Source organism: Scardinius erythrophthalmus (assembly GCF_964197995.2).
Source record: "Scardinius erythrophthalmus genome assembly, chromosome: 9".
NCBI lineage: Eukaryota > Metazoa > Chordata > Actinopteri > Cypriniformes > Leuciscidae > Scardinius > Scardinius erythrophthalmus.
The window spans coordinates 38,437,287-38,509,375 of record NC_138229.1 but is presented as its reverse complement, the minus strand read 5'-3'; the positions used below and the strand labels follow the sequence as shown (position 1 = coordinate 38,509,375).

General features: G+C 38.2%; 2 protein-coding genes across 2 annotated transcripts; one reads left to right on the top strand and one right to left on the bottom strand.

The window, feature by feature from the left end:
• Positions 1-41,543: 41,543 nt before the first annotated feature.
• LOC308696242 (uncharacterized protein) lies at positions 41,544-54,796 on the bottom strand. Its single transcript, XM_081374745.1, has 3 exons — positions 54,187-54,796; positions 50,011-50,179; positions 41,544-44,316 (listed from the first exon to the last, which is right to left on the bottom strand). Exons 1-3 carry the CDS (start codon positions 54,484-54,486, stop codon positions 43,673-43,675), a joined length of 1,113 nt encoding a protein of 370 aa, XP_081230871.1. The 5' UTR covers positions 54,487-54,796; the 3' UTR covers positions 41,544-43,672.
• Positions 54,797-55,264: 468 nt separating this feature from the next.
• LOC308696241 (uncharacterized protein) lies at positions 55,265-61,854 on the top strand. The gene is made up of 2 exons (XM_081374744.1): positions 55,265-55,654; positions 60,249-61,854. Exons 1-2 carry the CDS (start codon positions 55,570-55,572, stop codon positions 61,682-61,684), a joined length of 1,521 nt encoding a protein of 506 aa, XP_081230870.1. The 5' UTR covers positions 55,265-55,569; the 3' UTR covers positions 61,685-61,854.
• The last annotated feature ends 10,235 nt before the right edge of the window (positions 61,855-72,089 follow it).

The window sequence follows — 72,089 nt, the reverse complement described above, 5'->3', positions numbered from 1 at the left end:
GGCCCGTCCCTGATTTTCGTATCTCGTTACAACGCTTTCTCGGCTTTGCTAATTTTTATCGTCGTTTTATACGCAATTTTAGCCAAGTGGCCGCGCCGCTTACCGCCTTAACCTCAGTTAAGGTCGACGCTTCTGAGGTGGGGGTAGGAGCCGTTCCTTCTCAGCGGTCAGCCTCTGATGACAAGATACACCCATGCACATACTTTTCTCATCGACTCTCTCCCGCAGAACGTAATTACGAAGTCGGTAATCGCGAACTGCTCGCCATCCGCCTGGCTTTGGGTGAATGGCGACAGTGGCTAGAGGGCTCCATCGTCCCTTTTATCGTCTGGACTGACCATCGTAATTTGGAATATATCTGTTACGCTAAGTGATTGAATGCGCGTCAAGCTCGTTGGGCGCTATTTTTTATGTGTTTCGACTTCTCCATCTTTTACCGCCCTGGCTCTAAGAACGTCAAGCCTGACGCGTTGTCTCGTCTCTTTGATTCCTCGACCACTGTCACATCCCAGGAGGAGATTATTCCTCCCGGTCGTGTGGTGGGTACTACGGTTTGGGGAATCAAGAGACAGGTTAAGCACTCTCTTTCTCATGTCGCCACCCCCCATTGCCCTAGGGGCTATCTTTTTGTCCCGGTGCCTACACGCTTGGCCGTCCTTCAGTGGGGTCATTCATCCAAATTAACTGCCCATCCCGGCGTCCGGGGTACGATCGCATTTATCCGTCAGCGTTTCTGGTGGCCAACCTTAGATCGTGATGCGCGTCGTTTCATCGCCTCCTGCTCTGTCTGTGCCCAGACCAAGGCTGGTAATTCTCCACCAGCTGGTCTGTTGCATCCACTACCGGTTCCTACTGTCATGATCCTGCCTCTTTCTCTGTCTCCCTCTGCTGGTCACACACACACAATTCACCATCACGCTCTCACTTTCATTACTGACAGCTGTTTTCACTTTCCATTATGCTCATTCCTCTCCACCTGTTCCTTATCTCCTCTCATTATCTTGGCTTCTTCTAACCCTCTCTTGCCCTGTCTTGTTGTCAGATTGTTTGATGTCTCAGATGCACATTGACCAGAGTTTTTCACTGTCCTGTCCTGTCCTGTCCTGTCTGTGTGTTCTACGGAATAACTTCTACTGCTGGAATTACTCTGTGCTCGTCATTGTACATCCACAGAACCTTACCTGCTTAAGGCTGAAGCTAATTACCTGCTCGCTGCCTGTATCCAGCTCTATCTGTTTCTCTGTGATTTACGAGAACCGCTGCTTCACCAGCTGCTTCACCAGCCTTCTGTTCATCCCTGCCACAGAGGAGATTTGTGTTTACGTTATATTACCAGTCTACTGGTTTCTTCGGTTTGCTGTTTATTATTGAACTTTCAGTTTGGATTACCTGTGGTCAGACTTTTGATTCTATTAAAGAACTGTAATTGTCACTCTCGCTTTTGAGTCCTCTCTAATCCATCACAGTTTGTTCCAATGTAGGCTATATTCAAACTAATGAATCCTTAACTTTACAAAGAAAGATTACACTGGAAATATTGTTCAAATTTAAATAGTTAAAATAGCAAAATATATATATATACAAGGATAGAACAAAATCTTAAAAGGTCAATATAAGCCTTTTCTTTAAATAATTTTTATTGTGCTGTATTAGTGACACATTTGGGTAGAGAATATATTCCAAAACTTTCTGAAAATACAGTATGAGAATTAACTGCACAATTAATAGAAATGTTTTCCTTGGATATTATACAATTTGCAAGCACAATTTACTGTGTTTCCAACTGTGAACCAATTTTAAATATGTATATATATTTATATTATTTATTTATTTATTTTGTCCTTGCATTCTTTCTTGTGGCTCAGTGACACACCTGAATGAATGGCTCATTATGTATGCAGTTGCCATTGTCTTCTCAGGTGTGAACTACTCATTATTCATGATGGTGTTGGGTCACTCGCATATTGCCTTTCCAAACAAAAAGTGTCTTACAAAATTTCAATCTATGTTTTGTTTTATGTGAATGATTAGGCAGGATGATTTTCACATCATTTTGAAGAAAAAACTCTAGGCGACAAAATGCATTATTCAGAAGTCTTGTGGACACATATTTTAGTATGTATTTTGTGGCCTTATTTCAGAAACTTTCATTTTTAGTTTTTTCAATAACCATGCATAAACATTATTCTCTCAAAAATACAAACATGTACATACATGTTGCTCATATATTATGGTAGCAGTGTTAATTTCGACATTTTTTCACAGACGAAAACGAGACGATAACTAAATAAAAACTAGTTTTGAATGACAAAAACTATGACGAAGATCTATTGACATTTTCGTCAACGAATAAAAACTAGACGAAAATGTTAGATAGTGACGATTTGGGAAACGATCGAGTCTGATGTCCTGCATTTGTGGTAGATGCGCACATTTGTACTGTGACGTGCTCTGCGTGATCTACCCTGCGGCACACGAGTTGGCATGCGCTGCATGTCTCATAAAACGTTAAAACATGTAAACGTCTGGGAGAATGAGTAAAGCAGACATGTAGATCTGAAAAAGAGTAACAACGCAAAAAAGAGCTATATTCGGTACGGTTTTCTGTGCGCACACACCCGACCCGAAGCGTGCAGCCATTCACATAGACACCTATACAGCGCGCGAGTACAGAATTGAGCTCTCTTTCGTGTCTGAATGGACAAATACCCACAACATTGTCTAAATGTTCGTTTTGGAGAGTATTCATGTAAATTATGTCAGTTATGTCTTAAACAGTTGTGAGTGTATCGTATGTGCATCAGTGCATTGGATCCGCGTGTCATTGGACATGATCCAATGTCTTAAAGTGACAGTGGGTAATAAACCTAATGCGGTCTGTGTCCTTAATATTGATCAAGCAACAAAAGAAAAAGAGAAAAGCATTCACTGCTCGTTAATAGCTTTAATAAGGATTAATTATATTTAATTCATACAAATAAATATGTCTGCTTGAAAGAATAGAGAGTGATGTATGCAAGTAGTTATAAAGAATTCATATATCATTCATTGAAAAAAAGACTGTTCTACTTTAGGAAAAGTGGTTTTATTTAATTTTAAGATATTTTTTAAGTTACAGTAGTTAAATCTGTATCTGTATTGCACGTTCAAACTTTAAAATCATTCATATTAGCAGGTTAATATAGGTTTTCTCCGCGGGGGTATATGGGTTTGGAAATTTTAGAGAAATTCTAAATAAATGCATTTAAATTTAAACCCATTATATTTTAGTAGACTAAATCTACTGTAGATTTCGTCGACTAAAACTAGACTAAAACTAAAACAATTCAGATGACTAAAATATGACTAAAACTAAATGGAATTTTAGTCAAAAGACTATGACTAAAACTAAATCAAAATTTGCTGTCAAAATTAACACTGTATGGTAGCCCTGTTTGTGCTAAATAGAGTGTAATTACACCTTTGCCATTAATATGTTTATAAGCAACTGAAAAAAGCACAAATGTGCATAATGCAATGCGTCGTGACTCGTGTCATTTTTTAAACTATATTTACAATAGTGTAAAAAGACAGGAATTTTGACCATGTAATCTGTCGGTCGATTGTGGTGCACACCGATAATGAAGAGTGACTGTACCTTTTAGGCTGTGGACGGTAGTTTTCTTATTCCCAGCGAAATAACAATACAACGTCTTTATCGACTGGGATACAACAACTCTACTGGCCTCCTTCTCCTTCTGTTCATGGCGTTTCTGGTACCCTGATTTATGTTTTCTTTTCCCCGACATGTATTTTTCAGTCAGTTAGTCTCCTGCTCTTCCACCAAATCGTTAACTTCAGGCACTGCCGCCTCAACTCTGATTGGTTCTGTTCACGAGCTTGGGTGGGACTTACAATTTTATTGGGTCCATCTGATGTTTGTCACTTACTTAATAATTAATAAATACTTTAGATCGGACTAAACCATTTTTAGGGAGGTAAGAGAAGCAGATATTTGGAAAAAATATTTAATCAAATTGCATGTTTTTGTGGTTTTCATTTAAATCTCAGGCATACAACTAATATTAATATTAAAATTATTCATACAACAGTGGCCTATATTGTATAACTGCTAGATTTTGTGTGGCCCCCTGGGCAGCGGGGGCCTCTGTCACCATCTTTCACCCCACTAGCGACGGCCCTGGTTTAGGGAGAAGCTTAACACATTGCAATCTATGATCATCATGTCACTTGCAACAGTGCTGGACTCTAGGTTCAAAATAGGATTTTTTTAGTCCTACAGAGGCCATATAAAAGGCTTACATCAGAGTGTGCTGCCATAATTAGCTCTGCAGCTCAACCATAAACATCAGGGCAGCCATCAACATAACAGGGGGCTGAACTTGTAACCCCAGGTAATTTTTTTTGGATTTGGATTTATTACTACACTCACTAACAAGGTTGTTGTATACTTCTCTTGTAACAAACTGTGGTGTCATCTTGATGACAGTGTGATGGAGTCAAGGGGAAGGCACAACATACTGGGAGAGGCAGAAGATTATATTTGGCTGTAAAGTATTTATGTACCCCGGCTTCATCTGTGCCTTGCGAAAGGGTGTTTTCAAAGGCAGGAGAAGCGGTGTCAAAAAAAAAAAAGAAAATCACCTCAGCCCTAAAATTCAAATTAATGTTCTTAAATAAAAACGCCTAAAGTATACCCTCTTCATCCTTTTCCTTGTTACACAAGCAAATTCACAGTCCTCTGCCAAGCTACACAGGCACATTCACTGCCCTATGCCCAGTTAAACCCAGCCACTTTCCAGTTTTAGAATGATAATATTGCCCCTCCTGCCTATTACGACCAAAGAATTGATTTACACACATTTGATAGCCCCATTTATTTCAAGTAGGGCTGCAACGAATCCGCACGCGATTTGGCAAAGGATGCGATTATTTTATGCGCAGCCTGTCAGTGCAGTGCGGCTAAATGCTGCTCCATCTGAACGCCAGAGGGCGCTCTCACGCAGACCCTCCCCTGTGAAGGCCTCCTTCCCTTCCCTTTACCTCAGTACAGATAAAATGTTGTCAGGATAAAAAAAATTCTGTATTATACATTTTTAAGGCCAGACAAGTAGTTTATTGAGGATTGATTTGTAAAGAAGGACTACATGCCTGCACACATATATATTCGCGCATACCTTTGGACTGAACACGTAATGAGCATGCGACATCTGCGTTTTCACGGGTTTGCGTTTTTGAGGTTTGCACAGAGATAAAGGATAATCGTTTGCAACTTCGAACCTATTTCAGGGAGTGCGTTCTCGAGACACCAGGCACTGTTTTGTGCGGATGGGCGGCAGGAGCGCGTTAAGGGTTTTCCTGTTAGAACGGTGTTGTGTTAGCGGCCCTAAGTTAATAACTAATGATCTTCACAACGGAAGTGAATCAATCAATCAACACTAACTTTAGCTGGACAATAACTTTATCCTAGAGCTGTTGTAAAGCCTAAACAATCTGTTACGGTAAATTCCTATCATCACTGTAAAGCTGCTTTGAAACAGTCCATAGTGTTAAAAGCGCTATATAAATAAAGGTGACTTGACTTGACATGCCAAATATGCCCCGGCCGCCTCAGAAGTACGATAACGTGCTTCATTCCAGGAAATCCCTATCGCTGTAGCTGAATAAACAGAAGATTGAAATGTTTTGATTGATTAAACATGACTAATGTGACTGTGTAAGAAGCCACATCATCAAACTGAAGGATGCTCAACTGTCGTTATGAAGTGAGTTTGGAGTAAAAGCATGTCATTGAAAATTGTCTTTTGTTGGACAAGAGGTTAATAAATGCTTCTCATGTTTGGAAAGATGTTTGATGCTTGTTGATTTTTCAAATGCATGTTATAAGTGACAAACTCACAGTGCTTTCAGATGGAGCAACATTTACAGAGCCGTACATCAATGACAAGCTGCGCATACAAAACAATTGCAGCCTTTGCAATTTTAAAATCGCGATAAGCCAAATCGGTTTAAGTGCGGTGACATGGAAATTGAGATTAATTGTGCAGCCCTATTTTCAAGTCAATACGTTTATTACACAGTCATGTTATACAATCATTGTATACCACCAGAAAATACACATTGCCAGAGGAGAACTGGCCCCCGACTGAGCCTGGGTTCTCCCAAGGTTTTTTTTTTTCTCCATTAGGTCACCTGATGGAGTTTTAGGACACCATTAAGTCACTTTTTTTTTAAGTCAGTTTTTCGGTTCCTTGCCACGGTTGCCTTTGGCTTGCTCAGTTGGGGATATTTTGGGGATATTTAATTTTATTTTATCAATCAATAAATTACACTAGAAACAAACCTTGTTGTATTATTTTAATTTAATACTGTGAAGCTGCTTTGATACAATCTGTATTGTGAAAAGCGATATACAAATATACTTGACATTGTATTCATATAAATAGATTAGTCTATGTTGAAATGAATTTTATCTTCACCATTATTTCTAAGCCTTAACTGGCACAAAATACAGTGTATCACAGATCACATCAGGTCATCTGTAATGTATCTGCTTGTTTTACACTCATTGACCACCAGGTGGTGTTGTAAGCAAATAAAGGCTCAAGAAATTAACCATTTTGTGAACCACTTAGCTGAAAAGCTTCAATGCATATTTAGGCTTCATCTCGCCACCACTACTATCTTCAACTTGAACAATGAAAAGGGATGCACAAGGTAGCACACAGAAGTGCATGGTGGCACAAGTAGGCACACACACAGCAAACAGGCAAAACAAGAGGGAAAGATGACAATTTATAAAGGGAGCTGACAACATGAGGAACAGGTGAGCACACTTGGACAAAGAACAGGTGAGCACACTCAGACTAACGAGGACTCATCAATGACTACATTTACATGTACATTTCATTTATGCATTTGGCTTTTATCCAAAGCGACTTACATTGCAGTTCAAAGTACACATTTACATTTTTATCAGTTCTTGCTTTCCTGTGGAATCTAACCCATGACCTTGGCATTGGAAGCGCTAATGCTCTACAATTTGAGCTACAGGAAGGCTAAACTAAACAAGAGAACGTGGTAATTGGAAACAAGGAGGCAGGAACAGAGGAGCACATGGCCAACACAAACAAAGACAGAGCCGCGTACTCAAGCACAACACAAACAAAGACAGAACTGTCAGAGAAAACGTATGGTTATTGTTTATGCATCCTGTGGTTTGCATTATTTTGTTTCCATTAATAGAAAAGCTACTTTCATGAACAATGGTATTACAAAGTATGTATTTTAGGTCTTACGTTTTTTCAGGTTGAAAAGGACTGTAGCCAAACTTGTTTCATCATCAATATGCTGCTTTTTTTTTCTTCTTTTTTTTTGCCCACAGGTATTTTATGTGTTCACTATTTATTTGATTTTCTTCTAATCCACCTTATACAAACAAAGAAATTTGACTATGACGACGTCAGCTGTACTTAGAGTAATTTTAGTTGAGAACAACTGCCCATGAGTGTTTTTTCCAACTGGCTTGCCTGAAACCATGACCAAACTGGAGGATGGGGTAAGAAGTCAGTGTAAACTACAAGATCAGTTTCGATTGCAGTTTATGGACACCCTCTTTGATGACTAGTTTATGAACTTGACTTCAATAAATAAAGAACAAACACACAATCAAAATAATATACATGACTGACTCCCTCACACCTCTGAATGTTACTCTGTCTGGCATGTTGAACAGTTCAAATTCTGCTCAAGGATATTCTGAACCTTCCTCATCCAGTTCTTCCGATACCATCATCCTCTTCTCTCCAGAGTCCACCACCACACGATCCTCTTGGCCTGAAACCTTTAGCATTCCACATTTCTCATATGATGCAGAATTCAAACTTGAATTCCAATAGTGTCTAATATGCCAATAGTGTCTTTAGAGAAAAAGGGATACTGCTTATCCCTGATATTAAACTGAAGTCTGACATACTTGAAGGATTAATCATTCAAAACAAACTCTGTCACAGACAGGGAGTTTGAAGTGGCAGAGGCACTCATCAAGAGGCATCTGTGTTTAGCAAAGAAGGGCTCAGACACTGGGTTGGAAAATAAATCTCAAGTACAAATCATCTAACTATCACACAAATCTCAGAAAACTTAGATGTCCTGAAGTGATTGTAAATGCTTTAAAGCATAAGCCAGATGGAAAACAAAGTCCTGCTTACAATGTAAAGAAACCAAAGAAAGGTGAAGTGGACCCTTCCTATCCCATTGGAGAGAATGGCCAGACTCTGGAGATTGCAAGAGTAGAGCTCCTTTCAGATGTTAAGAAATCGAACAATAGAGAGACTATTAAAATGCAGAGAACAGTTGCACTTAAAAGACATGAAGTTCTTCGTTGTGCTCCTACGATCAGTGACTTTGTAATGAGATGGCCAGCTCTGTTTGATGTGTCTGTGGTTTGTGACTGATGTTTACTACTTGGTGAATATGTCTTGTAGTGAGGCATAACTTATTGGTGAAAACAATTTTGTGTTAACTTTCAAAACACAATAGTTGATTTTTAAACACAACTTCAGCTATAACAGTGCTGACTGTGGACACAAGCTCAACCAAAAGATTCTTCATGACTCCAAAGGCAGGCTCCAAAGGCAGTGGCTGATGCTGTTGATGTCATAACGTCAGGTAAACCCCTCCCATTCTCCATACAGACAGATGCATCAAATAAAGGGAACAGGAAGATGTTTCCCCTCGCTGTACAATACTTCAGGCCAGAAACTGGGATCTGCAACAAAATGCTTGATTTTGGAGAGAATGCAGATGAGTCAGCTGCTGGGATTACATAGAACAATCCCTTGATAAATGTGGCTTATCGTTAGATCAAGTTACAGCATATAGTGCAGAGTATACTAATGTAAATTATGGAATTCACACCTCTGTCTTCACCAACTTAAAGAAAAAGCAAAAAGATCTGCTGCAAGGGAACTGCCATGCCCATATTGTGCACAACACAGTGAAGCATGCTCTTGATTAGCTCACTGTAAATGTTGTGCTGAAGGTCTAGGCCACTTTTCCATATCTGTCAAATGAAGGGAATCCCTCAAAGAGTTTTGCCAGTTCAGAGAGATTCTGCAACATGTTTCAACAAGGTGGCCGTCCCTCAATCCAGCCATCTCCCGGCTTATGCAATCCTGGACTGCTCTCAGGTCTTATTTCATCAGCCTTGAAGAGTGTCCCAGATCGATCAGAGCTTTGATAAAGCTCACTGAATCCTCAACTGAGGAAGATGCTGATGATGTGGAAGTTTACCTCCTGTTCTCTTTGAGGGTGTTGTAAATAAGCTGGAAAGTGATTCAACCACCTGTATTGAATTATATTCCATCAGGTCTACCTTCAAGCAAAAACTCACACAGAGAAGAGATGACCAGTTTTATGACTACTTAACAAAGGTGAAACTGCAGCATCTTCTCCCACATCTCATGACTCATTGTTAATAAAAGTATTGAGCTTGAAGCTTATGTCTTTGTTCTTCTATCAAGTACTGGCTATTTGAACCGGTGGCATAGTCAGGATCAAGTGTGACCTTTTCGTAACGCCACTGTTACATAAGGAACTACATTGGTTGATCTTCAGTTTTGAAGATGGTTATCTAAATTTTCCTAGCACCTTCTCTCAAGTTTGCTGGAGAACTCTGCTGTCTTACACAAAAGGCAGGCATTATTGTCATTGAAAATTGTCATGGGAGAGTGGGAGAACACACTCCCACACCCGGCCACTTGGCCACAGCATGCAGCAACTACAATTATAGTGTTAGGAATGTTGGTGCACATTCTGCAGGCAATGCATCTCTCAGAGAGGAAATTATCTGAAATGAGTCGGATAAATCAGTGACTTTCTGACTGACTGCATCTAGAACACTAAGTTTTTCGAACACTTGTACAACACTGGCCTTAATCTGGTTAACAACAATGTTCAGCTTACGACATTGTTCATCAAACTTCTCAGTTATGCATTTTTTACCCCCAACTCCACTTCTTGAAGGCTTTCCAGCACTTCACTTTCTTCTGTTTCAACTCTAAACAATATCTGAACTTAAACAAAATATCATGTCTAAATTATTTATACCCTGGTTATTAAAGGGATAGTCCACCCCAAAATAAAAATTATCTCGTCATTTACTCACCCTCATGTCATCCCAGGTTTTTAGGAAAATAGTCCAACTCTGTGTAATACAAGTGAATGGCAATTAGATTGTTTTTGATTCAGAAACTACACAACATCCCGCAACATCCATCTCATGAATGTGCGTCCGACAGTTGGCCAGAAGTGATGGTTTATAGTTTTGTTTTAGTATTTTATCCTCAAAATACTCTTTGGCTCCATCTAAAAATAATGGTACAATCTAAGCGAGTGAGCGAACTATCCCTATAGCTAAACTCTTGCTGGCAAGGTTTACTAATAAAAATGTGTAGTAATAGCGTTACCTCGCTTCCAGCTGATCCCTAGAGATATCTCTGGCCATCATAGTCAGCTATTTAGCCCCATGATGCAAGCTGAACTGCAAGAGATCATCCATATATGTATTTTTGCTTCGACTTGGTTAAGAACACTAATGATCTTGCGATTATCCATTGTAGGGTCATAGTAATAAAAAAAATAACGTTTGATTTCAATCTTTTATTTTTGCATTTGCTCTGGATGGTCCGGAAATTTAGTTGTGAAGCGTTACACGGGCCGACAAGTCTTCACACATTATGGATTACTTTCCCCAATCCTTGGATACACCAGGGTTGGTAAGAAATAATGAAATGATCTTGATGTTCTAATTGTGTTTTGTAATTGTGATTGACATAATTTATCTTTGTACTAGATTGACCAAGACTTCACAATGCTCTTTGGAGAGGGAATATCAGGCAAGTTCATTGCAAAATGGCCAACATTCTACAAGCCTAGGATAATAGCTGACTGCAAAAACCTACGCACTTGTGCACATGTGAATGATCTCCGGTCTGCTCAAGAGGAATCTGGTTATGGTGAGTCTAGGTTTTTTTAGGGGTGTGTGGTTTAAGGTTCACATTGTGTGTGTGTTTACTATTTTGTCTGCATACTTGTGCACTAACACTATTTCCGCATGGAGTAACCACTGTCATGAGTCCTGTTTGGTGTTGGCTTGTTCTTCTGTGTCTGGTTCTGTGTTTCAGAGTGAGGCAGCGGATTTGTCTAACGTGCCCGTGGAGTACCTCGACCTGAGGGAGGTGTTCAGTAAGTCTCGTGCTGCTTCTCTCCCTCCGCATCGTTCCTATGACTGTGCGATAGATCTACTGCCAGGTAAATCTCCGCCTAAGGGCAAACTTTACTCTCTTTCTGTTCCCGAGAGGGAGGCCATGGAGAAATATATTTCTGATTCTCTAGCCTCTGGATTCATCCAGCCTTCCTCTTCTCCTGCGGGGGCGGGGTTCTTTTTCGTTGGGAAGAAGTATGGTTCTCTGCGACCTTGCATTGATTACCGAGAGCTGAACAACATCACGGTAAAGAATTCTTATCCTTTGCTGTTGATGTCTTCAGCTTTCGAGAGGTTGCAGGGAGCATCCATTTTCACGAAACTGGACTTACGTAATGCATATCATTTGGTTCACATCAGGAAGGGGGATGAATGGAAAACTGCTTTTAATACCCCTAGGGGGCACTTTGAATATTTGGTTATGCCTTTCGGGCTTTCCAACAGCCCAGCGGTTTTCCAGGCACTCGTGAATGACGTTTTGAGAGACATGGTAGATCAATTCATATATGTTTACCTGGATGACATATTGATTTTTTCTTCGTCTCTCCAGGAACACGTTCAACACGTCAGACGAGTGCTCCAGAGACTGTTAGAGACTGTTGTGCAGGTCTACAATTTTATCCCTGATGTCCTTACACAGCTCTCTGGTCCTGGAGTCTGTTTGATTGAGTGTGTGGACAGGCGTCTTTTATACAGGTAACGAGTTCAAACAGGTGCAGTTAATAAAGGTAATGAGTGGAGAACAGGAGGGCTTCTTAAAGAAAAACTAACAGGTCTGTGAGAGCCGGAAATCTTACTGGTTGGTAGGTGATTGTCCCGGAATGGTAAAAATAGTGAAGCGAGGATTCATGTGCAGGAAAGAAGGGTTTTATTAAGTAATCAAAAATAAAACAAAACTACAACAAAAACTCCCCGTGGGGGAAAAACAAGACAGGTACCTGGCAAAACTGGAAACACGAGGGAACATAGACAACGAGAAAGCCAGGGAGATTCAAGTGGGTCAGGATTCTGAGCTCATTGGTATATTGCATATGGAGAAGGTCCGCTATGGCATGATGGACAATCTTAATAAATTTTCAGATATTTGGCAGCCATTTTTGGCTCACCTTGACAAATACAACACTGATTTTGACCAGCAAGGGAGTTCATAGTGTGCCAACCACCTTTACCATCTCTGTTTAGTACTTGTGTTGAGATTCTAGTGTCAGCGGTGCAGCAGTGTACTTAATTATTGTTGTTTTTAAATATGCCCTGTATTTTATTTTTTATTTTTTTATTTTTTGTGTGTGTCTGTGTTCTGTTTTGCTTGTGGTTTCTATTTTGTATTTTTTTTTTCTGTCTGGTTTTTTTTTTTGTTACTTGTATACAAAATTCTAATAAAAATATTATAAAAAAAAAAAGTGGGTCAGGATTCCTGGCTGCGGGCCAGGGTGGAGCAGGCTGAGCAGACATCAAGGGCGGAGCGTGCTGTGCAGGCGCTTCGGGCGGCCATGGTGGAGACGACCATTCGGGCGGCCATGGTGGGGACCACCCTTCAGACGACCAGGGCAGAGACGATCATTCGAACGGCCATGGTGCAGACGACCCTTTGGGCGGCCATGGCACAGGATCAGACGCCGGTGCAGGAACAGAACCCGGCTCAGAAACAGGAACAGACACCGGCTCAGGAACAGGAATAGACACCGGCTCAGGAACAGGAACTGCTAACACAAGGAGACTAAATAGGGAAGCAAGCAAAAGAGGGTAATGAGGAAAGCAGGTGGGGCAAATAAATCAATAATCAGGTAACAAGATGGGAGGGGCTAGACAATTGACAGGAGGGCACATGGCACAAGGAAATACATGACAAGCCATGAGCTCACAACAAACGGGTTGGGGGTGTCAAAATTCTGTACAACTATAGGATGGGACAGAGATGTGGCAGCTATTCTCCTGCTTGTTCATCTCTTATCTCCAACCATCAAAGGAGGGAAGACTGGGGAAATCAGTGCTATTGAAGCTGCTGATCATGTGGTCAAGTTCATGAATGTATGTCCTAGAAGTCTTCTAACCTTCTTGCCTTTTTGATTTGAACGCCAACAGTTAGTCTAGTATAGAGGTACGTATAATGCTTGAGTCAGAATACTGAAGTACAACAGGGTTAAAGGGATGGTTCACCCAAAAATTAAAATTCTGTCATTAATTACTCACACCCATGTCATTGCAAACTTGTAAGACTTTTGTTCATCTTCAGATCACAAATGAATGCTTCAAAAAGCTCATAAATAGATCATAAATCTAATCCATATGAATTGATTTAATCCAAATTTTCTGCGACTCGATCGCTTTATTTGATGAACAGATTTAATTTAGGCTTTTATTCACAGTTATTCATCACATCAGATATGGTACACAGAAGCTGAAGCGTGTTTGCATGACAAGCGAGAACCAATGAGATTCATTCTCATGTGTCAAGCAGGTTCGGTTGAGCTTCTGTTTATGTTCGCTGATCAATGTTTATATGTGAATAAAAGCCTATATTCAATCTGTTCATCAGTGATTGTGTCTCTTCAGAAAATATTGATTAAATAGCTCAATTCATATGGATTATTTTTACAATCTCTATTGATTTTTTTTAAGCGTAAAAGTGGAAGTTGCCTGGACTGTCAATGGAGGGACAGAAAGCTCTCAGATTTCATTAAAAAAAGATTGTCATTTGTGTTCCGAAGATGAAACGAAAGTCTTAGAAGTTTTAGAATGAAACGAAGGTGAGTAATTAATGAAAGAATTTTCATTTTTGAGTGGACCCGTTTTGCCACAAATCAATAGAGCTGGGTGATATAGCAATAAAATTACTATATCTATAGTTCATATTTTTCAAGATATTCAGTATTTCAGCGAACGTTAGGCTTTTACTTAAAGACTAATCCAGCATAGATATTTGACCAATGTTTTACAATAAAAATGTTACAGTGACAGTAATTTATTAATTTGTGTCAGGAGTGCACATCAATCATGTTGAATCAAACTGGTATTTACCATTTCACATAAAAAGAGAACACATTCATTGCAACTGCTTCCATTTATTTGAGATCACAGGAATGCACAACACAACTCCATGAAGGCTTTTAAGTCAAAAGGCTTACACATTTAGTAAAATATGGATAAAATATTGTGTTTATGTCACATTTCGGAGCATCGATCTGAGGAGGTTTGAGGTTGATCTCTCTTGTCTCACTTATACTGTTATTCTTTCAGCCAGAGCTCATGAGAAGAAAACAGGAGTTATTAGTTATACAAGTTAAACAGAGTGTGTGACATACTGTATGTGGATGCATTAGTCTGGTATCAGCAAAGACACAGGAAAGAGTCAGATAAAACATGAAACCAAATAAATACAAAATTATAAGAGACCGTTCGGTATTTATGTAATGGACTACCATAGGAAAACAGGGGAGGGTCATGTCTTTTTATTCATTGTTGAGGGGAGGGTCATCCAACTTTTTTTAGTCTAGGGGGAGGGTCACCCAACTTTTGTATTCATGAAAACAGCAAAATTTCAAAGAGGCTTGTTTGGTGCATATTTTTCCATGCAGCTCTCTCAGTCTCGGCCCCCCATCGCTAGCAGATGGGTCTGACCCAAGAAAAATCCAGTTTGGCGCTGTTTGACAGTGTGCTCGCGCTGCGGGCGTACGCGCTCAGAAAAAGTGCATCATGTCAGAACAGAACACCAATGAAATGTTTACCTGGAAAAGCTTTAAAGCACGAGCAAATAATGAACTTTTGTGATTGCGTCCTGTGAGTGTGACTCTACCTCTGCATTAACATGTGATGTGAATGTACGTTGAGTTTTACAGTTTTACAGGCGCCAGAACTGCAGCTGATAGAATGTGCGCTGTAGCACGATACTACCATATTTTAGTTTCCATGCTTATTGTGTTTCCACAACAATGCTAGTGAGTAAATCTACTGAAATGGCCAGCATAACAGTGGAGTGTGATGTGTAAGATGAGAAAGCAGAGGTTAAGTCGTTTGTCATGGTTGTAAAAAAACAATGGCTATCTGAACATCTTTGCCAAGCGCAAACCAGTACAGAAGTAATCAACAAATTATTGGGGAGGGTCATGCCTTTTTTCACAATCATTTTGGAGGGTCATAGAAAAATGTATTGCTGCTGGCGAAGGGAGGGTCAAGTCTATTTTGACTATAATTCTCAAAACTCCTCCGGTAGCTAATTAAATAAAAAACGAACAGTCCCTAATAATATATGATTTGTCTACATTCTTCAAGCAGTCCCTTGTATTTTCCATTACAATTTTTTTTTCCATTTTCCATGTGTATTTATAATTTAAATGATTAGCATAAGTAGCCTTTAGCATCGCATATATATTGTATTTTGAATTTGTTACTGTATTATATTTTATTGTGAAGCACTTTGTGATTTTTATCTGTGAAAAGTGCTATATAAATAAATTTTACTTTACTTACTTACTATTTATTTCTGCCTCATACAGTGATCAGAATCCCCATTGGATTGCAAGGAAGTTGCTTCAAAAACAAAGTTGCAGTCAGTCTTCAGTGATGATGACCCAGACTTGATTCTCTGCACAAATGAACTCTATTCAGAACATTGCAATGCTCTGGCAAACTTTCCCACTTGTGTGTTTAGTGTTAAGAGGACTTGTCCTCTTAATTAATTGCATTTTTTTCATTCTTCAGACAATTTTGATGTTGACATTATGCCTGATTTATTTGAAGGGGTTGTACAGTATGAGTTGTACAGCTTATATTTCAGTACCTAGTTACAGACTTAATTTCTGTAAACAGCCTTACAGAATGGATATGAAAGCTTTTACTATGGATACATTGAGAGAAAGAACAGGCCAAGTGGAGTCAAAGTTGATGATGCAAGCAAGGACCTTGGCCTCAATGGCATTTCAATCGTGGTGCCTCTTGCACAATGCCCCTTTGATGTTCGGAGATCTAGTTCACCGAGATAATAGTTGGATTTTGATAGTAATTTTTTTCTTCCATTTGTGAACATTATATTCTCACCAACTGTAACAGATGGTATGACCTATTTTTTGAAGCATTTAATTTTTGATCATCATAAACTTTGTAAGTCTATGGTTCCAGAAAAATGTCAAAATGTTCCAAATAGGGCTGCAACGATTCGACAAAAATCGATAATAGAAATAGTCGACAATGAATTTCATTGTCGAAGTTGTCGCCAGACATGTTTTTTCCGACCGAGTGAGGCGTCTCTCTTCATTACAATCTCTGCCGAGAGTCGCGCATGCGCATTTGCTTCTCTGCTGAGCGATAACATACAGAAATGGCGGCGTCCAATGCAGCAGCTGCGCGTACCAAAACATCTAAAGTTTGGGAGCATTTTAGCCTGGATACAGCGATAAAAAGATTACCTGCATGGTTTGCAAAGCAGTCCTTGCGTATCACGGCAGCACTTCGGTGATGCACGAACATTTAAAGAGAAAGCACGTCGGACAGTTGAACGAAACGGAGTTTGACTCGCCTCGGTAAGATTTAAATAACATGGAAGCCAATACGTTTTGTTTTGGATGTACATTGTACATTTTATAAGCGTATTTTCGCTTAAAAAAAAAAAAAAAAGGATTTAACGTTATGCCCGACTGTGCCTGACAAAAGTATTTTAAATTGAATGCATGCAGTCTGAAGAAGAGAGCCACCATGGACCCCTTTCTGCAAAAGAAGCAGACGTGCACCCCACAACAGGCGAATGCCCTCACTGAGTCAGTATTGCAGATGCTGATCTATGATATGAGGCCGCTCTCCATGGTCGATGGTGCTAGGTTTCAACAAATGATAGCCCAGTTCAATCCAGACTACATCCTGCCATCCAGAACCCATTTCACCCACTTGATGGAGCAGAAATACAGTACAACGTTTCTGAAGGTAATTGTTTAGAATGCACACACAGTCAGACATATTTCATACAAAAAAAAAAAAAATCACATACTTAATTTAAAAGCTAATTAAAATAGCTGAAATACATAACTTCGTTTTGGTAAAATCATAGTAGCTGCAATTATTAAAAATGTAAAACTTGCATTACATAAACTTAAGGTAATTGTTTAGACTACACACACAGTCAGACATATTTCATACACAAAAAAATCACAAATTTAATTTAAAAGCAATTTTATATATATATATATATATATATATATATATATATATATATATATATATATATATATATATATATATATATATATATATAAAAATAGCTGAAATACATAACTTCGTTTTGGTAAAATCATAGTAGTTGCAATTATTAAAAATGTAAAACTTGTATGTTGAATAGTTTCTGTTGACATCATGTAGGTTTTTGCATGTTAAATATTTTCAAAAATCTAATTTTGTGTTTAAAGGTAAAGTAGATCCTAACGAGTGATGTTTGGACAAGCCGTGCCACAGAGGCATATCTTGGAGTTTCGTGTCATTTCATCACCAAAGACTGGCAAATGAAGACTTTGAACCTTGCCACTCTACCCCTGGAGGAGAGGCATACTGCTGCGAACATCATGATATGGATGGAAGAGGTGATAGAGAAATTTGACATCTTGCCTAGCAAAATTAAAGCAATAGTACATGATAACGGGTCTAACATGGTGGCGGCAGCTCGACTCCTGGAAGAAAAACACGGTTGGTCTTCAGTCCGCTGTGCTGGCCACACCCTCCAACTTATCGTCAACAGTGCCCTCAAAGAGCCCAGCATCAACAAAGCTACTGGTGCTGCAAGAAACCTAGTTGAGCACTTTAGGAGAAGTGAGCTGGCAAATTCAAAACTGAAGAAGAAGCAGCAGCAAATGAACACCGCAGATTCAGAAAGCTGAAGTTTATCTCACCTGAAGATGGCACAAGGGTGCAAAGTACAGTTGAAGTTCTTGCTATCAAAGAAGCAAAGGCCAAGACTGGGCTACATGATGACCCTGAGGAGCTACAGCAGAAGAAGAGGGGTCATATCCCAGGGGGAAAGTCAGCGCTGGATAACCTGCTTCAGTCTGACACTGACAGTCTGATTGAGGAAGAGGAGGAAACCTAGGAGGACAAAAAAATCCAAATGGTGAGGAGGGAAGTTCAGATGTTCTTCACAGAGCCACCAATAGCCAAAAAAGAAGACCCTCTCAGCTGGTGGAGCGAAAATGAGGGGCGTTTTCCCACACTGTCAAACCTAGCAAGATCTCTTCTGTGCATTCCTGCAACATCCACCCCTGCAGAGCGAATCTTCTCAGCAGCAGGAAATATCTGCTCACAGAAGAGAGCAAGGGTGTATTCACACCAGGAAAGTCCGATAGTTCACTTGCTTTGGTCCGGACCAAATAGAATGTTGATTTTTTTTGTTTGGTACGGTTCGCTTTCACACTGTTCTTTTTGCAAGTGAACCAAAATGTGTAAACAAAACCACACGTGTGCTAAGGTCGTTCATTCATTGGACAGGAATTCTCAAGCAGGGAAAAGCAGGAAGTGCACAAACAGGCTCAGCATGGAGATATTTCGTTATGTAATATTTGTTATTTTACTGATTTGGTGTTATTCTCTACAAACGCAATATGACGAAACTATATGGTATAGATAAAAGCCCGCCCGCACTGACTTGGGTCTTTACATGCGCTTCGTGAGGCACGGCACACACACGCAAGGTCTCTCGCTCCCTCTCTCTGCCGTGCGCGCGCTCTTGCTCGCTCGCTTTAGACACCATTATGCCAAAATGTCCGTTTTGTTAAGTATCCTCATAAGAGCAGTCAAATAAAAAGACGCAGTTTTCTGCAGTTGGGTCGGTTCATGTTCACACCATAAACGAACCGTACCAGAGTTCGTTTGGAACCGTACCGAGACCACCTCTTCAGCTGGGTCTCGGTTCGATTGTTTGGTCCGCACCCGAGTTCGATTGCTGTATTCACACCTGCCCAAAAGGTCCGCACCAAGGGGGGAAACGAACTAGAGTTCGATTCAATCGAACCAAACGAGGCAGGTGTGAATACACCCCAAGTCTCACACGAGACCATGTGGATATGCTGACTTTCCTTAATATGAATAAACTGAACGACAAAGCCTAAGCCTCATGTTGATTTTAAACTTGGTCTGTCCACCATGACAGGTTTGTGTCCAGGTAGTATCACACAGTCCATGTTTACAACTTAAATTCAGACGACTCTGAAAGCTTATTTTAAAACCGTTAGATTTCATAATGTTGAGACAAGTTGTTGTATGTTCTTTTGCAACAGATTGACCACTGAATGTATCTCACAAAATGCACTTAATATTTTTGTTTACTGTTTTATTGCTGCTAATGTGCCTGCCCCTGGTTTACAGGAAGAAAATATTTACTTGATTTTAATTTATTTTTTCTTATAAAACAAATGTGTCTGTCCTTTATAAAAATGATAGTTTCTTTATTTATGCATTTATGTCTATACTGACCGAGCACTGTGCCTAATTGGTTTTAGACAGGGCATTTTTATTTACTTTTAGTATGAATCGGCCTATCAGCAGCAAAGTTCAATAAAATATGCATTTTTCATTGAAGTACCCCCTTCTTTCTTGTGTTTACTATCATTTTCCACAGAATTAAAGCAATCTCATGCTAAATTTGAGAAAAATGTAATAATTATTCGATTAGTCGACTAATCGTTTCAATAGTCGGTGACTAGTCGACTATTAAAATAGTCGTTAGTTGCAGCCCTAGTTCCAAAGCATCATCTGATGATCTATTATCTTAGGTCTATTGGGAAAATACATATATCCACTTCCACTAATACATATAGTGTATTGGATTTAAAGGTAAACAACTTCTTTAAGATGTTTGTTAAGAATTTAAAAAAAATATAACCAAAACACAGAAACATCAGAATCCATTATATGCCTTTCATTTGGATTTTTATTTTATTTTAAAAGATTTGAGTTTGGTCCTGTTAATGAGGTCTCTACTTGTAAATGTGAAATTGAAATGCCTGTTTTTATTAAGATAGTTAGCATTTGCATGCATTCTGTATTGAGAAGGTTGATGTTTTTACTGTCATAGCTGACTTGATATATTACAGACCGTATTTCATATGGCAATGATGAGAGTCATTACATTGTGTCATATTGTAGTTTTGTTTTAGAGTGCAATTACCTGCAACAGTTTGACTTCAATCTTAAGTCTTAAATGTGACACTGTAGGTGTTGATTTAACATTGGGGATTTTGACATGGGGATTTTGCTGAAATTGTATGTGACAAAAGAAGTATGTCCAAATTCACAGTACTCATAAAAGAGTAGGCAAAAAGTACTCAGATGACCTTCTGTTCTAAAGAGAGAAACCCGTAATTTAGGGCGCAAATGGAAACAAACTAATTTAGAGGTTTTTAGAATCGTGTGGAAAGACAGTACGTCACGTTATAAAAAGGCCCTAAAAGCGGCCAGGGCTGAGCACCTCCGCAAACTAATAGAAAATAACCAAAATAATCCTAGGTTTTTATTTAACACCGTGGCTAGACTAACAAATAAACAAGCGTCACCTGAACAAAATATTCCGTTACAGTTTAGTAGTAATGATTTCATGAATTTTTTCACTGGGAAAATAGAAAACATCAGAACCACAATTGTAAACGTTCAATCTTCAATCGCGCCTTATAATTCAGCCTCGATTATCACCCCGCAAGAACAATTACAGTGCTTTACAACTATAGAACAAATAGAGTTAAATAAACTTTCTACTTCATCTAAAACAACAACATGTTTATTAGATCCCATACCAACTAAACTACTGAAAGAAGTGTTACCTGTAGTGGAAGAGCCCAACTAGGCTCTTTCTTACAAGAAAATTACATCTATGAAAAGTTTCAGTCTGGGTTCAGGCCGCATCATAGCACTGAAACTGCGCTCGTTAAAATCACAAATGATTTACTCTTAGCTTCTGACCAAGGCTGTATCTCAATATTAGTTTTACTTGATCTTAGGGCTGCGTTCGATACTATAGATGTTTGTTTGTTTATTAAGATCACACAATACTCTTAGATCGACTACAAAATTATACTGGTGTTCAAGGACAAGCATTAAGCTGGTTTAGATCGTATTTATCTGACCGCTACCATTTTGTTTATTTAAATGGAGAAAAATCTATCATAACTCCAGTAAACTATGGAGTGCTGCAGGGATCTGTGTTAGGCCCTCTATTATTCTCAATATATATGCTGCCACTTGGAAATATTATAAGGAAACATGGAATTAGTTTCCATTGTTATGCTGATGACACTCAAATCTATATTTCATCACGGCCAGATGAAAACGCTAAATTATCCAAATTGACAGAGTGTGTTAAAGATATAAAAGATTGGATGACGCGCAATTTCCTTTTATTGAATCCAGACAAGACAGAGGTAATACTTATCGGTTCAAAAAACCGCCCACAAAACCTCTCACAATACAACTTTAACATAGTAGGATGTCCTGTTACTTCATCCTCTACAGTAAAAGACCTGGTTGTTAAACTTGACTGCAACCTGTCTTTTGAAAATCATATTTCATATGTTACAAAAACAGCCTTTTTCCACCTTAGAAACATTGCTAAGCTACGTAATATGCTATCTGTTTCTGATGCAGAAAAGTTAGTTCATGCGTTCATGACCTCGAGACTAGATTACTGTAATGCTTTATTAGCTGGTTGTCCTGCATCCTCAATAAACAAGCTACAGTTAGTCCAAAATGCCGTTGCTAGAGTTCTTACTAGATCAAGAAAGTTTGACCATATAACACGAATTTTATCATCACTACATTGGTTACCTATAAAGTTCCGTATTAATTACAAGGTATTGCTACTGACTTATAAAGCCCTAAACGGCTTAGCTCCAGTTTATTTAATGGATCTTCTATCGCCCCATAATCCATCGCGCTCTTTAAGATCACTAAATTCGAGGCTTTTGGTCATACCTAGGATATCCAGATCCACCAAAGGAGGGAGAGCATTTTCACATTTAGCACCAAAACTCTGGAATAGCCTTCCTGATACTGTTCGTTGCTCAGACTCGCTCTCCCAGATTAAAACTAGATTAAAGACGCATCTCTTCAGCCAGGCATTCATATAACATTTTTAATCTTACAGTTAAATCCGGTCTCTATAGTTCATAAACGCCAGAGGAGAACTGGCCCCCGACTGAGCCTGGGTTCTCACAAGGTTTTTTTTTCTCCATTAGGTCATCTGATGGAGTTTTTCGGTTCCTTGCCACTGTTGCCTTTGGCTTGCTCAGTTGGGGATACTTAATTTAATTAATCAATCAACAATACTATTGATGAGCATTACCAAACGTGGACGTTTTACACTAGAAACAAACACTGATGTACTATTTAATTTAATACTGTGAAGCTGCTTTGATACAATCTGTATTGTGAAAAGCGTTATATAAATAAAGTTGACTTGACTTGACTTGACTACTACTTCCAGCAAGAATCTTGAGTCTGCATACACTCAAAAAAATTAAATCTGAGTGTTGTTTGATAAAAACAGTTTAAAGGATGTACACAATTATTTCGAATCAGTCTGGACTAAATCCATACAAACTTAAAAGAGCTCAATAAATTTCTGCCGAAACAACGAAAAATAATTGATTTGAGTCAATTACTACTTTTGTGCATGCTCTAATTACAGGAAATCCACGTGACCTTGGCCCATTGGAGCTATTAACATGGTGGAATACTGTAGAATTGGTAAGTCCAAAATGTATTATCATCTTTGTCTGTATTGTGCTGATAGAGAGTAAAAAGTATTTAAATCTGTCACAATTCAATATTAAGCACTAAGCAGATATTTGACAGCTTATTGGACTCCATTAGTCACATTTTCAGACTCAATGAAGTATAGTAAATTGATATAAATGTCTGCATATATGTACTTAATTTGACATTAATGTGATATATGCTTAGTTCGAACTCTTGTTGTAATCGTTATTTTACTAGATTGTTTCAATCATAATATTAGATAGTCATTTCAATTGGGCGATTGTTGCTGAGCATGCTGTATCTCTTTACAAGTAAAGACGAGAGCAGGGCAAATTTATGTAAATACTAATTAACAAAAAATGATGTAAATGTAAATACAAGTATATTCTTGATGTGAGTGCAGCAACCAGGCGGGATTTTTTTTTTTTTTTACCTTTATTTTACCAGGAAATAATCCCATTGAGATTCAAAATCTATTTTTCAAGGGAGTCCTGGCCAAGAAATCAGAATAGTAGTTCCATATTTAAAAAAAAATATACAGACATTTGACAGACATCTCAACATAATCAGCAGTAGCGCTCAGAATGAACAATGAACCTCATTGTTTCTCGCACATCAAGCGACCACATGCTTGTAGTAAGTTAATGAATGTTTTTTATATGTGAATAAAAGCCTAAATTCAATCTGTTCATCATATAAATTGTGTCTTTTCAGAAAATTTGTAATTTATTTTATGATCTCTTTGTGAACTTTTTTAAGTGTCAAAGTGTTAGTTGTGTAGACTGTCGAGAAAGCTCTCAGAAGATTTTAAGATCTTCATTTGAGTTCCGAAGATGAACTAAAGTCTTAAGGGTTTGTAACAACATGAGGGTAAGTAAATGATGATAGAATACAATTTTTGGGTGAACTTTAAATAGTTTTAAAAATTAATTAATTTATTATCTTCATAAAATAAAGGAAAGTGTTTTAATAATGGGAGATTGGACATAACTAATATTTTGATAGCCTATTTAGAAATGCATAATATGATTATCTGATTTCATAGAAATATAATTAGTTTTACATACTGATAATCTGTGATTTGATTGTGTTTGTAATTAACCCTTTCAAGCATAGTGGTCACTACAGTGGACAGCTATTAAAAAAGCATTTTCTTGAATTTGCACGGGTTTTTATGGCAAAGTTGCACATCAATCTCTTCATTGGACCCTGGTGCATCATCCTATAAATTGCAACCAAGTGCCTTTGTGTTTCGATTTTTTCCCTCTCCAAACCAAGATGGCCAAGGGTCAGTCAGACATGCCAAGTTGCTCCAGAATATCCACCCATTCCTTCTATTCTAGGAGACTCTTGTAGGTAAAAAAAATATTGCAGCATAAAGCAATATCTAATGAGTCATATCACAGTAAAATTTTCCAAGTTTTGATTTTAGATTGAGAGAAAACTCTGATTAATCACATGTCCACTGTAGTGGACATCATGCATGCAATGGCTATATTTCAGCTACAATTCATAACTATAATGTGAATATTGTTTTTGAAATTTAAAACTTAAAAACTTAATATGCATTGACTTTTTCTACTGTAAATAAATGTATTTGTATTATTAGAATGTAATTTTCATTGACATCGAAAAAGGTCATGTGATTACATAATGTATGACACTTGTAATGCATTACTTTACTTGTTAGATCAAAAAGTAATCTGATTTTATAATGCATGTTATTGTAATGCCTTTTTTTACTAATAACATCAAAAAGTAATCTGATTACGTAATGCATGTTACTTTTAATGCGTTTCTTTACTCATAACATCAAAAAGTAATCTGATTACATAATGCATGTTCCCTGTAATGCGTTTCCTTTCTCATAACATCAAAAACTAATCTGATTATGTAATGTGCGTTATTGTAATGCGTTTTTTTACTCATAACATCAAAAAGTAATCTGATTATGTAATATGCGTTATTGTAATGCGTTTTTTTACTCATAACATCAAAAAGTAATCTGATTACGTAATGCATGTTACTTGTAATGCATTTCTTTACTCGTTACATCAAAAATTAATCTGATTAGGTAATGCACGTTACTTGTAGTTAATTACTTGTTAGATCAAAAAGTATTCTGATTAGGTAATGCATGTTACTTGTAACACATTACTTTACTTGTAACATCAAAAAGTAATCTGAATGGGTTATGCATGTTACTTGTAATGCATTACCCCCAACACTGATCATTTCAGATGAGATTGAAAAAAACGTATCGCTTGGTTTTCTCAGAGGAGGGCTATGATAGAAATGTGCATGTCCATCTTGAACATAATCAGAATTATCAGCTAATAAGGAAAAATCTCCATACTCTGGTGCACTGGAGGGAGCATCTGAGTGGTTTCCAGTTGTACCTTGATAGACTGTAGAAAATTCTGATGGAATCACGTCCTCGTGTTCTGATATCATAGATACACGAAGTGCCACTTGTATGAAGTTGTATGAAGCCATTGCAATATTTTGCATTTATATTTTTTGTATATATTTTATAGTTTTCACATTATTTGATATAATTGTATTGATTAGTTTGTTAAATTCACATACTTTATCTGTTTGATTATTGTCTTATATTTAATACAGTATATCTTCAGTTTAAACCAACCGCATGCTGTCCACTCAAGTGGACATCTGAAGATCTCTTTGAAAAATTTGTGAAAAAATAAAATAAAAATCAATTCTTGTTTTTCATGCCCTAAGAGCAATAAAAACACATAGGAAAAAAATCCTGACTGAGGTTATCATAATTCATGCATGAAAGGGTTAATTGTTTTTTTTTTTTTTTTCTTCTAATTATTTTAATGTGGCCTTGTAAAGATTGTGGCACATTATAGTCTAGCAGGTACAAATTGTTAAGACATTATGAGTTATGTCATGGTCATTATGGTAAAAATCAACAATGTTTTACATGCGATAAACAATATTTTATTTAAAACATATTGTCAAGTTCATGCTTCAGGTAAGTGGCACTGAATAAATTATAATTTTTAGAAGTAATATAGTGACAAAAATGTAAAACATATTCAATATTTTTGTGTTGTTACGTACTGAGATGTATTTCTATTATCTGTGATTGGTATTTAGAAATGTTTTAGAAAAGTTAGCGTTATGTCCGAGGAAAAGGTAAGTGTACGTCAAGTTCACTCGTCACAGAATATTTTACATTTTATCGACAAAAACTTATGTACAACATATTCTGACAACATTAAAATATTCGTTGTTTTTGTGTTGGTATTTATAATAGTACATTTAAAACCATATAACGTAAGGCCTAAATTATTTCCAAGGGGAAGGGCAGCCATATAATGTACGTTAAGTTAAGGGAATGGTGTATTACCTTGTTTAATTAATAAAACATGTAAAATGTACTACTATAATGTATAATAGGTTTAATTTCGGGATGTTGTATGATATTGTTTTGTGTTTCTGTAACATGAAGAGTTGGTATGAAGAGAATGAGGTCTTTCTCATTTTGGCCCATGTAGCGTTAGGTCTACTTTTATGGATGCGAGTAACTGAAATCTAGGAAACGTGTAATAATGTTAAACACATTAATACGCTATTTTAGGGTAACGTGAGCATGATGAATGGGGTTAAGCTTGTGAAAACTTTTGCAGTTGTCCCGTAAAGTTAAGAGACCGACATAAATCTAACTTTACCACCTACGATAAAATGGCGCTCATTTTCAAACAGCGTTTTGACCTATTAAGGAGGACGACATTTCACAAGGCCATTATCAAAAGGTGTCTCAAAAAAGCTCCCTAGGTCGTGAATCAGCGGATACTATTATTTTGTGTACTCAAATTCGTGCAGTGGTAAGTGATTTATGTGATGACATAATCTTAGAATTAGAGTTCTTCAATTTTGAAACACTTTGTATTGTATAGATTAAGTATATGTTAATTATACATGCGTTACAATGTGGATCAAAATTGGTTACAACTCCTGTTTCATCACAAATTTAAGGAAATAGGCTTAACTAATATAGTTGAGTTAAATTATTTAATAAGTGTCATTTTATTACATTTTTTGTGATCAATTGTACTTTTCTTTCTCCATCAAGATGTGGCCAAAGTGATGCTCTGTTGTCATTGCAAGTTATCAGACAATAGCCAGTAAATTCAACTGAAACACTGGCACATGACCAGAACACTCCACTGCGTTTACATGCATTGTGTGTGTATGTTCAAAACTTAAGGTGTTTCTTTTGCTAACATTTCAAGCAAAAATAATATTTGATGATCGCAGTGAATTATTTTATTATTATTTGAAAAACGCACTCCTGCCCCACATGCTCACCGGTAAAACGGCATTCGCTCAAATTCCACTCCGACATTAAATTTCTTTGTACTATAGGCCTACGTGTTGTAGTAATTATAGAAAACGTATTTAGTTTAATATTTATGTTTAAAATCGGTCCTCAAGTAGGGTTTATGTTTTTGGTCCTTGGGGTCAGATAGACCCCAAACAATTACAGAGCGATTGCATAAGGAAATATAATTTTTTTACATGGCAAACTATATATATTTTTTTATTTACTTCTCAACTATACATTTATGCTATGTTTTTGTGTATATTTGGTAGTTTTTTTTTTTACCTATTTACAGCACAATTACTTAACTACGTCATTAATGAAAAAAAAATTATGAAAAAAAATACTTAAATGATGATCTTAATTAAATCAAAATTGTTTTTGGACATTGCTCTATGTGTTAGGGATAGAATACTGCCATCTGCAGGTTTGTGGAAAAACTTTAGGAATTATAGTTAAAGAAAGAAAGTGCAATGACCACATATATCCAGTAGAGGTCCATAGGGGCTCGTTTAATTTTCACTTAATTTTTCTTGATGCTTCAACTTCTCACAATTTAAACATTCTAAAATACATAAAAAAATCTGTATTTTGTAGTATCAAAGTTAGAATTTGTTGTTTGATATATTTTGAATTTGTCTGCTTTTGCAAATTATTATACATAAATTTGCAGAAATGTTACAAGTCACCACTAAAAGACATGACTGTAATCACATACTATTTTATTTTAATTATTTATCACAAATTATTTATTTATTTTAGAACAAGAGAGGAATTTTAAAAAGTAAATAAAAACAATATAATACAAAATAAAACAACAGCACCAATAAACTGTAATGAACAGGAGTGAAGGGTACACAGAACAATACAACTTTTTTAAAATAAATCACATGGCTAATAAACAAGTGCAAACTACAATGCAAAAAATGCAAACTACAAGAGAAAAAGCACAATGCAAAACACTGAGAATCTTGCAGTTCTTGCAGTTTGCCATCTGGACTTCACATCTTTGCTCCGTGGACACACCTGACACCACTTTCTTTTTGAGGATGGAGGTTGGGTGGAGGGTCCTGGAGCCTCTTCAATGTCTGAAGGAGGATCTTGCATTTTCCTCAGTAAGCTGACTGAGGCTGGTTTATGAGGCAGGTGTTTTCGACTCTTCATGTGAGGACTCACCAGAGCTTTTCCAAGCTGTTCAAGAAAGAGCCTTCTCTGGAAACACCCTCCTCTCTCTCATGCAGGATTTATCTCTTTCCACCCCACAAAAGCATTTATGGCAGACACGTCAATCATGGCTGAGATAACAGCCATTGGCCGAGCTGATTTTCTCTTGCAGCTATAGGTTGCAATCATCTGCAATATTACAAAGACACAAATTAGTACATTCGATGATAAAAGAAATGCATGATAAATTTAGCAAATAATGCATATAAATATAAAATTTGAAAATACCTTGTCAATGTTGTCAACTCATCCTTTGCAATGATTGTAATCCAAGATTACTTGAGGCTTCTTGTCCTCCATGTCACTTACTTTGGCCTCCTTGTGGCAGGTGCTCATCAGTAACACATTTTTGTCTTTTTTTGGGACAATAAGACACAAGACAATGTGTACCAGTGAAGACAAAGACAGAAGAAAAGCAATCTCTGCCTTTTGTTGAAAGAAGAGCAGGTGGAAGCTCAGGCATGTTTCTTCTTATTGTCCCAACCATTGTCCGCTGTTTTTTTTAGGAGCTCCTGGCCAAGGGCATGTAATAAAATTGTCACAGGTTATTGTGTGTTCCTGAAGACCATCGGTCAAGTCAAGGACCAGGCACATACCCTGATTTTTTTTCAGGCTGTCCATCTTGAGGCTTCCCTGTGTACACCTGCATTTTCCAAGCATAACTTGTTCTGGAATCACATGCAGCCCATATCTTGATTCCGTACTTTGCAGGTTTGCTGGGCATGTACTGCTTGAAAGCACATCTTCCTCTGACATCTTCCTCTTCCTCTGAGCACTCACCTACAGTTACGTCTGGGCCAGGGTTGTACATCAGAGAGAGACGCTCAACCCACAGATTCCAGATGTCACAGATTGCAACCAGCTTGTCAGTCTCACGTTGACCTGCTCTTGTGTCCTTGTTGTCAAATCAAGATTTGAAATTGAATTTCTTCAGGGACATGATGGCCCAAAAAATCAAACGACCAGTTTCAGCATCCCACAAACTTGTCAAGGCCTCATTGCATGAGCGATAAATGCCCGCAAGAAGGATCAAACCAATAAAAGCTTCAAACTCTGTCCAATCTACATCATTCCACTTACAAGTGCAGATTCTGTGTGACCCTAGACATTAGCAACATTATCCATTAATTTTACCATAAGAAATGCTTAACACCAACCAAATAAGTTTATGATTCCCATCAATGTGCCACACACTGTTGGGAGCTAGTACACTGTAACGTCGGCGTCGGGCCATCCTAAGACGTAACCTGCGCAGTTTTCTTTTACATACCTTAAACCAGGGGTGCCCACACTTTTTTGCTTGATGATCTACTATTAAAATGATCAACACAATGAGATCTACCAACTACCAACTAAAAAACACATTTTAATAAAAAAAAAAAACACTTCAAATGCTTGTTGCTACTACAGTAGTAGTACTGCATGTAATCTTGTAATTAAGGAGAAAAATAATAATAAATGTTCATTGTTGATATTCAATTTTAACACTAAACTCAAAATACCTACAACATTTTGCCTTATTCTGATGACTTGCACTGACTGGAATCAGACAGTTTTATATAATTCGGGCAGAAGCTGCTGATAGCTAGTCTCAAACAGGCCTCCACATTGTCATCAGTCATGGTGGACCGGTGTTTTGATCATTTTCAAAACAGTTTATTTTCAAATGGTTGGAATTTATGAATGAATGAATGGCATTTGTGTACGCTACCGATTCCGAATACTGTTAGCTTCACAATTTCTCGCTCTGTTCTCCGAAGCTCTTGAGCTGGAAAGCAGAAGCAGACTAGTTGTCATGACAACCGAATAAACAAAAATCGCGCCTGGTAAAAATTAATTCGTCAAGTGCAAGTTATACAGAAACTAAAAGAAGGAAGGACAATGCTATATTTATTTTTATTCAAATTTAACAAAAGCATATTTTAAAATTATGTGCGATCTACCAGCATTGTCTTTGCGATCGACTGGTAGATCGCGATCGACCTATTGGGCACCACTGGTGTAAACCATCATGTGCAAGTTTTTGTCTGACTGTCCTTAGCGACACACGATACGTCTTGCCGTCTCTTCTGCTGGTACATCCAACAACTGGTGTTGGTCAAGAATGCTTGGAAGTACAATAGCGTGACAGCTGCTACAGTCCGAGGGACTCAGTCGTTGAATGACACTGTGTGCCTCATCAAACATAACCCAAATCCTTCCATTTATTGTACAACCACAATTATCCGCTGCGTTTGCAACGTCTTCCCTCAACTGTGAAACTCTTCTATATACAAAATGATAAACGGGAGGAGAATTTCTTTTGCAGAAACCAGCTAAAGCTAAAGCTAACAAATCATCCACAATCCCTCTCCAAGCACGTTCAGATCTGACATTTTTGCACCGCTCGAACCCATCTTCAAACTCCCACTTGTAATGACGTACAGTTTCTCTAACTGTCCAATTACAGTGCGTGTTACATTTACAGTTGGGAGACGGTTTGGTGCTTCAAATTGAGGCGAAAGTTGATTGCTTGCTCCAACGTGTGTACTGTCCAATGGCATTTTTTAACTCGATTGACAAATGGGTAAAGAAAAGCATTTGGCAAAACAACAAAGAAAAGCATCTGGCAAATAGAGAGAGAAAAGGTTTGCCAAATGCTTTTTTTTTAAAGCGATTTAACATGTGCATTTAAAATGATTTATTAATGTACGTTTTATTAATATAAGTTTAAAAACATGAATTAAATAATTTTAAATTTGTCTATTTATTCATTCATGTCACCAATAGCGCCTCTGTGGCCCTTTCCGACCGAACACAGCGGGAACCATCACCCGAATATTAGTTCCGCCCGGACTCTTTTCTCACACGGACCCAGTACTTTTCCGTCTCAGCTGTGGCTCATCATCCCATTAGTGATCGCCTTTATAAGGCGCGGACTTTCTCTTGTTCATTGCGAAGTCTTATCGTTCCCTATGGTCGTAATTCTGAGCGTTTATTTCTGTGTTGGATTTTCTGTGTATGACTCTGGACTGTGTACCCCGTTGACAATTCCTGCTACCTGCCATTGTGACCATTGCCTGTCTATTGAACTGTGTTCCGGATTACCTACGTTGTTCCTGTTTTCTGGTGATTATTCCTGCCTGTTGACGATTCTAAATAAAGCCTTGCAGATGGATCCGAATGTCTCAGACTCCATGTTACAATTCATTTAAAATGTTTTTATTTTATTTATTGTTTTATGGTTTTATTAAAATACATTTAATAACACAAATCAAATAAACAACTTTAAAAATGTCAATTTAAAAGTGATTTATTTATATACATTTTTTATGTTTGAATTATTAAATTGATTCTTCATTTTATTTTTAAGTGGCACTGCCACAAAGTTAATCTGCCCTTTTCCCTCTGTTTCTTTCTCTGTCTCTCTGTGTGTGGGTGTGGTGTGTGTTATATCTACCCCTTCACACTGTTGTGCATTTATGTCTGCACATGCGAGTTCCATGTTGCATTTGTGCTCTAGTATTAGTCCTTCATTGATGTATGGAAATACACTGCTCAAAAAAATTAAAGGAACACTTTGAAAACACATCAGATCTCAATGGGGAAAAATATCATGCTGGATATCTATACTAATATGGACTGGGTAATGTGTTATGAATGAAAGGATGCAACATCGTTTGATGGAAATGAAAATGATCAACCTACAGAGGATTGAATTCAAAGACACCCCAGAAATCTAAGTGAAAAAATGATGCAGCAGGCTTGTCAATTATGCTAAAATTTCATTGCAGCAACTCAAAATGGTACTCAGTAGTTTGTATGGCCCCCACGTGCTTGTATGCATGCCTGACAACGTCAGGGCATGCTCCTAATGAGACGACGGATGGTGTCCTGGGGTATTTCCTCCCAGATCTGGACCAGCGCATCACTGAGCTCCTAGACAGTCTGAGGTGCAACCAGGTGATGTCAGATGGACCGAAACACAATGTCCCAGAGGTGTTCTATGTAGGTCAGGTGAGCGTGGTGGCCCTTCAATGGTATCATTCCTTCATCCTCCAGGAACTGCCTGCATGCTCTCGCCACATGAGGCCGGGCAATGTTGTGCACCAGGAGGAACCCAGGACCCACTGCACCAGCATAGGGTCTGACAATGGATCCAAGGATTTCATCCCAATACCTAATGGCAGTCAGGGTGCCATTGTCTAGCCTGCAGAGGTCTGTGCGTCCCTCCATGGATATGCCTCCCCAGACCATCACTGACCGGTCATGCTGAACGATGTTACAGGCAGCATAACATTCTCCACGGCTTCTCCAGACCCTTTCCTGTCTGTCACGTGCTCAGGGTGAACCTGCTCTCATTTGTGAAAACCACAGGGCACCAGTGGCGGACCTGCCAATTCTGGTGTTCAATGGGAAATGCCAATCGAGCTCCCTGGTGCTGGGCAGTGAGCACAGGGCCCATTAGAGCAGGGGTTCCCAAACTTTTTAGCCCGCGACCCCCATGATAAAGGCGTTGCTGCCCCGCGACCCCCCCCCCTTTATGGTTTCCATGGTGATGCGTCATTGCTTGTCACGTGACATATCGCAGCAACAACAGAGCTGAATGAATGATGATCTGCTTTTATGTCATTTTTCCTTTTTTATTCAAAATATTCACAAATGTGTTAGATATGGCATGAAATATCTGATATTCCGATTGTCAAATATATGCAAGTGGAAGTGTTTTGTTGTTTAAACACCTTTATAACGATCGCGTTAGTTGAGCTGTATGCGCGATGGGCGCCGCCATCTTAGTTTGTGCCGCAGACGCAGTTCAGAGAATCGGATCTGTTGGATTTACAACACGTGAATTCATCCACTTCTCTCGAAATACATAAAAGTAAGTGGCTGGTGAACTGGGAGAAGAATAGAGTAAACTTTAAAGTTACTTACACAATGTGTATCTGATATGAATAAAACATGTCTTATAATGTAAAGGATTATTATTGCCTCTTCTCAGTGTATTTTACAAACTCTAAATGTATTGTTTTTTTTAGTACTTATATGTCTGAAACCTAAAATAAACATTATGTGGTTGAAAACACTGAAAAGTTGTGATATATGATAGCTCTGAGCGCGCATGTCTCTGGCTCAGCGCCAGCCAACGCGCGAGAGCACATTTGAATTTCATGTCATGCACTGACCGTTCTAATCACATCGGTGTGATCGTACGCTCCAGGGTCCAGCCTAGACTGATCACGTGTGAGTGTACGTGCGAAAGGGTTAAATTAATTGCAACAAAAATATATAGGGCCTATATATTTTTTTCCACTTTTTTTATAGAAATCATCTCGCGACCCCTGCGCCGGGTCCGGCGACCCCCACTTTGGGAACCACTGCATTAGAGGACGTCGGGCCCTCAGGCCACCCTCATGAAGTCTGTTTCTGATTGTTTTGTCAGAGACATTCACACCAGTGGCCTGCTGGAGGTCATTTTGTAGGGCTCTGGCAGTGCTCATCATGTTCCTCCTCGCATAAAGGAGCAGATACCGGTCCTGCTGATGGGTTAAGGACCTTCTACGGCCCTGTCCAGCTCTCCTAGAGTAGCTGTTTATTTTCCTGGAATCTCCTCCATGCTCTTGAGACTGTGCTGGGAGACACAGCAAACCTTCTGGCAATGGCATGTATTGATGAGCCATCCTGAAGGAGCTGGACTGCCTGCGCAACCTCTGTAGGGTCCAGGTATCGCCTCATGCTACCAGTAGTGACACTGACCCTAGCCAAATGCAAAACTGGTGAAAAACAGTCCGAACAGATGAGTAGGGAAAAAATGTCAGTGGCCTCCACCCTTAAAACCATTCCTGTTTTGGGGGTTGTCTCACTGTTGCCCATCTAGTGCACCTGCTGTTAATTTCATTAACACTAAAGCAGCTGAAACTGATTACAAACCCCCTCTGTTACTTAACTGACCAGATCAATATCCCAGGAGTTTAACTGACTTGATGCTATTCTCTGATTAAAAAGTGTTCCCTTTATTTTTTTGAGCAGTGTATTTCAGATTTATGCCAGTTTTGTTGATTTTATTTGCCAATTTCTATAAAAATGCTCTCTGTTGCAGTCACACACGTGTGTGTGTGTATTAGGGGTTGAACCGACTAGGCGATTAGTCGACCTTAATGCAATGCCGTGACGCTTTAAGCTTGACGTCGACTAGTCGCGTTGATCATGTGACACTATGATTGCGCTGATTTTGATACTAACAAAATGCCCGCGTTGCAGACGACAACAGATGAAGAGCCCAGAGGGTCATTGCAGCAAGAAAGCAGCAGTGGTACATCAAGTGTGTGGAAATACTTCACTAAAGATGAAGCTTGTAAAAATGTCACTTGCATCTGAAAAGGCATCCACTAACGTTTGGTGAGGAATGCAAATCATCTTGACAGCAGTCAATTAGAAACTTACCAACTTACGGCAGCAAATTACCAATTTACTGATGAATTTCATCGTCAAAGACATTCGACCTTGAGCTGCAGTGCACGGAGAAGGTTTTAGAGAAATACTGCACTTTTTTTAACCTGGCTACGATGTTCAATCATAAAACACATTGTGGAACACTATCAAACACCAGTATGACAGCCTGCATGAAAAAATTGTGGAGGAGATGAGAGACCAGACTGTGTCGCTAACAACTGACTTGTAGACATCCTCCACTATGGAGCCTGTTATCTGTATACTGTTATCACAGTAACAGCTCACTACATCACCGACACATGGAAGCTGAAGGGCCGAGTGCTGTGTACATCAATGATGCCAGAGAGACATACTGCAGCCGACATTGCTGTCTTTCTGAGATAATCAAGCAATAGGGCCTGCAGGTGCTTTGCACAGTCCATGATAATGCCAGTAACATGAACTTAGCCATGGAGCTATGTGAAATGTTTCCTAAAGATCTGGGGTGCACTGGACACACCCTACAGCTAGCCATAAAAGCTGGCTTACCCCTAATTTCCATCAACTGCCGAACGGCTGTGGATCCGTTCCGGAACGGCGGCGGAGTCAATAGGTTTCCATTAAAGTCAATGTGTGTATTTACACTGACTGCGGAATGTCTGCGTTCCGACTCCGGCAATCCACAGCGCTCCGAAGCAGATACGCAGAGCTGGATGCCGGAGAGTTCCGCATCAATTCAGCACTTATATCGCGCGATCATACGTGAATTCGCGAGATCTTGTTGGTTCTCGTGACTTCAGCTGTCAGTCATGGCCGTAGCCGTTCCGCAACAAATCCGGATCTGGTGGGTATTGAAGGACGGCGGAGCATGGAGCCGACACGCAGCGGAGCCGTTCCGCAGTTGGTGGAAATCCGGGGTTAGTCTTACCTGAGGTTTCTCTATCGATGCAGCAGGGAGAGTTATAAGTCGCTTTCGCCACTCAGCGGTGGCCACTTGTGACCTAAGGAAACCACAGGAACAACTTGGCATAAGACTAAACAAACTCCAGATTGACTGTGCGGTCCAATGGAATTCCACACACTTAATGATCCAGCGGCTGTTCGAGCAAAGAATCGTGGTGCAATCTGTGCTTGCAGATGAAACCGTCACCAAACCAGCCATCAAAAAGTCACTCGCCCTGAGAGCATCACAGTAGGAGATGCTGGAACAGCTAATTCTAGTGCTGCAACCTTTGGCCAAGGCCACCGAAATAATGTGTGGGGAGTTGCATGTGGGGCTGTCTTTCATCATTTTCAACATGATCAGCACCACTCTGCGTGTTGAAGCATCTGACATGACAGCGCGTTGAAGCATCTGACATGACAGCTGTACGTGCCTTTAAGAACACTTATCAACGGCAGTTGGAAACACGGTTTAAACTGGAGTCCAACGATCTGACAGAATCCATCCCCACTGTGGCCTGTATGCTCGATCCTCGGTTCAAACATATTCATTTCATCCCAGAGGGCAAAAGAGAGGCCGCTTACAGCCACCTGAACAGCCTGGTCCAGGATGAGGGAGAGCCGCTTGCAGCAAAAGGTGAATGAAACTGCGCTAGCATTATTTCTGTTATCTGTTACGTTATTAAGCAATGGCATGTAGTTTTTACTTTTCATGTTATATTTTGATCACTAGGAGGTGCTCGAAGCATATGTTTTCCATGGTTGGTTTTCACTGAAGAGATATTGTTGAAAACAAAAGTAAAAGCATGACACCCGCTCATTGCGTTTTACCGGGAAATGAGAGTTCAGTCTCTTTATTAAAATGATTAAAACATATTTATTTAAACATATTAATGATTTATCTCTAATTCACCCGCAAAATAATTGGAATATTATTTTGTATTACTTGGATCTGCGCATCACTAACATGTAGATGTGAATTTATAGCTTTTTTTTTTTTTTTTTTCATCCTAGATGATTATGTAAACAGCAAGAACACAGTTGAGGGTGAGCCAGTAACTGGAAAATACATGACATGAACATCAAAATGCAATGAACTGAACAGCAATAACAATAGCAATAGCAAATAAAGCAGTAACTTTTGTCTCTTTCTCTCTCCCTCCCTCCCTCCCTCCCTCTCTCTCTCTTTTTTGTGGTGGTGGTTCTGCATTCTGGACTATTTTATGTGTAAAATTATAAGACAGCAGTTTTTATAGTCTCACAAAATGTATTCCTATGTGTGTGTGTGTGCGCGCGCATGAAGACCTGTTGTGCACCTGGTTGCCCGTGTTATCAACTGCAGAAAATCCTCGTTCACACTCAGCTGACGTGGGGAGATACGTGCGACTTGCTATGCACAGTCTTTCCAATGTTTTCCCCAGTGAAGTGCCCTGTAGTTTCCAGTCTCGAAACTGCTCCACGGCCTACCGTGTTGGTTCTCCAAGCGCTTTCGCAAGGCTGTGTACTTCTGGTTCGCCATGCAAAATCAGGTCCTCCTGCTCTCCTGGCCAAAAATGCTTGTCAAGAGCTTTAGCATCAGGACCAAATTTGACTTCGGTAATCGCTTAGTTGAATGAAACCGAGACCTGTTTATTTTCGCCTTGCCTTCACTCAGCTCTACGCCCTTAAAAAGGCAGGCTGAGACCGACTGTTCAGCCTTCTTGGTTGATTTCCCCCCTCCAGTCATCTTCATGGCCGTCAAAACATTAATAGTTTGTTGGATGCCAAGACTTGAATCCACAAGTGACATTTCTCTTTTCTGCAGCTTGAGAGACAGGCCCTGGAGTTCACGCAGGATGTCTTTCATGACAGCCAAATCTTCCACAAATCCTGAGTTAGCAAGGTGCTTCAGAAGTCCCTTGTATTTTTGCCTCTCAAGATCATTGCGTGATGTGTCCTCACTGGCTATTTTGAAATGGAGTGCTAGTGCAGGGAAATCTTTGCATACTGCTTTTACTGTTTTAAAGCTGCTGGCAACCCATCTGATGGTGAAGATTTTACCTATTTTCAGTATTTCCACATCGAGCTTGGCCGCTGCTTCTTTAAGCAATCTGGTGTTCCTAGTTGACTGATTGTAGAGTGAGTATAACTTTTAAACTGATTAGTGTCTGCCACTTCTTTAAGAGCATCTTTGACAGCCAGTTCTAAACTATGCGCCAGGCAGTGAACAGACTGCATATTCGGAAACTTTTCTTTGAGTCTAACGACAAGCCCACTAGCTTTTGCTGTGAGCACCGCAGCTCCAACGGTGGCAATGCTTATCAGGTGTGTCTTCAAAAAGTCATCATTTATTCCAGCTTTATGTAGACTCGCCATCATCGAGTTATAAATGGATTCAGCATCGATCCCATCTGTAAGTTCCATTGGATCCAGGAAAACATTGTCTACATCCCCCTTGCCCTTACCGCTGGCATCACATCTTGCATAGATTATTAGATAGGGACTGCCATGAATGGTCCTTTCATCAATTGTGATTGACACCCGTGAATCCATTTCTTTTACATTGCGGACAAATTTGCGGCACATTTCCATGGCAATGTGACTGATTATTTCTGCACATGCATGGTCAGATTTGTGGATATCACCAACTTCGGCTCCATTAAGCTCCTGCATTGTCATGAGTAGGCTGAGCTTTTTGCTTTTCTACACACTAAACACCCCAATTTTCCTGCCTTAATTTCAAGCCAAGGGTTGCGGTCTTTCCATTCGCCCACAAGCTTTGATGTCCAACCAGCCGGCAAGTTACTTGTGCTTAGGGTTGCCAACTTCAGAAAAGAAAAATGCGGGACAATTGTGGTTCTTTACAGGAAAATAAGGGACACTCAAAATCTTTGTACTGTATCACAGAGTATGTCATTTCAGGTTCATATGTGTTTAAAAGGTTCTCAGACATAAAAACATTTGTTTTGCTTTACCTATTTATGTAGAATTTAATTCTGAAACGATTTTTAAGGTCATACAAAAAAAGTCACGTTACACACAAACCATAGTTCACAATAGCATTTATCTGAAACAGAAAGCTTTTGTAACATTATACACTACATTTGAAAGAAATTAAAGAAAGTAATGGCCTACTTTTATTCAGCAAGGACGCATTAAATTAATCAAAAGCGACAGTAAAGACATTTATAATGTTTCAAAAGCTTTTTTATTTCAGATAAATCTACTTTGAACTTTCTATTCATCAAAGAATCCTGACATTTTTTTTTAAACATTAATAATAATCAGAAATGTTTCTTGAGCAGCAAATCACATCAGCATATTATTCCCTCAGGTAGATTTCATGTTTTCTTGCGTGGCTGGATGGATGTTGGACTCATGAATAATAATCACATTGTTTGAATTCGCCAAAAGCAAAACTGTTTTGCCGAAATCAAAACCAGGACAGTGAAAGGGATTTGCCGTTAGCGCGAGTCCGGATCAAACCGGGAGCGACCAGACAGCAGAGAATTCTGTTCACAAATCAAACAATGATTTGTCCCAAAAGAATGATCGATTCTCAGCCTCAAGCATAAAATGGCAAACTTTCGTATTAGGCTCAGAAGTATTGGATGTTCAGAAGTAAGCATAAACTCAATAAAGAACAAACGCCAAGATTAATGCCATGCTGCTTCAAACATCAAAAATCCAAGAAGAGCCGAAGTAAATTACTGCCCTCAGCATCCAAATGGAGAAACATCTGATAATCTGGAGAAGGAAAGAGTTGAGCTTTTGATCGAGATTAGAAAGAATATTAAATGTGTCTTCTTGTTAAAAAAACGTTATAATGATCATGTTAGCTGATCTATAATGCGTGATGAGTGCCGCCATGTAAGTTTGGCCGCCGTGCCGCAGTTCAGAGAATCGGATCTGTCAGATTTATAACACGTCTATTCATCCACTTTTCCCGAAATACATGAATGTAAGTGGCAGGTGAAGTGGTAGAAGAATAGAGTAAACTTTCTAGTTACTTACACTATGTGTATCTAATATGAATAAAACACCTCGTTAGATCATTAACATTGCCATATCCATTACCATGCTAATTTCTATTACCATACCAATCTCCCAAGAGTTGTCATGACAGAAAAATGAAAATTATTTGAACCCAAGAGTTCAAAATGAATTTTGCTCTTGGGTTCCATTAGCCTAAATTGAGATAAAACCATTCAAATGTGTGGAAATGGGTGTCATAATTATATTAAGTTAGACCAACGATTTTATTTTTTGAGTGTAGGATAGACACTTTACTATCCCATGAGGCAATGGGAGTTAATTTGTGAATGGCAGTGAAGCAACGCAACTGATGCTGGTAGGTCACATGATAATGACAACATGGCGAATGTAGTACATCTGGATTACATTCATACTACACAAATTCATCCTATATTAAATGTATTTTTAGTGGTCACAAAGTAATTACTCATTCAAAATAAGTACCTACTCAAGAGACTGTTAACAACAGGTGATACACATGTAGACATAGAAACCATAATGAGCAGGAAATGAACCACAGAAAATGTAAATTTAACCACAGGGAAACATAATACAAATGAAGAGTCATAGAAATACCCCAAAATATAAGTTCTTGGAAACTATGAACAGAAAACAGGACACACCAATCAAAAGAAAAAAGTTAAGGAGGTAATAGATGATAGAAGCCATCAGGGTGAGGCAAGGTGGGCCAGGGTCATGGTATGGCCAAGAACATGGGCCCAGACATACCCCAGTAGGACTGGAAGAGCTGAGGACTACAATGCAGCTGGAGGAACTGGACATCAAGGTAGAGCCAGGGAGTTAGAGGACCCAGGTGGAGAAAAAGGATCAGGGAGCCAAGACAAAGACAAATGATAGGCCTCCAAGGTGAAGCTGGTGAAACGATGGAGGATTAAGGTGGAGCCGGAGGATCATAGAACCAAGGTGGAGCCAGAGAGTCAGAAGTCCCTATATAAGGTGAAGGACCACAGGACCATGCTGGAACATGTAGATGTTGGCTCTGGGACGGACAATGCCTTTGGCTGAGGGTCAATTGCAGCCGTGTATGCAGACATGGGGCTCTGGCATGGAGGCCATGACAAGGGGCCTGAGTGGAGTTTCAGGGTTACTTGAGCAGATTCTGGGACGGCCTCTGGGGATACTGGAGCGGTGAGGTGGAGGTCCTCTTCTATCTCTCACACAGTGAAGGAGGATCCACTCAGTTGAAGAGACAGATTTAGAAATTGGCACAGGCATCAAGGATCATCCTTGGGTAGCAGTTACTTGAGGAGATTTTTAAGTGAAATGCAATTAGGGCATTGTAACCAAAGTGCATTGAGTTCACCAGATGTAAATACTCACAAATGGGTTCCTCAAGGGAACAATCACTCTGCGCAGGCCTGCGGGGCACAAGAGTTACACAGCCACTAGATCCATTTTTGGGTCAAAACTTCTGTTATGGCTGCAGGAGGAGGAGACAAGGACGCGTGGATCTAAGTGTTGTTGTTAATCAAATTTCATACTCAATTATCGGAAAACATAATAAATTCCCTCAATTTCTTTACCTAGTCAAAATAACTAAATGGATTGGAAAAAAATAAATATAATTGTGAAGGAAAAAACAGACACACAGGGATCCATGTGCAGTTTATTTTGAAGAGACAAACGTTTTAAAAATCAGAGAGAACAATCTGAACAGGCAAACAAATCCAAATCACAAGGCAATACGTGGAAAAACATATGCAGCAGGTAGTACATGGGTAAACCCACAGGTAAGAGAAACGCTCTTAAATGCACTTGAAAGATACAAGACTTTGAAAGGATAGAGAGGAAGTTCAGGTCTTTGTACAGTGGCTGTTGTGAGGTTCAGGTATGATTTCGGTATTTTGGTGATCCTCTCTCATGTGGTGAGTGAGGGGTATGACCGTGGCATGCATGGATATTACAATTTTTGACTGTTTAAAACACGTTTTTTACACCAACAGAAAGCAGGGAAATCTATAGTATACAGATCTATATAATCTGATCAATTTATTACAAATACATAATATCTTATGTGCGACTTGCAGTGCAATGTTGAATACAATATACCGAATACTAGGCACAGTATAATAAGAAAACATAATATACACACTATTTACCATAAAAGTAAGGAATAATTGATGTCATTGAAGTATTAGAAAAATAAAACACACAAGGTGGTAATATGATGCGAAGCGCATTATTCTATTATGTGCATTATTTTTCTAATAATTCAACAGCCCAGAGTTAATTATTCCGCTTATACTACGGTGACTACACCTCAAAACATTGTTCAGATGATGCATCAAGATGTTTGTCAGGTTTTTGTCCTTAAAACGCTCGCGTGTGGGACTAATTTCTTATGCATCTCATCCCAAGCCTGCGTTGCTAATTCCAACACGTCATTTTAGAGCTAGCAATGGAGACTTAAGCACTGATAGCAGTCTAATACAGTTATTAGAGAGAGAGAGTTTAAGCGTGTGAATTACCTGTCTGTGTGTCTCTCAACAGTGTTCAGCACCAGCGTCTACTAATATCGAAACTACATTTATCTGCACCTCGCTAGTGAGAAACGTCATATAGCTTAAGTTGCTAAACTAATTTTACTGATAAAATCGTCAGAGCAGCGCTGACAACACGCGAGTGTGTGTCTGTACTGTATGTGTGTGCGTTTGAGTGGGAGCGAGGAAGAGAGATGTACTTTTCCATAATAACTAGTAATTGCAAAATACATAAGAAAAAACGTAATTTTATGGCAAAAAACGTGGAAATAATTGGTATTTTTTATCCTATTGTTCACCATATTTGTTTGCTCAGTCAGTGTCGTTGTGGGTTTAGGTTCTGTGGGGCTGTAAAGACCTTTGAAATAACTGAAATCATTTGGCGAAGTGATATGGACCTGTAATATCATACCTAGGATATCCAGATCAACCAAAGGAGGGAGATCATTTTCACATTTAGCTCCAAAACTCTGGAATAGCCTTCCTGATACTGTTCGTTGCTCAGACTCGCTCTCCCAGTTTAAAACTAGATTAAAGACGCATCTTTTCGGCCAGGCATTCATATAATATTTTTAATCTTACAGTTCAATCCGGCCTCTAGTTAATAAATGCCAGAGGAGAACTGGCCCCCGACTGAGCCTGGGTTCTCCCAAGGTTTTTTTTTCTCCATTGGGTCATCTGATGGAGTTTTAGGACACCATTAGGTCACTTGATGGAGTTTTTCGGTTCCTTGCCACTGTTGCCTTTGGCTTGCTCAGTTGGGGATATTTTGGGGATATTTAATTTTATTTTATCAATCAATAAATTCCACTAGAAACAAACCTTGTTGTATTATTTTAATTTAATACTGTGAAGCTGCTTTGATACAATCTGTATTGTGAAAAGCGCTATACAAATATACTTGACTTGACTTGTAATGCGGTCGAGACCTGCTGGAACTACTTTAGCCGTGCGTTTCCCTGAAAATAATTGCACACCTTAGAACGTTTGTCAACCAATCAGAATCAAGCATTTAACTGCCCCGTAGTATAATACACAATATACAAACTGTACCAGTACATCAAACAGTTTCAATTGAAATGTTATAAAATAGACCACTTATAAAAATACCTGGTGACAAAAGAATTCTCTGTGGACAAAGGATCTACAAAAAAAGTTGATGAGTCAAATGGCAGAACAATAATAAATGCTCTTTTTGCAGTGAGGAAGTATTAATACAGTTGTTATAGTACACTGTGATTAGTTTAATGTAATTTCTGAATGCATCGTCATATGTCTTCTTATGTTACTTAGATGTTTGTAACTCTTTCCACACTGAGTGCATATGTAAGGATTCTCTTCGGTGTGAATCCTTGTGTGAGTTTTAAGATGTTCTTTACGAGTGAAACTCTTTCGACACTGGTGACAACTGAAAGGCCTCTCTCCAGTATGAATTCTTCTGTGTCTCTTAAGGTCACCTTTATGTGTGAAAGTATTTCCACACTGAGAGCATATGAAAGGACTCTCTCCAGTGTGAATTCCTATGTGATCATTAAGGCTTCTTTTATGTGTGAAACTCACTCCACACTGATGGCATGTGAAAGGCTTCTCTCCAGTGTGAATTCGTTCGTGATCCTTTAGGTTTCCTTTTTGTGTGAAACTCTTTCCACAATGCTGGCAGGTAAACGGCTTCTCTCCAGTGTGAATTCTTATGTGTGCCATAAGGTGACTTTTTTGTGTGAAACTCTTTCCACATTGAGGACAGGTAAAAGAAGTTTTGGGTCTTCTTGTTTGTGACAAATACTTTCCCATCTGTCCAGTTTTGAAACTGTGAGGTCTGTGATACGGATGTTTCTCCTCAACATCATTCAGTTCTTGACCTTCCACTTTCACTTCTATCACCTCTGAAATGAACAATTGTCAAATATGAATCAAAAGGTACAAAAACAATTATAAAACAGTTCATACACGGTGCGATTTTAGCTGTCTTGATGATGAATTGATCAACAAGAACTGATCTTGATTAACACTTACCCGATGGCACGTTTTGATTGTGTTAGGGTATATTTTGTGCTCAAATGTGGATAGGCAACCACAGGTAAAAAGCTGTGTGGGCTGGGTTGACAAAATCTATTTCAGGATTTTATCGATTTTGATGAAACGATATTGATTCTTAAATTTCAAGATCAATCTTTTAGTCTGATGCGTGAAAACAAAACAAAAACAAACATTGTTTGTAGCACGCCTCCCATCCAATAATTGCAATAAGATTCAACAGATTCTCAGCTTTTAAAGGGGTGATAGAATGCAAAACCAAGTTTACCTTGGCATAGTTGAATAACAGCAGATCGGTGGGTAAAATGGCCATACGCAGAATCTCAAAATCCTATGTCACCTCCTTAATATGAAAATCTCAAAACTTTAAACTGCAGCTGTAAAACGGTCGGATCTCAAATCAGCTCAGATGTGACCTAAGACTTGGGGGATTTCCTTATTTGGATCTGGTCTGTACCTTTGTTACGCCCCTAAATTTGCATACACGCAGCCCACTTTCTGGACCCAGGAATATCAATGGTGGTCATGCAGTCAGACACAGTTTAGCCGGCGCGCTAAGTTTACTGCTTCTGGAATTATCAAAAATGCTGGCGGTGACTTGCAACACTGGCGGGGAAAGAGTTAATATAGCTGTCAAATAAACGGCTTGCACACAAACCACTAAGCCCAGCAAGAGAGCAACGGGTTAACAATGCGTTCCCTGTTGTATTGCATGTTAAACGGAGAGGCTTTGCTGGCCAAGTGCTTGTGCAGGTCTGGTGCCATTCACTGTGTCACAGCGTCGCTCTCTCGAGGCCCGCGCCACAATTTAATATTACGTTGAAACGCTCAGCGAGGCAGCAAATGTGCTGGCCAGCACATCCAGCTCTGTGCTACCGAGAGAAAAACTCCCAACAGCACAGGTGAAGCAGCCCAAAACTGTTCGTGCCCCACAGGAGCGCGCCCACCGTCACTTGGCTGAAGTCGCTTAAATGCGGCGCGTGCTTGTCTAACCGCACGACCCGTGAGACTGGGATGGTCATAAATAATATAAAGGCCTATTCCTCCACTCATTTGAATTTACATGTGATAATACCACACAACAATAGCACACATTGTGTTTTAAGGTGCTGATTCAGGCTCAAACATATATGGTTGCACACCTAACGTCTCCATGGTTCACCTCCAGTGAGTGCTGCCAATCTTCATTTGGCATATTGCGTCTTTGCATTGGAGATTACTCGTTGTAAACAACCAATTAGCGTGCAGCTCATCTAAATATTCATGAGCATACCATAAAAGGGAGAAAACAGCTTGTTTGAAAAGCTTGTGCATAGGGATGTTAACCGATGACCGTTTGACCGATGGTTGACCGTATCAACGTTAACCGATCAAAGTTGTCGGTAGTCGGTAAAAAAAAAAAAGAAAGTGATCTCTAAATTAGGCTATTATAGACAGTGGACTAAACGCTATTACAGTTAGCCATCTCATTCCAAGATCTTTTTGTGTGAAGTGAACAAATCCCTCACACTCAATTTTTCATAAGTCGCCTGTTTGTACTTAATAAACCAATAAAAACATTTGGCGCGAGGTCACAGCGTTTGGGTTCGCGCGCTCACAAGGTTTGCGAAAAGTAAAGGCTACAGGCTAAAACACTCAAGGTTAAAGTGGCGTCTCTTCGGAGCTGTCATTTTCTTAAATGAGCTTCTAACGCTAGACAAACATCTTTATTTTCAACGCGATCACCTTGTACCCAAACCATTTCGAAACTAAGGAGCCATTTGTCCTCCGATTACATACAAGCTCCTCTGCGCCACGTTTGCGGGACTCATGTTTCGCACTGTAGGGGATTTAAAAAAAGTGATGTGAGTGTGTGTCTGAGCTGGAGGCAGAGCGGCAGAGAGATGCGACTATTTTTTTACAGTCTATGGATGCGACGCGACAGAGTTGCGAAATTGCAGGAGCGGCTCGAAATGGCTGTTATTTCAAATAGCGTTGCATATTTTAAACTAATCGGTTAACCGGTTTTAACCGGCTAATGAGGCTCGGTGGTCGGTCAAGAAAATTTTTAGTTTTCGCAATCCCTACTTGTGCATTAGGGCGTATAAAAGAGCAACCCGGGCATTTTCAGCCCAACCAATGTTACATACCCTATTTGGAAACCTTAACAGGGTTTTTCCTGCATTGAAAACTTTTTGGCGGCCGGCAAAACGATTTTTTGTCCCGCCAAAGCCTTATTTGATCTGTAATTGGGTTTTGTGAGTGAAGCAGGCTACTGACGGAGTGACGGAGAGAACGATCACAGCGCCCCACCCCCGCGCGCGCACTCTCCGTCTTCAGTTCTGTCTTTGCTCTCTCCCTCACATCAAAATCAACTGATCCTAAAGGTCGGAAGACCGAATCCATGTTTCACGTGGTGCATTCGGAGAATATTTTTGCTGAATTAGCACTGGGTGTGAATTGCAGTCAAAAAAAAGTTGCCTTATCTTCTCTTAACTTGTGACAAGCATTCCGCACATGCAGCTGACATAACTTTAAATGAACGCAAAAAAAAAAAATCCAGTTTGAAGTGTTTTTTTGTGTGTGTGTTGACAAATCTTTCGTGATGTCCTAACAGCCAGGATTCCCACACAACACGTCCGCTAAAGTCCGATTCGCGACCTAATGACTCCTTTGAGCCGATTCATTATAATGAATGGTTAAAGCAATTGGTCTGCCCGTCAGTGTATGAATCGGTGTATAACAAATCATTACTTAGAAGAACATACACATCTGAAATGTGAAAGTAAGTGTGCTTACCTCATTTAGCAAGAGTGTTTAGTAAAATTTAGCCTTAATAATCCACAGTATGTATAGGCCTATGACAATGTGTCGTAAATTACCTATAAAATCATTTAGTTTAAAGTGAGACTGGAGTGAGATGAAACTAGATCAAAGCACAAATCAAGCTGTTGCTAGCTAGCTGCTAATTTTATATGGTAAAAAAATACACTATTACACATCTTAACGTTTTTAACGCTACGTTTTTAATGCTACTTTTTAATTTATATGATTATATGATTATACTAAAATAATTATCAGGTCTATCAAAAATTTTTATCTTTCAAAACAATAAAAGCCAGTCGTGGAAAAATCACGTTGTAAAATGTAAAATAAGTTGTAATCGCTTTCTTTTACTATCTAGCCTGACAGTGATTGTTTTTTTATGAATAAATAGCATAAGAAAAAAAATCACTAACTGTTTCTTTGTATTTATTTTAAATTTAACATTTATTGTCAATATTGGGCTTGCGGATCATGATGGTACTAGGGTACTCTTTGCTGTGTGTGGATGACCACGTCGGTCAGCCACCACCGAAGACCAATTTTGACCCAGGAAAAACCCTGCTTAAGGAACAGTGTGAAATACCCTATAAAATCATTCTATCACCCATTTAAATTGAATGCCATTTTGACACACTCTTTCCTTGTCACTGACAAGATTTTCCGGCAAATCTTTCATTATTATATGGTAGGAGGGGCGCTGTTACCAAATCTCCTGAAATAGTACATAAGGTGTTCTCAACTCTGCAGGGTTCTTGCAGGTTTCAGTAAGTCAAATTTAAGACCTTTTTAAGACATTTTAAGACCATAAAGATTGAAATTTAAGACCTACACGACGACGCATTGCCAAAAAAATATTCAAATCAAAGAATTCATTTTATTTCAATAAATTCAGTAATTGAAAAAGCATGAATTTAATTTACAGATAAAGCAATCACATTAATAACCTTCCAGACCCACAACGTGTGTGAAACAGGTGAACATTTCACAAATCTGAGGTAGAACATTCAAACATTTGTCATTTTTCCTATATTTATTGGACAATTTCTTATTTTCTGCATGTGCTAATTTTTTTTTTTTTTTTTTTTTTTGGTAAAATGTAATATTCTGACTGTTTGAGTTTTATTAAACTTAACCATTGGTCATCCAGTATCATGCATTTAGATCATGACAACCACAGATGAAACCAGGCATACCCTGTAGCACCTCACTATCATGGCAAAATGTAACTTTATGGTTTCTATGGTATTTGTATGAAAAACAGTAGCCTAAATACATTATTAAATACTGTAATTATATTCCATTAGTCCTTTAATACATTGTCTACATTAATAATGTAATACAATTCAATATGTATATCCCACATTTCATGGTGCAGTTGATATTACTAGGCTAACGTTACAGTAAATCCATGGTAAATGATGGGAATTTGTAGACGGAAAAGCCTTCTGACTGTATCGTTGCGCACAGTGTTTCTCCTGTTTGTCAGCGCTGTTTTATCTGCCTTTAAACTGGTTTAAATCACTGAGACATTGTGTTCTTCGCTGAATTCAAGCACTTCTCACTGGATCTCGTGACGAGAGCGATCAGAGTAAACGCATCGGCTCTAGTGAGCTCGCGCTCGCGCTGCCGTTTGGACTTTGAGCCGAGCGGATAAACGGTCCGTGTGGCGCGCGGTTCAAATGAGTTTCGGTCCGCTTTTGGCGCATAAACATTATCGAATATTTATCAACCTCTTTATATCGTTTTATCGAGAAAAATTCTATCGCGATAATTATCGTTATCGTTTTATCGCCCAGCCCTACTTGCAACATGTTAAATCCTAGCATGTACAAGTTCAAATAAAGTTTTGACAAAAAAGGTTTTTATAAAAAGATAAACCTGACATATTTCAGACTTTAAATAATTTTTTATAAAAAGAATGAGTCAAAAAAGATAAATTACTGACATTTACAATGCACTTTAGCTTATCTTTTATTATCAATAGTAAAATTCGGTCCGATTTTCCCGTGGCGTCTGTCGTTGCTATGCAACCATGCACTGCGCTCTCCACAATGACAACGAAGTTTTAGTGGCTAATGGATTTCCACCACCGAAAACCAGACCCAGTTCAAACGCAAACGTAAACCAGATCCAGATGATAGTCGCTTCGTTTCATTCAACTGTCGACTTGATGCTCACTAATTTTAATGATGCAAAATGAACGCTGAATGGCAGCGGGCTACATTAAATTAACACACTTATGAGGTGTGTATAATTTAAACTAAATGACTCCCGCTCGATTGGGACTAACAGTAGCTGTTGTTCATTAATCTGCTCTCGATTTTGAATCAAATTTCAGTCAGATTTATGCATAGATTTGATTTTAAGTTTCATCTATTTCATAAATCTATGCATATATCAAATTGAAATTTGATTCTAAATCGAGAATCTGTTTTGAATCAAATCATGTCCCCAAGAATCGAATTGTGGGATCCAAAAGATTCTCACTCAAATTCACAGATTCTTTATGAATTTATTATTTCTTTATGCATTTATAAATATAAATAAGGGTATAAAATAACCTTTTGACAAAATAAGGGTCTATCAATACAATCAGCTTTGAAAAGGCCTTTTAACATGAGTCAAAAACATAATCAGAACTTTCTCTTTTTTCTTGTCTTTAAGCAGTCTAAACCTAAAGGTGTGTATGGAATAAACTTCACCAGGAAGTATATGAAGAATCAGGAATGGACACAAACCTCTTTGTTCCTCAGTATCTTCATTTTTTATTTTGCATGACTGTGGATCACACATGTCTTTTTCATTCTCTTCTCTAATAAACTCCATCTCTTCAGTATTGTTCCCTGAAGAAGTTGATGTTTCAACAGGAGTAATTCCTGCTTGTTTGAATCCAAATGACCTTTTTACCTGTTGGAGAATGGGAATATTGTGAGTTCTTTCATGAAACAGAAGTTGCAATAGTCTATCCTACCATATTGTGAAGTATACCCGAGTGACATGGTTTCCATAATGTATGTCATTAATGTTAATCAAACAACAAAAGACAAAGAGAAAAATCACTCACTGCTCTTGACTGAATTACTTTTGTAACTTTAATATATGATTATTTCATTTCTGTGGTATTTCTTACCTGAAGACTACTGTTGGACCCACCTGAAAAACGTGCAGTGCTGTTTATTCAATTTGTCTCTTTATTGTACTGTATTTGTTTGTGCTATTGTTTGTAATTAGTTTATTTGTTTGTTCAAAGTTTGAAATCAAGCTTCCTTGTACTGTGTGAAAGCAATTGCAATGAACTTACCCCACTGTAAAAACACAAATCCATTGAGTGGAACATTTAGGTGAGATAATCATAATTTCTTTTAAAACTATGTATAAAAATGTAATGATAGTGTAAATATAATAATAGGCCTAATTTTAATAAACAGAATAATAATCAATAATAATATTGAGGTAAAACAATCAGACTAGCCTACATTTCATTGATGGGGGCGATAGTCGAGTACCTACGGTAGATAATGGGTAGAGGGTCTAAACAGAGGATTTATGAATTGCAGTGAAGCGACTGAAAGGGTTAGTTCACCCAAAAATGAAAAAAATTATCCCATTATTCACTCACCCTCAACCCATTGTAGGTGTGTATGACTGTCTTCTTTCAGCCAAACACAATAGGAGTTATATTAAAAAATATCCCGGCTCTTGCAAGCTTTATAATGGGAGAGAATGGTACATTAGATTTTGATGCATCCATCCATCATATAAGTAATCCATTCGGCTCCAGGGGGTTAATAAAGGCCTTCTGAAGCTCAGTTACCATTCACTCCCATTATAAAGCTTGGAAGAGCCGGGATATTTTTTAATATAACTCAATATTGTGTTTGGCTGAAAGAAGAAAGTCCTTTTTACACCTAGGATGGCTTGAGGGTGAGTAAATAATGGGATATTTTTTCCATTTATGGGTGAACTAACCCTTTAACTGACGCTGATAATGACAACATGACGAATGTACGTCCAGTTTACATTCATACTACACTAGGGCTGTGTTCAATACTTCAATGCGACGGTGTATCGTCACATACTGCTTGTCGATATGAGTGTCGATACAGCTGCTTCTGTATCGATTCTGCAGCAGTGGATGTTGTGGTTTCAATCTTTTTGGGAAATCACTTCTCAGAGATCTTTGATGCCAGTAATATTAGACTTTATTTCACAAACAAAGACGAGCACCTCCTGCAGAAAGTCACTCCAGCTCAGTGGCCAGCTTCTCACATACTGTATATCTCCTCCAAAAATGGCAATACATTCTATAGATATTTTGAGAACTCTTTTGTACCATGTAACATTACTGAAATAGAATTCTCTGTTGCATCAGCATTCTGGCCGTTCAGGCTTCCAAAGTCAAACCCAAAGACACACACACAGAAAGGAAATACAAATCTATAGCTAAATTACTTATTTTCTAAATAATAAAATCTTCAACATGGTCCGCACTTAATTTCTCTTAAACTCATTTATAAATATTACCCTTGTAATAATTATCTTTAGATTTAATTGTGATATTGATATATTTTGTACATCTTGTGGTTTACATGTTAAAACGTTTTATCATTTATTTTGTTGTCGTCCTCATTCAGTTTGTTTTTGGCCTGATTTGGCCCTGCTTTAAAAAAAATATTTGTTTTTGTTTTTTTTCTCCTGTGACAAATCTTATCATAAGGAATATTACTTAATTTATCTGCTACTTCTGTTAGCTAAATTTAGTATTCATAAATGTAAATTTGGAGAAAATAAGCCTTTGTTTTAAAAATGTTGTAAAATGTGTTTCCATTTGTAAATATCTTCATATTTTTATTTAACTTGTAAGTTTGTCACTGTTTTTTATGTATTTGTCATTTTTTGTTTATTCAATGTAGTTGAATTACAACTACGACCGTAGTTGTAATTCTTTAAAACCAATAAAAACCTCTATTTTGTACTCTAAACTACTCTAATATTCTCTATTTAATGCTATTTTACTGCAGCAAGTCATGTTAATGGGTGGTACAATAGTTTGCTGTTAGTTCACTTCACACAGCATGAACTAAAGAGAAAAAAAATACTTTTAACTTTTACATTTTGAAAATATATTAATTCATGTGTAATCATACTGTAAAATGCATCCCATTTTACTGTATTATGTGACAATATTATTTCTTTCAAGTTCATATGTTATTACAAAAAGAAATTAAATATACAGTATGGACATTTATTTAATGTCAAATTTAATCATTATAATCAAACTAAATATTTTATGCAAAGCCTCTATATTTAAACCACTAAGACATCTGACAACAGAACAAGCATGACGGAGAAAACGGCGAGTTGTCTGTAATATTTCTGTCATGGTATGCTGAAATAATTTATATATTAAAGGTCCCGTTGCATGCGATTCCATGTTTCAAACTTTAGTTAGTGTGTAATGTTGCTGTTAGAGCATAAATAATATCTGTAAAATTATAAAGCTCAAAGTTCAATGCCAAGCGAGATATTTTATTTAACAGAAGTTGACTACAAAAAACGGCTCGATTGGACTACACCCCTCTACATCCTGCATTAGTGACATCACCAGAACCGTTTCTTGACTAACCTCCGCCCACAGGAATGCTCCCTCAACTCTACTGGCTACTTGCGCACTTCTTATAACTTAGCCTACTGTGTTTACTCAGCCCTTACGGTGATTTTCTGAAGTAAAACTGATGCTTCATTTTTTGTGTGATGTACAATAAACTTTATTATACTCATCAGTACATGTTTGATCATCATTCAGACAGCAGACTTGTAGGCTATTAATAAATAATGGATACATAGCCTACAAGCAGATGACAAATACGTTATAATAACCGTAATTAAACTACTAAACTATACCTGTTTCATCTCTATACAGCAATCTGACTCTGTAGGCATTATTGTCCGACTCGAAATGAACGCCGTTACTGAGAGTTTCTGATATTATCATCATTCCGTGAGATGAATTTTTCCTGACAGACTGAGCACGAGCTCATGAAGCTCCGCCCCCTGTGTCGTCCAGCAGCACCTCATTTGCATTTAAAGGGGACACACTGAAACGGCTCGTTTTTCTGAGCCCCAAAAAATGTCAATTTAAACATGCTGTAAAAAATGATCTGTTGGGTATTTTGAGCTCAAACTTCACATACACACTCTGGGGACATCAGAGACTTATTTTACATCTTGTGAAAAGGGGCATAGAACGGGACCTTTAAGTGTTTATCTGGTAAAAAAAAAAATTGAATTAATCAACATAAATTTCTCAGTATCGAAGCTTTAATTTGTTTTCATACTATATTTTATAGAATATTTTTTCTTGTGGTCAGTTCGATTACTTTTCGGGTAAGGAGAAGTTGAAGTTACTGTATGCTTTGTATTTATTATTAAAGAATATAAATTATGAGTGCTCTTAAGTATTTTTTATTATTTTTCTCATTCTTCAAACCAAAGATATTTTTAATATTAATCTTATTAATTTGATTTTCAGTGATGACTTTCTGCATAAATACCATTGCACATTTTTTTTGTATACATTTTTTTTGCTGTTTGTACGTTTATAAAAAAATATTATTTTAGCTATATATTAATTATATGTCTTATTGGTTTTCATATAGATAAATGTCTTTATATTAAATGTTTATTCTGAATGTCATATAATTAAGTGCAATAAATTTTACATTAAATATGTCACATGCATACTGTCTTTAAGTACTATTTATTATAACAATCATCATCATATAGATACATCATATAGTGAGATATAGAGAGTTAAATAAAATGTAAAGATATAAAATAATAATAATACAAAATTTAACAACAGTTGCATAAGCAATTATTTAACAGCTTCACATAACATAAACACTGCATACCTCATTTGGCTGAAACAGCACAGGCACAGCTGAGGATTTCAGAAGTCGCCTTGGCTTCCCCTTCTCCGGCTCGTAATCCTCGGAGGAGAAATGTTCACTGCACAGCCTGGATCTCTCGATTTTTGCCATGGGTGTTTTTACATCCCAGCGAACCGCGAGCAGCCACAGCTTCAGTCGCTCGGGATCATTTACAGGGAACTGGTGAAAGGTTAATCTTCCTTCTCCCGTTGATGGCGGCTCTCGCAATCTTAAGACTTTATGTTTTCTGAAGCATCCTGGATAGACGCACGAACGCACCATTTTAAGACTAATACAAATCTACAGTAGTGATGGACACTTTAGAAACACTTCTTCATGAAGCTTCGAAACATTTACAGATCATTCGATTTCGATTCAGTCAGTGGTTCGGAGCTTGTATCAAACTGCCAAAGTCACGTGATTTCAGTAAACGAGGCTCCGTTAGATTTTACTTTCAATAAAACATTTTCAATGTGTTTTTATAAAATATGTTTTTATGCATGTTTGGCCTGTTTTTGTTGTTGCATTTCCACTGTTCTGACCAGCAGGGGTCACCAGCGTGTTGCGTTTCGAATTAACGCTCCGAAAGAGTGAATCATTTTGCGAAACAATTGGTTCAATTGATTCGAAGCTTTGAGAAGCTTCGTTTCTCCCATCACTAGCATTATGTCGCCACAACACACATCAAAATAAAAGTCTTCTTTAAATATGTCCCTTCTAATTCGGTGAGATACTTATTTAATATAATTACCTATGTATTCACTGGAGTGGTCCATATTCACGGCATAAAGCATAGAAAAACAATTTGCATAATAATAATAATAATAATGATGTAATTTGACAAATTATTAACGCCAAAAAACGTATTTTAATTATACTTAAATGTAGTATTCTGCGTGGAGCCTCTTTTGGGTGGAGTGTATTTTCATATGAATTCATATGAATCGACATATGAATTCTTGTGACGTACATTTCATTATTAATGTACAAAGTATAAACAGCGTGTGAACGAGTCTTTTATTTTGGTATGTGTTGTGGCGTCATAATTCTGCACCAGTCTTGGTGTGTTTGCTGAGATTTGGCAGAGGACAGGTTTGTGGGTTTGAACCCGAATTTAAGGAGTTTAAAACGATTCAGAGTTGGGGGGTTTTGTATGAAGTATTGCAACAGTGTGATAACGCCATTGATTTAGCAACAGTAAAGATAAAGCAATGGTGCAACACTGAGTGTATAAATGATGTTTAAAGCGCATCCACACGAGTTACTGAAAGACTTGAGTGTTTTTCCAGTTAATTATTCTCATCATCTTTAACATGACAAAGCGTGAAAACAAGTAAACAACTAAGATCTGCTTGACATATAAAGATGGAGTTTATTAAAGAGGAGAGTGAAGACATAAGAATTCCAGAACCATGCAGAGTGAAAGATGAAGATACTGAGGACCAAATAGGTTGGTTTGCACTTTAATTTCTTAGTTTTTACTTTAGATAAATTAATAATATTTTAAGATATTTACATCTATGAGATGTTTAAGGTCATACACAGTCATATAAACTGTAGGGCTGGTATCATTCAAAAAATGTCAATATGGATAACTTGACTTTGATACCAGTTACTGAACGATTGTTTTTTCGATACCAATGTTATAAAATCAGTTTTTTGTTGTTGTTGTTGTTTTTTTTTTTTGCAGACTCAAAAGATTCATACATAAAAGTCATAATTGCGTGTTTCCTCCACATTTCCTCACGTTGATCTGCCAGTCGTGGGTCTTTCATTCGGAGAACTCTCCTCATGTTTACATAATGATGCATTTGAAAGTTAATGACCAAACATAGGCTATCGTTATATAAGTTCACAATGCTGTTTTAGATTAAATATAATTTGGATAACATTTGATAAATACATTTCCGTCTGGTTAGATAGGCTACTGATTAATAATCACTCAAACCCCTTTATCTTAACCACTCTTCTTAACCGTCGGTCTCGCACATCCGTCATGTTTGTAGTTTAACACTTTTTATTCATGTTTGTAGTTCTAATCGAATTCTCATCCAACGTGCAATGGGTTGCGCTCAATATTAGCCGTTGGATAGTGCACGGATCTGCACTTCGGATTCTAACTGGAAAAACTTGGCCATCCGGGTATCTTTGAAATACTAATTTCAACGAATTGAGACATAATAATTCTAATTTTGCATACTATTTAGGACAGATAGCATGCTAATTGGGACGCAGCATATGTTTGTGTAACGTATTCCTCTGGCATTCCGAATTAATAAACATGAGTGGAGGAAATTCTCCCACGCAGTTCCTCCTCCTACAGCAACTAATGCAGCATGTCAAGCACAAAATGGGATAAAACCACTGATCTAGAAAACTGGATTGCTCATGACGTCATAAACCATGAAACCACCGTGCCACTATATTGGTATTCCCTTGTAAGCGCTGCTGTTCTATTGAATTAATAGAAAATTATATGATTTTACTGAGAAAAAATTGCCTTATGAGACACCGTTTTTATATCTAAAGTCTCCCTGTACATTCTTACAACGCAAACGTCCTAAGCATGTAAATTGTCATTTGTTTAAAGTTGGGAATTTCCCCTGCTTATTAAAAAGTTTTGTTCATATTCAGTACAGTAGTGAACATAAGCTCAGCAGGCAGACGAGACACTTTCTGAAATCAGGATAAAGATTTATGCCTTGTAACCTGAAATCGCCTTGTACTGTTGTGTTTATGTTTTGTGTTGTAGGATTGTTTTTATTAAAACAGTAGACTAACTGCAAATATTTCAACAATGATTTTGTTAACAGTAGGCATTTCGAAGCAGTTAATGATTTAAACAATGGTAAAATTAATAATTAATTCAACAACATAACACTTTTCTCATATGGAAACTGTATTTCTAGTAAAACGCCACAGAATTTGAGTCTGAAATAGATGTTGCTCAATCAAGAAATAAAATACACGCATTATAATTTATTCAGACAAATAACACTGACTGATTTATTTCCAAGATGATGTATGGTAAACTTTGAATTATATAGTGCAATATATCAGAGGCTTGTATTAATATTTATTGAATAGGCTCAATTCAAACCAATTTCTGCCACTAAATATAGGCTAGATATATGGTCATGATTAATTTTTTTTTTCATAATTATGTACGTAAAGAAATATATTTTTGTGTTATATCAGTTATCTGTGTCAGAAGTGTGCAGTAGACACAACCACATCCACGATTTCAATATATGACTTATCCTCTGAAAAGGCCAGAAACAATACAGATAGGCTAACATCTGAAGTAACAATTAGTTTATATACACACATAGTAAAACTATTCCTGTGAAACGGAGACGCTGCAAATCGGGTGATTATGGGTCAATGTTTTGGCTGTAAATCAATGATGTCCTCTGATTTAAAACGCAATAAGCAATCCAGTCATTTATATAGATCAGTGGATAAAACATGCTTTTATGTGCATTAAATAATGGCGCAAATACCAGTAAATTGAGTAACATAAACCTTAAATAGTTTACTTACTCTTCTCCCATAATTTTTGCGTCTGAAAGGGAAACTCCTACAAATGCATATGCAATTAGTAGGGATGGGTATCGTTCAAAAAATTTCGATACCGGTTCCTGAACGATACTTTTTCAGATACCAATTTTATGAAATCCATTTTAACAAGATTACAGAACACATTACCTCAGAAAAACTTTGGTTTTATTTTTTAAGTTTGACTCATGCAACTTAGCCAGTGCACAAAGGAACAAAAAAAATCCACAAAGGAACAAAATATTTTTTTATAAAGAGCTCATGCTCACCAAAGCTGAATTTGTTTGATAAAAAAAATACAGTAAAACTTGTAATATTGTGAAATAGTATTACAATTTAAAATCTGTTATTTTATTTGAATATATTTCAAAATGTAAATTATTCCTGTGATGTCAAAGCTGATTTTTCTAAATCATCACTTCAGTGTCACATGATCCTTCAGAAATATGAAAACAGTTTGCTGCTTAATATTTTGGGAACTATGATAATTCACCTTTGGCTAAGCCACGCCCTAGAATGTAGATTGACCAATCACAGCGCAGCCAAGAACGAGCTCCGTCAGAGGTCCGACACTTTTTCACAGCGCTCCATTGACTTTAACGCAGGCGTCTCATATTTTTGGTCTCGGCAGGCTATTACCGTCGTAGTTTTATCAAAAATATGGTTAAACGTTGTGCCTGGGGCATTTGTAACACAGATACGCGTTTCCCAGGGAGGTTGGAGGGGGGTGTCCGTTTTTTTCCCTTCCCAAAACCGATTTCAAATCCTGACAAGTGTCGTCTTTGGATTAAACTGTGTGTGTGGACGTCCTCACAGTCAGCTAAACCCCTCAAGGATCAACAAGCACACTTTTGTGTGCTCTAAGGTAAATTTAGATTTTAACCTTATACTAGTTATACTAGTTATACTAGTAAGACAGTGATATGCTGTTTGTTTAGCTAACTTTGTTATTCAAGATACAAACACCTAACGTTAACTTTAGGTGTTTGTATCTTGAATAACACAGTTAGCTAACATCCAGCCGCTAGTCAAAACATACAATCCTGACTTACGTTACGTGATAACTAAACTATCGCTAAGCTTGCTTGCTAGCACCTTGATTCTTCATTAACGTAATTAGGGTAACGTTAGAGAACCGAAATCATAACCTAAAACAGCATAAAAGTGTCTAACTAGCATTATAACTTGTATAACTTGACGGGAAGGTTAAAAGCAAATTTACCTTAGAGCACACAAAAGTGTGCTTGTTGATCCTTGAGGAGTTTAGCTGACTGTGAGGACGTCCACACACACAGTTTAATCCAAAGACGACACTTGACAGGATTTGAAATCGGTTTTGGGAAGGGAAAAAAACGGACACCCCCCTCCAACCTCTCTGGGAAACGCGTATCTGTGTTACAAATGCCCCAGGCACAACGTTTAACCATATTTTTGATAAAACTACGACGGTAATAGCCTGCCGAGACCAAAAATATGAGACGCCTGCGTTAAAGTCAATGGAGCGCTGTGAAAAAGTGTCGGACCTCTGTCGGAGCTCGTTCTTGGCTGTGCTGTGATTGGTCAATCTACATTCTAGGGCGTGGCTTAGCCAAAGGCGAATTGTTTTCATGATTCTGATTCTGAAAAGAACAGCATTTATTTGAAACAGAAATCTTTTGTAACATTACACATGTTTTAAGGTCACTTTTGATCACTTTAATACATCCTTACTGAAAAAAAATTCTGACTAACCAATAAATTTTTGAACAACAGTGTACATTCAGTAGATCATTATTGCAATATAAACGCTGTCAGAGTGATCAACAAGGTCGAAGACGGAGCAACTTTCTGCTCTTGTTTACTCCGTGCACTGTCAAGGTCTTCATCATATTTGTCGTGGTACCGCTCTTTGCAGCAATTATTTTACCCCAAATACTGCATCGCGCGCTGTTGGCATTGAGCCTGGAGAAATGTAGCTACACTGTTTTGATTGACTTTTCCACATCTTTAGATGGGTTGAGACGCTTACACACTTCACGTGCATCTATGGGGGTTGGGACGCTTACACACTTCACGTGAGCCACGTCTCTGGGCGTAACTGCGTAAACTATTGTTTTTAGTGCTTATTGGCTCACTGACGTTGACGAGTTAACCCCTTAGGTATCGAAATCTGGTACCGAACAAGAAGTCATTTTTCGATACTCGATAGTATCGAGGCAATTTGGTCGGTACCTAAAAAGTATCGAACTCGGTACCCAGCCCTAGCAATAAGTCACAAAAATAACTGATTCCCTGTCTTTTCATCACTAATTAATCACTGCATGTCTTTAGTAAATCCTGACAGTAGGTTTTAACTCCAAAAGAGGGTTTATGCTCATGCAAGCTGTTAGTAAATCTGGCCCCTAGTCTTTAATTATTTGATGTCTGCTACTTTGTGCCATCACCTCTATTTCTTGTTTCACCTTTCAGTCTTGAATTGATTTGACCGTTTATTATGTTAATTTTAGACCCGTTGCTGCTGAAAGAGGAAGGTCAAGAACTTAATGAAGTGGAGGAGAAAAACCATGATTTCACAAGTGGAGAAAAATCTTTTAATTGTGAGGAGACTGAAAATAGTTCCTCTCAGAAAACAGGATCATTCACTTGCCGTCAATGTGGAAAGAGTTTCACGCGTAAAGGACACCTTGATAGTCACTTAAGAATTCATACTGGAGAGAGTCCCTTCAACTGCCAACAGTGTGGGAAGAGTTTCAACCAGAAAGGAAACCTTAAAAGCCACCTGAGAATCCACACTGGCGAGAGTCCCTTCACATGCCAACAGTGTGGAAAAAGTTTCACTCAAAAAGGAAACCTTAAAAGCCACATGAGAATTCACACTGGCGAGTGCCCTTTCTACTGCAAACTGTGTGGGAAGAGCTTCACACACAAAGGGAACGTTAGGCACCACATGAGAACTCACACCGGAGAGAAGCCTTTCACATGTAATCAGTGTGGAAAGAGATTCTCACAAAAAGTAACCCTTAATGGCCACATGAAGATTCACACAAGGGATAACTGTTTCATATGTCACCAATGTGGAATGAGTTTCACAGACATGGATCACCTTAACAGGCACCTGATAACTCACACCGGAGAAAAGCCTTTCAAATGCCCTCAGTGTGGAAAGAGGTTTCGATTAAATAAAAACCTTAAGAGTCACATGAAAATCCACACTGGAGAGAAGCCTTACAAGTGCCAATACTGTGGAAAGACTTACGCACACAAAGTAAATCTTCAGGTTCACGTAAGGCTTCACACTGGAGAGCGGCCTTTCATTTGCCCTCAGTGTGGAAAGGGTTTCACACACAAAGGAAATCTTAAGGGTCACATAAGACTTCACACGGGAGAGAGACCTTACACGTGTCCCCAGTGTGGAAAGAGCTTCACTTATCAAAGAAACCTGAAAAGTCATTTGCAGATTCATTCCGGTGAGAAACTGCAATGCTCTGAGTGTGGAAAGAGGTTTTCGGAGAGGATCAACTTCATAAATCATCTGCGCATTCACTCTGGAGAAAGGCTGTTTAATTGCGATCACTGTAGTAAAAAATTCCTTTTGCCATCTCATTTAGAGATACACCTGAAAAGTCATGCTGATGAGAGACCCCATTTGTGTTCATTGTGCGGAAAGAGTTTTAAATTGCTCGGCAATTTAAAATCGCACCAGAAAATGCATAGCGGTGTGAATGCCTGTTCCAGAGCAAGCTACTTGAAACGGCACCAACAAATCCTTACTGTAGAAAAAACGGACAAGGTTTCACTTAGTGGAAAGCTTTCCACTGCTTCAGAGACTTCAACACAAGCACAAGAAGGTGGAGAGAAACTATACAACTGCTCTTCATGTGGGATGAATTTCAGCACATCCATTTATCTTTTGGCTCATAAAAAGAAGCATTGTCAGACGTAGTCATAAAAATGTAGTCAGCAAAGCTCATTTTCAGGTAAATGGTGTTAATTAAGATTAAAAGGTGTTTCTCCCAAAAGAGGCTTATTTGATTCAAGTTCTATATTGGAAGCTTCTAAGAGGTTAAAATATGAATCCAATAAACTTGTATTGCTGTGCAATACCAAAATGTTTGATGGGATGATTTTTGTTCATGTGGGATTGTGGACTAGCATTCGTGTGAAATTAAGCAAGGCAAATTATGTAGCAAATCTCATAATGGTAATTTTTTTAAATAACTTAAGGACAAACAAAAAGGACATAAAGTGAATGAAAGAATGCAGATTGCACTGTAATCGTTTAATTTCCAATTAGTGATTTTGCTAAGTGATCTAATGTTTAAACTTTAGTAACTGTTTATCTTTGATTTTGTGTTCATTTACTGAGTTTACAATAATTTTTCTTGGTGATTTAGGAAGCACTTTGCTTTTGGTAGTTTGTGGAACAGACTTGGCCTCTATGTTAAAGTACTGTAGCTAGGTGATAGTCGTTATGTTGTAATTTATATGAACTACGTAACAGCTAGCAGATGTTCAGTCTGTCTGCGTCCTGACCTGGGCCCTGGTATGTACTAACACTACTTTGCACTTACACTATAAAGACTATCAGCCAGATTTCTAGAGAGAAGACCAACGCCTTCCCAGGACGGATGGAGACGTCTCACTTTAGCAAGTCAGGTCTACCCCAAAATGATCTATGAATCCTACCCTATTCTGTGGACACCACTTAGGGGGTTTTCACACTGCTGAATCAGATTGATTCTGATTGCACTAACTTTGCACGATTACACTGCAAGACCACACTAAAGGCCCATTCACACCAAGCACGATAACTATAAAGATAACGATAAAGATAACTATATATGCGTCCACACCAACGACCGATAACGGTCTTTTTATTCTAAGCACGCGCCCGCCCGGATGATCCAGATCCATTTTAAATGCGCGAGACCTTTAAATTAGAATGGATTCTGATTGGCTGTCAGTGTTTTATCGTTCGACAGCTGGAAAAAAATCGTTCTGAAAGTGATCCCAACGATATCGTTCCTCGTATCTTTATCGTTATAGTTGTGGTGTGAACTCTGTTATTCTTTAATATGGAGAACGATTTTTAGAATTATATCTTTATCGTTATCTTTATAGTTATCGTCCTTGGTGTGAACGGGCCTTAACCCATATCCAAGGTAAACATCATCAGAATCTTTGTTTCCAGATGAACCATTAAAGAACTCAACACGCGTCTCCCGGACATCCTCTAGGCAGTGGCGTACCGCATATCTGTGAATAATATAGGCTATGTAATGTATGTGTAGTGATTTTGATATCGCTTTTTATTCAGACTAAAATCCCGACCAGAATAATATTTAATTTCCAAACGTGGAGGCAAAAGCACCACTGTTCCGATTTTAGTTATTTTAGCAATAGCAGGAGGATCCTTCAACAGTAATAATCCACAAACATCTGTTATAGGCCACAGGTCTACATGTTTTATTTAACAACAGTAAGCTAAATAAAGTTAATGTAATGGCCAACACGTCTCAGATCAAAAACTGGCCTTTAGGCGGCTGCATATATGAAAAAAAAAAACACCTAACCCTAAAAAAAATCCTCAACCCGAGATATGGAGGCTGTTACTTTATTTTCCTATTATCAATGTAAAGCTGCTTTGGAACAATCTACACTGCTAAAAGCGCTATATAAATGAAGATGATATGTGTATGAGTGCGTCCCAATGAGGAAAGAACAAGGCAAGAGTGAATCTAATCTTGCTCTAAATAAATGTAAATCGCCCTGAATTAAAATGTAAAAACAGATAAATTAATTTATTTGTTGAAATTGTTTAATATCGCAACATTAGTATAATCAGGGGCGTCATGCAAGCCAAAATTGGGGGGGCACAATCTGAGACGTTGCAATTGTTTTCTGACAGGTGATATGGATCATGTTAGGAGTAGTCAGGGGGTTTCTCCCCCTGAATTTTTTTTAATTCTGGCTGCTAAACATACCATTTCAATCCAGTTTGGGAGGGACAGAAATACCTTAACGGAGCTAGCAGCAACCCTCCTCTATCTGAGGACTAAGTTAAATTATCTATTGAAAATCTGAAATTAAATCATATGAAGCTTCTTACATATAGGCTACTAATAAATGCTGACTTTTTTTCATTCATCAAATCAATACATATTCTTCCCTTACCACTAAATAGGAATTCTCACTAAATCCCACAAATTACTTACCTGCCCTCTCAGTTTCTTGACAGGATACACTAGGGCTGAGACTTTCTGGCCTTTTCTTTTGAAAAAATGACAAAATATTTCTCTGCATCATGACCTGTAGGTACCAAATAGAATTCAGTGTTCTGCTCATTTTAACATGTGTTAGTGGTCATATAGGCTATATATATATATATATATATATATATATATATATATATATATATATATATACACTCACCTAAAGGATTATTAGGAACACCATACTAATACTGTGTTTGACCCCCTTTCGCCTTCAGAACTGCCTTAATTCTACGTGGCATATGACGTAGAAATGTTGGCCCATATTGATAGGATAGCATCTTGCAGTTGATGGAGATTTGTGGGATGCACATCCAGGGCACGAAGCTCCCGTTCCACCACATCCCAGAGATGCTCTATTGGGTTGAGATCTGGTGACTGTGGGGGCCATTTTAGTACAGTGAACTCATTGTCATGTTCAAGAAACCAATTTGAAATGATTCGAGCTTTGTGTACCACAGTGGTAACAAGGCATGATGGATCCATGTTTTCATTCTGTTTACGCCAAATTCTGACTCTACCATCTGAATGTCTCAACAGAAATCGAGACTCATCAGACCAGGCAACATTTTTCCAGTCTTCAACTGACAATTTTGGTGAGCTCGTGCAAATTGTAGCCTCTTTTTCCTATTTGTAGTGGAGATGAGTGGTACCCGGTGGGGTCTTCTGCTGTTGTAGCCCATCCGCCTCAAGGTTGTGCGTGTTGTGGCTTCACAAATGCTTTGCTGCATACCTCGGTTGTAACGAGTGGTTATTTCAGTCAAAGTTGCTCTTCTATCAGCTTGAATCAGTCGGCCCATTCTCCTCTGACCTCTAGTATCAACAAGGCATTTTCGCCCACAGGACTGCTGCATACTAGATGTTTTTCCCTTTTCACACCATTCTTTTTAAACCCTAGAAATGGTTGTGCGTGAAAATCCCAGTAACTGAGCAGATTGTGAAATACTCAGACCGGCCCGTCTGGCACCAACAACCATGCCACGCTCAAAATTGCTTAAATCACCTTTCTTTCCCATTCTGACATTCAGTTTGGAGTTCAGGAGATTGTCTTGATCAGGACCACACCCCTAAATGCATTGAAGCAACTGCAATGTGATTGGTTGATTAGATAATTGCATTAATGAGAAATTGAACAGGTGTTCCTAATAATCCTTTAGGTGAGTGTATGTATATGTATATATATATATATATATATATATATATATATATATATATATATATATATATATATATATATATATTATCTTACTGGCATAATATTTGAATAATATTGAGGCATTGAATCTATCATCTTACTGTCACACTCTTTTACTAATGATAATAATATATTTTTTATTACTGCATTACTGTTGTATTATGGCAAGTAGTACCTCATTTGTAAGTTGCTACTTGCGAATCATGAGCAAGTAAAGTGACCTGATAATAATAACGGAAGTTATGAGCACATGAGAGAGAGGCTGACTGCTACACTTTCGTGCACTCTAAGCCTACATCACGGTCATAGCGATCTGTATAACAACTATGCTGTAGCTTTCGAACGGGTAGCCTATCTTTTTTCACTGCATTTGAATTAGCTGCCTGATCCGTGAAGAACTGTGAATAACAGTCTATGGGAGAAACATCAAGTCGATGCCTTGATAACGTTAGGTTGGATTTTGCAGTTAGCCTACAACAAATTTAACACCCTCCGTTCTATGAAACTGAAAACATTTGAACCAGCTGGAGACTTTGACTCAAGACAAAACAGAACAGATGTTTCAAAACCGATCAGATAACGTTACTATGGCTTTGTATGGCAGTAACGTTAGCCAACTAGTTTACGGTTAGACTAGGCTAGCTATCGATAACGTTACACTGACACAACTTAAGTTAATGCTCTGAATTCACAGCTAATATCAAATCCATAACTTTTTGATCAAGTTAAAATTTCCAAGTCAACCACAAATAATCCCACTACCTTTTAATGTCATCCGATAACTAATTCAATGCCGATTTGTTGCTTTGCCCACTTACCACTTCAAGACCATCTGTAAAACATTGCCAGCTCAACGTGCGAGACGAGTGAGTTGCTTGAACATACACAGCAAAGATTCTAGAGCGCTACACGCTACACACGCTCTAGATTTGATATACACAGACAATATATTAGGAAAAAGGGGCGGGCTGATGCTGATCGATTTATTACACATCCAGAAGAATACATTTGAGTCGTTATAGGCTCTGGTATATTATGGAGCATAATAGGAATAAAGAAAAAATTAATTAATAAAGAAAAACAAAAAAATTATCAGGGAGGAAAAATCACTTTGAATGGGCATGACGCCACTGTCAAGAACGGTAAAACATACAGCCAACGGTAAAACGGTCAGCCAACATCGTTTAATAGCATGTAGGCTTCAATGTTATCATCTAAACGCCTATTAATAAAAATGACAGACAATGAATAGGCTAACAAAGCTCCGAAAAGTGTTTCGAATCAATAAATTAACATTTCAGAAGTTTTTGTTTTTGACAAATAGCATATTAAACTAGAAAATAAATTATGAAGATGGTAGAGCTGAGCTTCAAACTCAGAACGCTTGAAGCACCACGAGACTTATGTTGAAGTGTTGACCACAGAGCTAAGCTTGAACACCGTCTTATGAGCATGAGCTTAACGTCTTATGCTTACGCAAAGCCTCATTGTGAAATTTTTTATTGCAATATTTATGCTGAAATGTTTTCATTATTTGTGAAAGAAAATGATGCTAATCATAACAACCTACTGTAAACCTATTTAATTCTTAATTAATCCTATAGCACAAATGCTGCCGACTAACATCAGTTAGCAAGTCCTGACAGTGTTTTAATTTTACGATCAATTTGTTTAATTTATTTCACTGTTATGTTTCAGTTCATAAATCTAGGCCTACTAACAAATTAAAGTAAGTATAAGACACATAACCTTTACATGCCTTTCTAGCTATAGAAAAACTGGGCACACAATGTTAACGTTTAGCCTACTTTGCTTAAATTTGATGCAATAATAGAAGCCTAAATTTTTTTCAGCTCTAAATTTGTAAAGTCTGTGATTGTAGCACCTAGTGGTAAAAGGCAGAAAATACACATCCCCAATTTTACAGTATTATTCTAGTTGAGTACCAACTGTAAGATAAGTCAATCAGACAATTTCATGCTGATGTCATCATTAATTAACAGCCAACATCATCTGCTATTATTCTGTCTCGACTTCTGATGCAGTAAAAGTGTTTCTGAACACACTAAAACAGAAAAAGTAATAAAACAATATAGAGTCAAGTGGTCAACTATTGGAAACACTGAACAATGTTTGTTCCTGCTTCAGTGTAACATTTAACACTCAGTAGTGCGGACACATAAGAACACTGAGCGGTGTTTGTTAAACACAGGGGATTTTGGTGTAGCATCCAACCTTAAGACAGTTTTAAGCCAGAAAATTAGAGATAAATTATATTTAAAGGACACTCAAAGAATGTTGTTCAAAGAATGTTTATCATATAGAATGACAATATGTGGTGATTTCATGAACATTGTTTTGAAAGCGTTTAATTCAATCAGTTGCATAACCTTTACAGCAGGGCTATTCAATTAGTTTCATTCGAGGGCCGCATCATCAAATCGAAAAGTTGAGGTGGGCTGGTGGGTTGGTTTGGGGGTTTAGCTTATTTATTGAAACATAACAGTTTCAAGAAATAAGTTAAAGTAACCCTAAAAAAGTGTGGTATTTACTTGGAAATGTGGTACCCAACAGTGTGCAAATATATAAAACCATAATAAATAAAAAACTTGATAATTTACAGCTGTGTACAACTATTTTCCTTGGAACAAATAAATTATTTATACAAACTTATAGCTGTTTGTGAGAAATACTAATTATTAAGTGTGCTTGCTGAAAGCAGCACACTTATTGTTCTTCTTAAGTTTTCTTATTATTATTAAGTGTGCTTGCTGAAAGCAGCACACTTATTGTTCTTCTTAAGTTTTCTTATTATTATTATTATTATTATTCCCGGGAGAAAATTTTTGGCCAGCTCCTGCGCCTAGGCCCTTTGAGACAGAGACACCGTTCCAACTTTAAAACGTTCGGTCAGTACCGGTGTAAGTTGCTCGCGAAGATGACATCACAAGTCCATGTCGTTCGTCCGCCATAGTGGATTGAACAGAAAGCGAAACTAAAGTTTCACAGGTCACAAATTTGGTCCGAACTTCACGAAACTGGACGTACATGATCCTTGGACCAAGCCTCATAAAAGTTACTAGAAGGATTTTTGATTTTCGGAAGCATTTGCCAGTCACAGACAAACGAAATCGGCGGCGTAGTCGCCAAAACAGGAAGTAGTTCATATTTCAGGAACGCTGTCACGTATCGAAACCAAACTTTGTACATTAACTCAAGACTCCAAGGTGAGGATGTACAAGATCTGAATTTTTTTTTTTTTTTTTCAGGCTAATTGACAAACCCATTTACCTATGTCTAGGTTTCAACTCAGACTTTTAATGTTAATGCACAGTAGGTGGCACTGTTGTATTACATTTCACAGAGCTGCCAAGTCAGTGAATAGACTGCTTTAGTTTTTACTAGGTTTGCCTTAATAAATGCAGGGCATGAATTTCGTTTTTTAAACTGGGAGGGAATTCCACCGCTTATATGGGTCACATGGGGGGGATCTAAAGATTATTAGCCTATGCATCATACATTCGGTCTTCTTCGCTAACCGAACAATTGTCTGTGGCTGTGTTTGTGCGCGCGGGAAATATGCTGCGCATAACAACAGAAAACAAGGTGAAACGTGCAGTCACATGCTCAAACAATCAACAACGTCTCTCTAGATATGTAAAAACAAGTGGAAAGCGCGAGCGCGCCGCTCTCTCCTTTCCACATTCGCTTGCTGTCCCGTGGCGTCTGTCGTTGCTATGCAACCATGAACTCCGATCGCCATGATGACAAGGAAGTATCAGCAAAAGATTAATAGATTTCTAGCCCTTGCATTAGCTTTACTCATGGCCGTAGCCAGCTATGAGGTCACCGAGGTCTGGACCTCGGTAATTTTTTTGTATTCAAAAATAAAATTTCAAGCTCTCTGAATGATTAATTAGCCGTTTAAACCACGTCACATGTGTGTTTGCAATTCATGTTGCTGCGAGAAGGTAGAACAGTGAACGGGGCTTGAGAGCGTGCGTGAGGTGCTTAAAACAAAGTAGTTTTTGACGCATTCGACTCAAGTTCGAATTCGCCTTTTGCCGAACTCGCTCTTCTCCCTTTTCCCAATACACATGAGATGTAAAATGTATAGCTAACATAAAGGTCTCTAGCGTTATATTTTGCCAACGAACTAAAATCGAAACCGTGATATGGTTGTAGCGACAATGGGTAGAAAGCAACCACCAACTAATCTTCTTTTTGAATATTAATTCAAATTCTCTACTTCTCGATGACTGAGGGGGGAAGATTTGTTCAGAACGTCTCATGATCATCACCGGTCTGACTAATTGAAGGAGCCCCCAGCACTAACACATAACTGGTCAATGGCTAGCTTTGTGGCCTACTACGGACTGGTTAAGATAAAGACAGTGTCCGCACATTCCAGAGTCAAATCACCAAGACCAGAGCCATAAGTCACCCATCCCGGTGCCAGAGAGGCTGCAAAAGACCCTTCTAATGACCAAACTAACGGAAAAGCTTGTCAATGTGTGGGGTTGTTAAAAGACAGATTGGTTCAGAAACCCCCGACAACATTCCTGAACACCTCCTCCTTAAGACCTCTGAACAAACAGAGTTCTGTCTCTTCACCAGAGAACTGATTCTTATCAATAACTATACATAAAATCATTCAAGAACAATTTTCAATGGACTCATGATCAAACAATCATGCAACTACCTAATCCTGGGTTGTTTCCACCACTTATATGCATATTCTAATAAGATATGTTGTGATCCCATATAATTCATGTAAATGTTATAATCATTAGGTGTGTGTGAATGAAAATGTGTACTGTTTAATTTCGATGTGATCGTATGCTCATGACTCAAAAGATGGCTTGAATGATATCTATGTAATATGTTTTGATCTTCTTTTTAATTAGAAATCATGCCTAAACGGTGCATCTGGTCTTTAAACCCCCAGGGAAGACATGATTTATGGCTTTGCAAACAAAGGCAGTGTCTAATTGGTCCGATCTCTTCAAGAGGGGGGGCAAAACTTTTAGTTAAAACCTTAGAAAAAAACTAAGTTCTCTCTCTCGCTGCTCTCGAAGCTCTCTCTGTGCTCTCGCTCTCTGGGTTCACCCTCAAGAAACGCTCTGCTATCACTCTCAAGAGAGATGGGCAGAAAAAGATGAAGATCTGAACCAGAGTAACCATGTAACTGAGGAGCAGACCAACCCAAATTAAGATCAGACGGGTTAGATTTGTTCAAGCCATCTTACTACTCTCGTCTAAATTTTCTTTTCTTTTCTGAGTTATCATTTCCTTTATTTTCCGTTGTGAGTCTCGGTTCTAAGTTAAGTTTTGCGACAAGATTCCGACCACGTTTCTTCTGCAAAGCCAGCTTCAGACAAAGACTTTCAATTCATCCGCCAGCACAACACGTGACTGGAACGCCGCAGACCCAGGCACGAGGAGACAACCAACCAACGAACGAACCCCTTTGACGCTGACCAAAGGAATTCCCAAAAGGAACGCAAAAGCAAAGACGCAAGTACCTCCAGACTAAAACTCAACTGGTGTATTTATATAACTTTAATAACCTGCCTAAAACGATAGAAGGGTTAAATTAATGTTTGATGGTTCGTTCAGGTCATGTCTAAGTGCATATGGAATCATGAGATTTCATCATTTCACTCTTAAACCCACTCTTTCCTCACTCTCTTCCTTTCTGCAACTCGTATGAATGTGTGAATGTGTGTGTCTGTGTTAGATATTAGTTGTATGTGTTAGAATAATCAATAAAGTCTTGTTTGTATTTTAAAGAGAAATATTACTTGTGTTATTGTGCTTACAAATTTAATGTCTTAAACTTCTGATCTAAGTTACCTTGCTAACTATATAGTGTTTCACTATAGTTCGGATATTTATATCCGTTGCAGAGTTGATAATTGCAGCCAGTTCAAATGAACCGCGAACGAGTCATTTGCTCGGTTGTAATAAGTGACTCTTTTGAATTCCCTATAAATTAATTAATAATTCCTTTGAGCTAAATTGTAATCACTACAAATTACAAATATCTTACATATTGGTGGAGACAAATGCGGGAAGTTTAACCTAAAATTGTAAGCATATACGAAGTAATTATATTTTCATAGTAGCCTATGCGGAGAGATCCGAACCTCCGAGTCTGTGTGTATGAGGTATGCAGCGCGCGCTGCGCGCTCTGTTTGAATGAATGACCTGCTGCTTGAGCTGTTACTCTAGTCTAGGCTGCCTGCCTATTTTTTTGTTTTATTTTAAACTGCAGTAAAATAACCCAAGATATAAGATCCCACACAACGATAAGGTAACAATTGAGCGTGTCCCTCGATTCTGAAATACTTTAATTATAGCTTAAGACATCTGCGTGTTCCAGAGTCTTTCAAACAGCTATAACATTGTGTGTGTTTGTATCAGTCAGAGAGCTGAATGAAATTAAAACTGCAGTAATTAAAATAACCATATTAGAACGAATATTCTCCTCATAGAGCGCGTGGTTCTAACGTTATTTATCTGATTCACCGTGCGTGTTCCACGGCGATGTGTGATAAACATCATAGAAGTATAACCTTATATTTGTCTGACTCAGTGCGTGTTCCACTGGGACGAATATTCTCCTCACAGATTAGTCTTTATTTCTCTGGTTGTCTGTGCGTGTCCCACGGCAATTCCTGTGATAAACTATAAGCTTATCTGTGTCTGTTCAATTAATTCTCGTGTAAACACTGCGTATGTCCGAGTGTAGTTGAATAGGAATTATTTAAAGGTGTGTTCAAGTAAAGCTTGACGTTGAAACTCAACCAACAGTTAAAAACCCTGTTGTGTTCGTGTGCTCAGATAAAATTGCACAGAGACGATCCACAGAGATCGCT

Coding starts and splice junctions, on each gene's coding strand:
- LOC308696242 (XM_081374745.1), bottom strand. CDS start 54,486: ATGGTGCGTTCGTGCGTCTATCCAGGATGCTTCAGAAAACATAAAGTC. Junction 50,180..54,186: donor TGCTGTTTCAGCCAAATGAG/GTATGCAGTGTT, acceptor ATTCTCCAACAG/GTAAAAAGGTCATTTGGATT. Junction 44,317..50,010: donor AGATACTGAGGAACAAAGAG/GTTTGTGTCCAT, acceptor TGTTCATTTCAG/AGGTGATAGAAGTGAAAGTG.
- LOC308696241 (XM_081374744.1), top strand. CDS start 55,570: ATGGAGTTTATTAAAGAGGAGAGTGAAGACATAAGAATTCCAGAACCA. Junction 55,655..60,248: donor AGATACTGAGGACCAAATAG/GTTGGTTTGCAC, acceptor TGTTAATTTTAG/ACCCGTTGCTGCTGAAAGAG.